The sequence below is a fragment of the Miniopterus natalensis genome, chromosome 3, assembly GCF_054644295.1.
Source record: "Miniopterus natalensis isolate mMinNat1 chromosome 3, mMinNat1.hap1, whole genome shotgun sequence".
Lineage (NCBI taxonomy): Eukaryota > Metazoa > Chordata > Mammalia > Chiroptera > Miniopteridae > Miniopterus > Miniopterus natalensis.
Genome location: NC_142083.1, coordinates 27741676 through 27806181, shown reverse-complemented (window position 1 = coordinate 27806181; position 64506 = coordinate 27741676). Strand labels below are relative to the sequence as shown.

The 64506-nt window shown below is 49.7% G+C and overlaps 1 protein-coding gene across 2 annotated transcripts; it reads right to left on the bottom strand.

Moving 5' to 3' along the window:
* Window positions 1–7311: 7311 nt before the first annotated feature.
* LPCAT1 (lysophosphatidylcholine acyltransferase 1) lies at window positions 7312–49962 on the bottom strand. Of its 2 annotated transcripts, XM_087815358.1 has the most exons (14): window positions 49828–49962; window positions 32265–32407; window positions 24596–24810; window positions 22794–22906; window positions 21418–21478; window positions 21038–21096; window positions 20554–20588; window positions 19352–19406; window positions 17667–17749; window positions 15335–15460; window positions 14564–14717; window positions 12773–12871; window positions 11064–11205; window positions 7312–9666 (listed from the first exon to the last, which is right to left on the bottom strand). In XM_087815358.1, the coding sequence occupies exons 1-14, from the start codon at window positions 49960–49962 to the stop codon at window positions 9482–9484; spliced, it is 1605 nt and encodes a 534-aa protein (XP_087671484.1). In that variant the 3' UTR covers window positions 7312–9481. The 2 variants fall into 2 exon arrangements, with proteins under 2 accessions (XP_087671484.1, XP_016067636.2); XM_016212150.2 differs by lacking the exons at window positions 32265–32407; window positions 49828–49962 and adding an exon at window positions 30214–30287.
* Between the last annotated feature and the right edge of the window lie 14544 nt (window positions 49963–64506).

The window sequence follows — 64506 nt, the reverse complement described above, 5'->3', positions numbered from 1 at the left end:
CATGAGGGATCTGGCTTCATGAACCAGTCACCTCCCTAAGGCCCACCTCCTAGCACCACTGAATTGGGTGTTAGGATTCAACATATGGATTTGGGGAAACACAGTGCAGTCCATAGCACTCAGGGAGGTGACAGGGATTTCAGGAGATGGTGATATGCCACCTTGACTGTACACACCAGTGACCACCAAACAGGCTGTCTGTCCTCACACATGCTCAACAGCACAGGTTTCCAGAAACAGGAGTAATCGGTGATGGGCCTTAATCAACAGTGTCAAGGAAATAAATGGCCATCAAGGGAACAACTGTCCTTTAAATAGGGGAACACAGGGCAGAACTCATGAGTTCATGTATGTATTAAACGCTCCCACACTGAGCAAAAATCAGGCAGGCATGCAGGGGCACAACTGTGTGTCTCCAAGTATCCCTAGTCCTATTGGATCAGGGCCCACTCTGATTTTAACTTGATCACCTCATGTAAGGAAGGATCTCCAAATGAGGCCACATTCTGAGGTCCTGGGCTTAGGAATTCAACATATGAATTTGGGGGACACAATTCAACCCATTCCAAAGAGGAAACTTACCAGGCCTAGTCTGGAGGGAGCAGCTCAGAACATGGCAGTGCTCAAAAACATGCTCTGCTGCTTGGCCACCCCTCATCATAAGGGAGGAAGTGAGGTGGTACAGAGCGAGGTCCTGAGCAGGTGGACCTCTGTGAAGAGAAGCCACTAGCAGACCAGGCACACCCACTGGTGCTCCTCTGTGAGCAGGAGGTCAGCTGCTATCTTCAAGCCACAGGAGCTTGGGGTCCAGTGCAACCCTGATTCCCATGTCGCATGCATGTTGTGGCCGTCTGGACAGATGTCTGGGCTTTACAACACTACACTCCCCACAGCATGGTGGTTGGAGGCCAGAAACTGCATTTCCCAAATGCCCTGGCCCACAGGGCTCAGGTCAGGGCCTGCCACTAGTGGGCGCCCCTGCTGCATCCAAAGGGAGAGGAGGCCGAGGAAGCAGGGGCAGGTTCCCTGCAGCTAGCTCCTCAACCCTGGGCACGTCACCCTTCCCACTTTTACCCCTCCAAATCACCTAGCAATTTTTAAAAATATGTCTTAATGATTTCAGAGAGAGAAAGGGAGAGGGAGAGAGAGAGAGACAGAAACATCAATGATGAGAGAGTCATTGATTGGCTGCCCCCTTCATGCCCTCCACCCGGGATGGATCCCAAAACCCAGGCATGTGCCCTCACCATGATCTCCTGGATCATAGGTCCATGCTCAACTGCTGAGCCACACCGCCTGGGCACCTAGCAATTTTTAACCCAGTTCTCTGCATGAAATCCCTCTCTGTTTATAATTTGTAAAGTGGTTGGTGTTCCTTAGTCAGTTTGGGCTGCTATAACAATGCCCCTGGATGGGCAGCTCAAACAACAGACATTTATATCTTTCAGTCTGGAGGCTGGAAGGCCAAGATCAGAGTGCTGGCATGGTCAGGTTCTGGTGAGGACCTTCAGGCTGTGTCCTCATGTTGGGGGAGGAGAGAAAATGGGGGGAGGGCAGGGGAGGAGAGGGAGCCAACACCCTCAGGCCTCTCCTTAAAAGAACATGGATCCTATCATGGGGCCCACTCTCATGACTTCATCTAAACCAAGTCACCTCTCCAAGTTCCACCTCCTGATACACCCTTCCCAGGAGCTGGGGCTTCATCATGGGAATTTGGAAGGAGCACAAACACTCAGTGTGTAGCAGTCCCAGATCATAATGTTTCTATTCCTCAAACTGAGCTATAGTGTTCTAGGATTTCATTCCCTTGCTCTGAAATTTTTTGTTTTCCTTTGAGTTAGTAATTGCCTATTTTTCCATTGGTTAATTTTCCATGTTCCAATCATTAATTCGTCTCCAAACTCTCAACTGAAGTATGTATCTCCTCTAGACGTACTACAACCCAGGGGCACTCTGTTCACTTCTATTGCTGTTGTTATTTGAGTCGCTGCTTCCTCACTCCAATCTGAACAGCTTGCCCTCCAGTCTTGCTGCCCAGATGGTGTCCTTGTGTCTCCCGTCACCGCAACTCTGGGACTTACTCAAACACTTTCCTTCCTTGTACTGGTTTCTGGAATCCGTTTGGGCTGCGTTATATTTTGCTGTCTTGGCAGCACCACTGCCCACTTCTCAGATCTCTGCACCAGGAGGGAGAGGCCAGAGGCTCTGTCTCCCAGAGCCTCTTCCCTGTGTGGTTCTCTGTTAGGGTTTGCCTAGGAGAGATGGTCACATGTGATTAGGAAGATGAAAGCGGAGTGGAAACCTTTACCCTCCTGAGGTTCCAAGTCAGGTGTGTTGGTGATTGGAGTTCCTAGTGGCCCCCTGGTGAGCTCTTCAGAACCACTTTCTTTGCCTGAGGCACTTGCTGGGCAGCCGGCAGCTCCAGTTTCAGCTGCTGGTTTCCCAACTGAATACATCAGCACAAACCCTGGTCCATGCTGCTGATGCAGTCAACTCCCCCACCCCCACCTACTACCCCACTTGTTTGGAAAGAGCAGAAGAGACACTTTCTTTTCACATGACGGGGACAGCAACACACCTACACGGGCTTATCTCAGCACTATGTCAACTACCCTGCTGCCATTTCTCGTCACAGAGGCCTTTGTTGTCCTGCCACTCCATAGCAGATCACATTGGTCCACTATGTCAACATCACGCTGAACCAAGCTGGTGAACAAGAAATAAAAACTATCAAGCTCATTGGTAATACACATGCTTGCTAAAACTGAAAACAGGAAAGAAAATAATTCCCAGGCATGCCATCGTGGTGACGTTTCGATGGGCCCGTTGGTCTGTGACTGCTTGAGATACACGTCCCGTCCACATGGAAGACAAGTTGTTGCACCTGATGAACCCACTCCCAAGAAAGGACCGTTTCCACATGCATTTGGAAAGAATGTGTGTTCTGCTATTATTGGGTGAATAACTGTATAAACGCCAAATAGGTGAGCTTCCTTCACACTGTTTTCAGTCTTTTGTGTCCTTACAAAATTAAAAAAAAGTTTTTATTGATTTTAGGAAGAGAAGATGGAGAGAAGAGAGGGATGTATAGAGAGATACATCGATCAGCTGCTTCCTGCACACCCCCTACTGGGGATCAAACCTGAAACCCAGGCATGTGTCCGACCAGGGCTCGAAACTGACCTCTCGGTTCCTGTGTCGACGCTCGACCACGGAACCACACTGGCCGGGCAAAGTTTTCAAACTTGTTCTCAGTTATTGGGAGAAAGGTGTTGGTATCTCCCAGTATAAGTATGTGGACTGGTTCTTCTTGTGGTTCTATCCTCTCTGCTTCATCCTGTTGAAGCTCTGTTTCTAGGAGCACACACACTTAGGACTGTATGTCCTCCTGGGGACCTGAGTCCTTATCACGAGGTGACTGTGTTTAGACCTGCTCATAACCTCTGCTCTGAAGTCAACTTTGCTATTAAAACAACCACAGTGCGTCTTTTCTGATTAGAGTCAGCACCCATCCTGTTTCCGCCAGCCAGTTTGTGTCTTCACATGTAAACTGTGTTTCTTATATGCATCATATAGTTGGGTCTTGCTTTTATATCCAAGCTGATAGTTTCTACTGTTTGTTGAGGGGGGGAATTTAGACCATTTACATTTAATGTGATTATTGATGTGGCTGTGCTTGAATCTACCATTGACAATATGTTTTCTATTTTTCCAATGTGTTTTCTGTTCCTTTCTCCTTTTCTGCTGTCTTTTGAACTGAGTTTTAAAAATTCTATTTCCCCCCCTCTTTTGTGGGATTATTAGCTAAATCTCTTTGTTGTGTTACTTTAGTGGTTGCTTCCTGCTGTAGTTTGCACTTTCCCTCTGTCACAGTCCACATTCAGGTGATGTCACACCATTGCCCACATCCTGTAGGGACTTTACCAGGACTCCTCACAACCCCTCCTGGCCTTTGCACTGTTGCTGTCAAACATTTTACTCCTACATGCTATGAACCCAAGAATGCATTATCAATTTTGCCTCAGATACTCAATCTTCTTTTAAAGAGATTTAAATGATAAGAAAAAGTGCTTATATTTGCCCATGTGATTACCATTTCTGGTCTTCCTCATGCTTGTGTAGATTCAGATTTCAAAGTGTTACCATTTTCTCTCTGTTTTAAGGACTTATCTCAAAATTCCGTGTATTGAGGGGCCGCCAGTGATGAGTTCTTTCAGCTTTTACATGTCCAGGATGACTTCATTTCTGTTTGGAAAGATATTTTTGCTGAGTAAAGAATTCAAGGTTGGCAACTGTCTTTTTCTTTTCTTGTTTTGTAGATGTTCCTCCACTGTCTTCCAGGTGGTCTTATTTCTAAGAAAAAACCTACTTTTCTACGTATTTTTGTTCTTTACATGAAATGTGTCTTTTCTCCTCTGGCTGATTTTCTCTTCATTCTTTGTTTAAGCATTAATTACGATGTGCCTGGTGTAGTTCCCATCATGATTCCTATGCTTGGAGTTCGAGCTCCTTGGATCTGTGGGTTCATCGTTTATATCAAGTTCAGAAAAGTACTTCTCTAAATATTTTTTCTGTTTGCCCCTTTCCTCGGGGAAAGTTCCATAGCTCACTGACAATCAGTTCAATTTTTTGTCTTTTTATTTTGTTTGGAATAGTTCGTACTGCTGTACCTTCAAGTCTACTTGCGGTCTCTTCTGTGATGTCAAATCCACCCCTACTCTTAACCTGTGTAATTTGCATTTCAAACATTGTAGTTTTCATGCTATAATTCATATTTAGCTTATGAAAAACCTCTCATGTCTCTACTGAACATGTTCAATCTTATCTCTTGCTGGCTTTCCTAACAAGGTAACAGTTACATTGTATAACAGACAAACCTCAACTACTGATTCCATCACTGGAGTCATTTCTGGGTCTGTTTCTATTGATTACAGATCGTCTTTTCCTGCTTTGTTGCTTCCAGGTGACTTCTGATTGGATGCCAGGCATTGTGACTTCTACTTTGTGGGGCACTGGATAATTCTGCATAACTGTGAACATCCTGAACCTTTGTTTGGGGCTGCAGGTAATTTACTTATAAACAGTCTGGCCATCCTTTCAGGTCTTGCTTTTAAGCAAGAGCAGTGTTTTGTCTGTTTGTTCACTACTGAGAAAAAACCCATCAGCATTTTCTACTAGGTGGAAGGGTGGATCCAGTCTCTGTTCCTCCATTTTGACAGGAAGCAAAATTTTGTACTCTTTCACTTTTATTATATCTAAAAGAGCTGATCAGAATCTAAACAGCTCTTGACAATATTATATGGTAGAGACAGACCCCATTGTCAGTACTGATGTGTCTGCCATCCTCAGCAGACGTCTAGTGGGTGGGATGTAGAGCTCAGTTCTGTCCCTGGACTATGGGTAGAATCCATGATTTAGCTTCATTTTCATGAGGAAACATATTCGGCATGATTTAAATATTTTGAAATATATTGAGATTTACTCTTCAATCAAACATATAGTCTATTTTGTCAACTGTTTCGTATGTACTTAAAATGGCAATTAAATCCACTTGGTAAATGGCACTGTCCAAATGTTCTACATAATTATGTTTCCCTGGTGGTTCTATCGATTACTGAGAGAACTGTGTTAAAATCTCCAACTAGGTTTGATTCATTTACGTCTCTTTTGAATCTTAAACTATGTCATTAGGTACATACACTTTTAGGGTTGCTGTGTCCACCAGCTGAACTGAACCCTTTATCATGGCCCCACGTTTGTCTTTGACCCAGGTAATTCTCCTTGTCTTAAAGGTCACTTAGTGTGATGTTATTCTTGCCCAATCAGCTTTCTTATATTTGTATGTTACATATATTTCCCAATTTTTTTACTTTCAATATGTGTTTAAACAGCATATAGTTGGGCGTTTTCCATTTTATTTGGTCTAGCGATGGTCACGTGGCAGTTTTTAGTCTGTATTTAATGTCATTACTACTGTGGTTGATTTTAAATTTACCTTTTGCTATTTGTTTTCGATTTGTTATCTGTACTTTGTTCTTTTTTTCTTACTTTCCTGCTCAGTTTGGATAAAATAATTACTTGACAATATCCCGTTTTATTTGCACTATTGGCTTATGAGTTACACCCCTGTGGTTTCAGTTTTCTTTGGGGAGCTCACAATATACATCTTTAATTTATCCTAGTCCACCTTCAAATAATACTGATCCTCTGTGCAGACCCGTTTCCGCATGCATGCCCTTCTCACCGCTCTGGGATAATGTCGTGTAGCTGCGGGATGGACTGTGCTGGTCATTTATCAGCCTGCTGGCGCTCGGCACCCACTTCCACAAGCTGGAACTGGGGTCTGACTGGCGTCTGATGCTATCCGATCAGCGGCCCCTGGCTGGGCGAGCAGATGTAGGGAAGGGACAGGGACAGAAGTAGCCAAGACTGGCCGGGGAGGGGCAGAGACTTTCTTCGGTTTTGGATTCTAATGGAGTCTCGGGAGCAGCCCACGTGCACAGGTCCCATTACAGCCTGTTCCAGTCAGAACGCAGGAGAGCTGAACGCAGAGGCCGAGGCAGGTTCGTGGCAGGTGAGCAGTCTCACCATGTGCAGCCCCACCACCCACTTTCTGCACCACCCACTGCCCATGGCTGTGACTTCTTTCATTTAGACTGGGAAGCTGTGTCCATCTGTAGACATGAAGTGTCCAGATCCTGTCTTTGCTTTATCCCTTTACTTAAAAAAAAATTAAATAAATTTAACCAACTTCAAAGGCAATACAAGGGCCTACAAGCACAAAGAAGTAAATAAAAACGGCTGCTGCGTGAATGCTGTCACTGTGGTGTGTGCCCTCCTCCTGTCACTCCTGGCAGTGGCTCCTCTGACTTCTGTGAACAAACCACATCCCTCAGTCAACCTGAGCCCTGAAGGCAGTGGCTACCTACCCTCAATATTTCATGTATGGTGTTTGGGGTTGGAATCAACAGTTCTTTCTGTTTTACCTCTATTTCTAAATCCTTTCCTGATTTAATAGGACTGCAACGTGTGTTTAAGGTGTATGTGCTTAATGAGAAATTACAGAAACCAACCCCCCAGGGAAACAGCCGCATGAGTTTGAGTTCTGCGAAATGTCAGCCACTGTTCGTATGGTATCGACACTCCAGACCTTCCCTTTGCTATCGAGAAAGCTTCTTCTGCAGAATTTCAATTACTGTGCTTCTCAAACATGCTAGAAATCTCATCCTGACTGGTTCTCTCTCCTGTCATGCTAAGAAATGTTCCTGCTGTTTTTCTAACTAAAAAAAACTACACATGACAAAGAATATCTTCAAGTACATAGGACTTTATGTTTTATTCATTCCACTGAAAACCCAAGTTCTTCACATGGCACCTTTCCCAGCAGGGCCCCCACGTCCCAGCAGGGCCCTGCAGGCGGCGGGGCCAGGGCTGCGCCTGCCCATTTTGTCCCTGTCTATGCTAAAGGGATTTCGTTCCGACACTATGTACACTCACAGTTCTGAATGCCACTGAGTCACTACGAGAGAGAAAGTGGATCAGGAGGAGCAAACATCCATTCAAAGTCTGCTTATCAGAGGTTTTTTTCCTGAAAATGCACAATGGCATTTCATTCAAAACCCTTCATCCGCAGACATGGGAGACGGAGGCCACAGGTTCAGGCCCCTGTCCACAGAATATCTTAGTTTATTCACCTCCTTCATTGGTCATTGGTAGGTTTTTCTTTTAAAAATGAATCTTTATGCATTTTACAATTATAAAATCAATTACTGTTAGCTACCGAGGCTGCATCTGAGTTTCTGTTGTGTCCAGCAAGCTGAGCGCCCGGAACAGACCTCGGCACCCTGTCCCTGTTTGCGTCCTGGCTGGCAGTGAGCAGCTGGAACAAGGTGGAGGTGACAACTGGCCTGGAGTTAAGGGTCTTCCTGGCGTCTACTGGTAGAAATGCACGTCATGGATGCCTCAGGAAATTAGTAAACATTTTCCCTGTGTTTCTGGCCCCTGGTGGTCACTTTCAATGGAGATACCCCAAATATAAAATTCACTTTAGAAATTAAAAAAAAATTCCCCCCCGAAGGAACCCAGAGGCTTTGCTTCAGGGCACAAACTGAAGTCTGCGGTTATGATTGTGCTTCAAGGACAGGTTCCCATTATGTCCTAAACGAATGGTCAAGGGGATGCAGGAGGAACAAGGCAAGACCACTGTCTCCTTTCTCGTGCCAGGAGGGACGCTCCTCACCTTACTCAGGGAGGGGACCCGAATTCTTCCATCAGAACTGATGCCGCCCCCATCACCGTGATAGGAGGGACAGGGGCACGAGGCTGTGGCCCACTCCTGCTACTCTACACACTGTTCCCGTCCATGCAGCTCCTCTGTCCGCAGAGGCAGCTGCTTTCCCCTGCTTACCACAGAGCCGCAGCAAAGGGGAGACGGCTGCCCTCCAAGCAGGACTTACAAGTCTATCCCAGGGCAGCAGTCGGCTTGAAGTGCACAACCGCACACACAAGAAATGAGCCGGGACCAGTCCTTACCTCCTGCCTAACTCCTGCCACCCATGATCAATGCCTCCACTGGAGCTGACACTACACTGAAGTAGATGACGTCATATTAAAACAAATACCAAGCTGGTAACATTTATAAAAAAAAAAGAGGGGGGTTAATAAGGAGTACAGATGGCAAAGAGCAGTTCTGGGCTGGGACTCCTGGTGGCCCAAACAGGAGAGCAGCTGACCTGGGAGAGGCCAGAGAGAAAGTGGTCAAAGACACACACAGCCTCAGATTCTATCAAAAAAGGCCTATAAATAAATATCCTCTGGCCCTAAAGGAAAACGAAGTAGAAAAACAATTTTCTTCTTTAAAAAAAAAGCTGAAAGTTTCTTGAAGTATCTAAATGAAGTTTATAAAATACTTATGAACTCCCACAAATATAGAAATGTTTAAAAACCAGATGGCGGGTTGGCCATGCTGTGACTCCAGAGGTTGGCAGAGGGTTTGTGCTGACCAAACACATGCTGCATGTCCCTCTTTTCGAGTGCGTGTGGCGGTGCCCCCCTGTGCATGCCACCTCAAACTGACCAAAAGGGACCGTGTGGGAAGAGTGAGATGAAAATCTAAAACCAGGACACAGTGGGTGAAAACAAGCCACACCTGGTGTCCACCCAGCCCCTTGAGGACCTGACCGGCAGGGAGACTCCCAGAGCCCCACCAAGATGGGCAGGACATGCCCACGCGGTCTCCCCGTGAAAAGTCCAGGAACCGTGAGCATGGCTGGTGCTCCACAGGCACCCCTCAGGCCAGTGCCTCACAGAGAAGCAAAGTGGAAACACCCCCAGGCTCTGGAACTCGGGCCTGGGGACAGTGACCGTGTAGCCTATGTGGAGAGTGGAACTCGGAGGTGGTCACAGCAGACGGGCTGGCGGCCATGTGGAGGTGGGGTGGCCACCGCCAGGGAGCAACCTCGTCTCTCCAGCACCTTCAGTCCTAGTCCAGTTTCTTACTCATAGGCTTCCTCCCAGCATCCGAGTTCTCAGGACTGAAGTCAGCACAGAAGCCGTTGGGGGTGGGAGCTTGGGGCATCTGTGCACAGCTCTGGAAAGGTGGCTGGTCGGGGTACAGATACTCCTCTGCAAAGTCGGGGTACATTTCTGCAAACCTGCTGAAGTCAGCTGGAAAGACAAGGGCACCATGGTTACTGGGGCATCCAGTTTGGAGCTCTTCCCTGGGCCTCCGTGCATTCCCCCGCTCACTCTGGCAGGGGTGGGGTCTATGGTGATGGTCTTGGAGGTGAGGACAGAATCTGCACTCAGTTATTCTCTGCTGTGCACAAAACCACAGTGAAAGCAAAGGGGCAGCCACTGCATCGTCTCAGCTACTCGTGCTTCAGGGAAATCTAAAGAAATTGAACGATTCTGAGTTCAGTGGGGACTGTGTACATGTGAGGGAGACGCTGCTCATCAGAGGAATGGTTCAGGGACAGGACGGAGCGTCCGCGTGGTGACTGATACTCCATGAGGCAGGTGCTATTGATGGACACGTCTGAGCACTGCGGAGGACCAGCTGTGCACGGAGGGTCACCCTGTGAGCTGGTCACAGGGCCCGAATGCTTCCTGCCTGTACACCTCCCAGTGACCCAGGGTCGGTGTTGGGGTGGAGAGCACCCTCAGGCTTGCATTCAGGCATCCTGAGAGCAGGTGATGCTCAGAGGCCTGGGTGTGGAAGCTTGTAGGCTCCAGGGACGTGCATCTCTCCTTGCTAGAAACTTGGAACGGCTTTTACTAAAGAAGTTTGCTGTTGGTCAGGCTCACTACAAACCTCATCAACAACCCCCATTTCCACTGGGAAGCAGGGCCTACTTTAATGTAGATGCATGCGGGAGCGGCATGTGTACACACACACAGCTAAGAACCACCTCCCACCCCACACCCGTGCCTGACATTTGGATGCAATTTTAAAACATGTCCAAACAAGACGTGCACGATGACCTTTCCTGAGCAAATGTCTGCTTGTTTTTTAGCAAGAACACTTACTCATTTCCAAATGTGCACGCTGGCCAGTGTGCTGAGCAGGCGACCTTCTGAGATCCTATTGCCCACCCCTCTCCTCAGCCCACAGGCAGGTTTCAGGTCCTGGTCCCCGAGGATCTGGGCAGTCTCACTTTGTGTAGCCACAGGTAATGAAGCCAAAACCTTCCCAGAGAGGAGCTGCCCAGCAGTCAGTCCCCATGGGCGGGTGGACTCGCTCTTGCACTGGGATCCTGATCTGGAACCCTGATTGCGGATGTCCTGCTCTGGCCTGACACACACATCTGCAGCCTCCAGGATGGCGTCTATCCTGGGTCCAATCTCTACAGCCAAGCTTGGAATTTGGTTCTATTAACTGCCTGCAGAAATCAGATTCAAAAGCTCCCACCCTTCGTGGCCAGGTTTCAGGAAAAACCCTCCTCCTGAGAATTTCTGTGCTGCGGAAGACATAGGGTGGCCTGGCGAGCACAGGTGGGTAGCACCATGTGTGCCCCCACTTCCTGCATAAGTGGGCTGTCCTCCCTGCCCCCGGGGACCCTCACCGAACGTGATCCTCTCCTTCTCCTCCTGGTCGATTGCCCGAAAGAGGTCGGTCACGGTGAGTTCCGCCACCCCTAAGGCCGTCTTGAGGATGCTGGACAGGGTGTCCTCGTCTATGCTACCATCCTCCTGGGACCCGTACATCTGCAAGGCAAGGCTGGCATCACCCCAGGTCCCTCTCCTCTGTCCTCGGGCTCCACCAACTCCAACTGCCTGTCCAGAGTGGCCTGTTTTCCCTTGCCTTGGTACTCTAGCTCTCCAGCAGGCCTTGAACCCACCAGACAGAATAGCCAGAACCAGTTTGATACCCTGGGGAGTGCTGAGCCTTCTGAGAGGTCACCTGCCCTCCCACCTACAGGTGGGCTCCGTGGGATGGCGTTTGTCCACCTGGTCAGGGATGGTGCCTGTGCTCTGGGCCTTGCCTGGCACACATGGGCTTTTGCTCAATGAAACAAATCAGCCAGCACCTTGCCTGACCTTTAGAAGGTAGCCAACCCACTGACCACATCCTCTTTCTGATGGCTTCTGTTTAGTTTCTGGCAAATGATGGAGCAGTCACCACGGGGCAGCATGAGCTGTTACCATCCATGCCAGTTCCCTGTGAGGGAAGGCTTCCCAGAAGTGCTGGTGACACATGCTCCATCGTGTCGGGAAGAGGGGTGCCATCCTCTACCTGGTGCCACCTCCTCCCACTGCCCATTATGCCTGCCCCTCAGGTGGGAGCCTTGGCACATGGCCCCCAAATGGTCATGCTCTGTGTTCTGAGAAACAAGCTAAGCACCTCCCCAACAACTGTTACAGATTCTACTGGGTGACTAAGAGAAGTTGTAGGGCAGGGGCCCATCAGAACAGGAGGTGCTGAAGGCAAGGTCACCAGAGGAATCATGAGCCCACACCACAGGGTGGCCTGGATGCAGGCCCGGGGTCCCTGGATGTGGCCTGCCCAGGCCTGGAGGAGGCAGGTCAGGCTTCCCAAGACAGGAGCTACCAAATATTGACATTGCCCAGTGAACCCCCTGGCGTGATCCACATTAGCGACCTATATTGAGGGGAACTTTCCAGTGTTGCTATGAAGAGGGTCTGCTGCGTCAGAACCAAGAGAGGCTTCTCCAGCCATTGAGACAAGCAGCTTCCTGACTTATACATCAGGTTTTCATGGGTCTGGCTAATGTGAATTGAACCTGAGAGAAGCACCCACTCTGAGACCCTGATAAAACTGTGTCTTCAGGTGGGCAAAGCTGGCCCAACTCCATCCTAGGTGACAGTGTCCTGGTGAGGCCAGCCCTATCTGCAGGTGGGCTGGGACCCCATCAAGGGACTTCTGCAGCTCCCAGACTCCCAGCACCAGTGGCAAATGGCCTGTCTGGGCTGCTTAGTACCCTGGGCCCTGCTTTCTTCCCAGTCAACGGGCTGATTCAGAGGCCATGCTGGGAGAGCCAGTAAGACATGTGGCACCCAGTTGCCCTGCCCAAGTGCCCCAGGGCTCAGAAGGACCCTGTCCTATGCCTTTCTCATGAGTGAGGATGACTATTCTAGGAGGAATATGATTTGAGGAGGTTTGGGTGCATTTTTACAAACAATGGCTGGTATAAGCTTATGTGAACATAGGTTGTTACCACATTATAATGGACTCTAAAGGTACATCGCAGGTCTGATGTAACCCACATCTCACTGTCCCCATAAATTAAACTCAAGTGAACCCCGCACTTGCCTTGAACGCCAGCTGTATGGTGTCCAGGGTCTGGGCTGGCCGGCAGACGACAGACAAGGCAACCACGTACTCCCGTGGGTCCATCTCGCCGCTCCCACTCTGCAAAAGAGAGACGCCCTCAGGGGCAGCTTGGCTACCTCCCGTGGGAGAGCTGGGGTGCAACACTGGCCGCTGGGTGTTAACTAAAGGTTAGTTCCACGCAAACTTGAGATCATTTGTCTACATGAGAGCATTTGAAGAACGTTCCCAACCACTGCTTTTTCCCCTTTTTTAGGCCGTTATAATTTTCAGTCTATGCAACCGTCAGTGAAGCTGCTCGAGAAAGTACGTGCAACATGGTGACTGTTGCCTGTGAAGGCTTTCCTTTTAGAAAAAAAACAAAACCTGCCAACAAGGCTCACTTCCAGGCTCTGAAAACCTAGCCTGCTGATGGCCACACAGTGAGCAAGCAAAACAAAGGTGACTCCCGAGCTGGACACGGACACGCAGCACTAGGCCAGCTGCAGGTACCACGCAGACTGAGTGCACACCAGGCCCAAGTCTATGTGCCCCTGGCTCTGGGAAGGTGTTTAGCCTCAGATCTGAGGCTCTCTGTGAAATGGGGAATATTCCTACCTTGTAAGGCCACTGTGCCCCTGAAACAGTAAAAAACAAACATGAACAACCCACCCACTATGGTAAGATGTCTGGGGCTCAATGAAGGTCACCAACAACTCATCACCAGGAGATGTCACCAGGAGACGTCACTGGCCAAAACCATGCTCACTCTCGTATTTTAAACCTGACACTATTGTCAAAGTTCCCGAGTGAAATGTAGCCACAGTTGTGGCTCTAACAGCAACAGAAATCCACACCCTCAACAGTGTAAAGCTGCCTTTATGTCAGGGGGTCTCTCAGATGGGTCCACACCCTCCACACACACTGTGGTGCTGCAGAACCTGCAAACTCATGAGAGTCTCATGTCCAGATCACTCACCTGATCCTCCTGGTTCTCCCACGCCAGATAACGCTGTGCCTTGTGGCCACACAGAACATGCAATGTGTCACACGGGACACACTATGTTTTTCACATGGGACATTCATGGTTGAAGGAGCCCTTTCACACACACCAAGCTACAAGACTGGCTCCCACAGGATGCACAGCATAGGTGTCCGCACTAAGACAGGAATTACCAGGCGTGGCCAGTTTCTGGTTACATGGCAGCCTGGTTCTCTGTCTCCCACTCACCCAAACCCCAAAAGGCCACCCATATTTCCAGAGCTGCAGTGATGTTTGACTTTGTTTAGCCATATAACCTGATTATGATGTGCCTGGTGGAGAGGGGAGGGAGTGCTGTCCTGGGGAGAGACTCCCATGCTCTCAACAGAAGGCTGATGGGGAACCTCTAAGCTGATTGTCCGGAAAGAGGCCACTGTTTAGAAATTCCGAAGGCCTGGCTGAGCAGGGTTAGTGGAGGCCTCTGGGGAAGAAATATGGCAGGGGCCACAGGCCAGGCTGGCTTCACTGTGTGATGTCACTCATCCTTTTAGTGACCTGATTTAAGAAAACCCAAACTACAAACATGTTTATCAGCAAATGTTAATTTAAATGTCAAATCCCTTGTGCATTTAAACACATGGGAGAAAAAACCCCAGAGGACAGGTGGGCTGGTAGGATGGGGCCACCGAGGGTGGTTTTCCTTTCTCTGCTTCCAAAATTGTCTAAAGAATGTTTATATTGCAAGGAAAACCTTTTAGACTTTGAAAAGACAAAGGTTTTTCCCCCCACCCCCCGCTGGGTGCCTGTGCTACCTCGTCAAACAGTGAGAACATGTCGGCCAGCGTGTCTGAGGCAGGGACTTCCAGGTACGCAGCAAACTCTGAGACATTGATCTTCCCACCCCTCTTCATCCTCGCACTTTCCGCATACCTATCCAGATCTTTTTCAAGGTTTTCTGGTTTCAGGCTAAACAAAAAAAGAGAAAATGTTTTTTCCAATAAAATCAGAGAATGCCAAAAATAGGACGTTTACTGTCTTGTTTTAAAACCCAAGAAAATATCAAAATTATTTATAGACCGAGCAGCTGATTTTCAAAAAGAGGCTTCTAGTAACTTAAAGGCACGTGACGCATTTTGTGTGTCTGCTAGGCACTTACACCCTCAGTGGGGCGCTCTGTGAGCCAGGACGTCCTCCTGGGGTAGCTCCAGAGAGCTGGCACCAACCATTAGGGCTTTTAAGACATCTGTGTGGACTGAAGTTGGTATTTGAAAAAAGAAACATAACCAAACTACAGAACAAGCCCTCTGGCTCTCTCCTTGACTCCCTGTCTCGTCTCAGGTGACGGCAGGCAGCCCTGGGTGTGCTGCGACCTCCAGCTCAGTCACCAAAACCTGCAGGGTGGAGACCCGTTAGGTTTGGCCAGAAGTTCCTGGTCCAGCACAAAGCTTTCCTCTCACTGTTGTTGAACACATCGCAACTGCCGTGTCACACGCTGCAACCCTGATGCTCGTCACAGCATTTGAGGGAGCATCCTTTCTGACAAACTGCTCAAGAGTAAAAAAAAAAAAAACCAAGGCACTCACCCCAGGCCCCTCACCAGCCTGGCAAATTCTAGAAGGCAGGTGTCTGCAGGGAGACGAAGCTGACCTTCCGCCAGGGCCAGCTGGCAGTCCTCGAAGGTGTAGTCGGTCACAGAGACTCCCAGGGCCCTACGGCAGAGAGGAGGGCCCCTACTATGAGCACCCTGCACAGCGGCCACCCTGCTTCACAGGAGCTTCCCTGGGGCTCTCCTAAGTCAGCTCTGATGCAGAAACGCTGGCAGAGGCAATGACAGCATGCGTGTCCTACATCCTGCCCTGAGCCCCCGCGGCACCCTCACCACACACGATTAGTATATGAGGGGAGGGCTCTGAACACCAAGATGCACAGAGGGGCCATGTGGAAAGTTTAACACTAAACATAAACACCTAAGAGCTGCCTCCAGCTTCGCTGTTAGCTCAGTATTATCTCAGTCTGCGCCCCACTAGGAAACAAGCATGCATTTGGTCTTTAAGATGATGACACTAGCCCACGGGGGTGTTTTATGGAGAAGCTCAACTCTTTACAGGTGACCAGGGATCGCTTTTATAAAAGCTGACACTTCCCTGAAGTTGTGGAGTCAGAACTCAGCCATTCTCAGAGCTGTGTCAAGAGTCCATGAAAAATAACCTTTCTGACTATTAAAGAAAACATTCAAGGTAGGAAATTTATGAAGTATAGAAAACTAAACAGCTCCCAACCTTATAACTGAGTGGGCTCGCAATTATTTGGATCAAAGCTCCTGCTGCCACGATAACAGTTGCAATCACGTGGGGAAGAAACAGGAACTCTGACATTCTCAACAAACTCAGGTATAACCCTTTGGGGACAGAGGCCAGAACCCTGTCAGCAGTGCCTCAGACTATTCCACAGGAAGGCGGGACACGGTCAGCTCAGAGACTGTCCACTGAGCCCTTGGGGATCCTGGCCCCTTCCAGGTGTATCTGAAGGTGAGAGTAAAGATGAGGGAGGTAACAGCTACTGAAATTGTCCTGCAGTTGCTGAGGCAAGGGAGCGCCCCATGAGTTATCTGTCCCCTTCCATGGACTATATGATGATTCCTCTCTATTCACAGGAATAGTATCTTTAGGATACATTTCTTTAAAAATGTTAATAGTTAATTTATTTCAATGTGTACTAAGCATATTTATACCTAACATGTTGAGCCTGCAACTCCATGGATGGATATTTTATTTTTATCAAGAGGCTGAACAAGGGTGTCACTGAGCGCCCTGACTTCCCAAAAGTTGAGAATCAAGTTTATCCCTGTGGCTAGTATGTGATACGGAGAGGGAGAAGGAGAAAGAGAGGGAGGAGTTTCAGAGGGTGGGTGCCCACGGTGAGAGGGGGTGTTTTGCTGCACTCTGTCTCTAGCGTCAACTTTCTGAGGAGCCCGTGGACAAAGACCAAACACCTTGATGAGTTTTAATTCATGTATGTAGAGGTGAGAATGCATGATTTTGCCCAATATAGTCTCACAGAATGCATTAGAGTAGGGGTATACTGAAATGTTTTATTCTAGAAGTCTGTCACACAGGCCAGCAATAGCAACTGTTAGGAACCCCTAGACAGCCGCGTGGACCCCCACACAAGTGACACTCACTGTCAGAGCCGCTGAGCTGCTGAGCCCCCTTCCAGGCACCAAGGTGGCCAAAGTCAGAGGCAGCCCCTGCTGCCCTGGAATAGGAGAGAGGAGGAGAGGGGGAGAGGACGGGACAGGAGGGATGAAGGCGGTTAGAGGGGGAGGTGTGTGAGCTGACACTACCACTACCTGGGACAAGCCAGGAACGGCAGGAAACAGGTGAGCGTGGTCCTGACTGCGGCACGGGCACCATACCAGTGGGACGCATATTTGTACAAGGTTAGATGTACAATTACCACACTGAATGTGGTAAGATGGAGCAGGAACATTAATAAACACTGTATGGGGAGACGGACAGTGAAGCTTTGAGGACGTCCAGCCCAGACCCTGAGGTCTGCACAAGCCAGTGCTCTCGCTGATCGCTCTGCTGCCCATCAGCACTGGGGTGCCCATACATGCAGCACCTGAGTGACTGATGGCTATGGATATTCGTGAAATTAAGTGATGTTTAAGCATCTTCCAAATGCTGAACAAACAGAAATGTCATCTGACAAAAACAGGAGACATAAGGTATGCCCAACAGGTGCAGTCCATGCTGTTCACTAGCTTTGGCAAGAACCCATTTCCAAATGCTGTTGGCTTTCTTGTTTTTAGCAACGCTAAGGAGGAAAACAGCAGGGAAGCAAGAGTACTGGGTAATACTCAGGGAGGTCAAGGAATCCGGGAGGCTGGGAGGAGGGAGAGGGCGCACTCACTCGGCCATGACGCGCCGCACGTTGCTTGCGTACAGGGCAGGGTCCCTCTTCTCCGCCTCTGAAGGGCTGTACACGGGAAGGAACTGAGCACAGAGGAGGCTGCATTACTCCCACAGTATCACAAGACACCCGCCTTACCCAACGCCAGCATGAGTGACAATCATGAGCCTGACAAAATTGAGATCTGTCAAAGCTCTTCCCGTTAGAATCACCTTTGAAGAGGTCACACGTGCACATGCACACATGCAGCCACCATGTGCACGTACATGCACGTGTGTGTGACAACTCCCAACCTGCCGTTCCTCACTGGGAGTGCCCACTCCCCCGACACTGAAGTTGTAGCCAGGGCACTGTATTTGTAATTTCATGCAGGGGCTTAGTCTTTAGATGTAAAAGAATTACATGTGTGTTTTCATTTCTAAAGGTCTCAGTTTTGTGTTGCATAAAGGCAAACCACCACCACTAAGCCCTTTTCTTTAGTATGAATATTTAAGAACCAAGGAATATCCTAAAATCCTATCAACTCTCATCACAGAACTCTAACCTTTGGCTTACAGCTCCTCACATTAGCATTGGCATCTTGAGGAGTAACACCAGGAAATACATTTAGAGGGCACACAGCTTCTTTTCAATGCTTATAATAAGAAGCCAGGTCTGAAATAGAGCTGTTTCAACTGGGAGGCCCAGAGCAGCCCCAGCTTGTCTTACTCAGAGCCTGGCTCCACTGTGCTCCTGGCCACCAGCAGGCAAGCCACATAAAATGTCCTAAGCAGTAGGCTGCTATCCTTGGATTCAGGCCAAGGCCCTTTCAGCTCCTGAGTATTAAGTGGCTTCCAGTCTACTGAAGTGAAAAACCTGGCAGAAAGCCATCTCATTTGTAGTCAGTTTTACTCTGCAAAATTTATCAGAAGGTAGTAAATTGTTTCATTAAATACTTAAGTTGCATACGACTCATCTTTAATTTTCAAGTGCAGGAGTAGCCTATTAATTCCCTTTTTAAGAAAATAAACTCTGTTTCTCATTCACTCAGATAAAATTTACAAGCTGAACAAATATAACTGCATTTAATTTAGCTGAGAGGATGGGTGTTGTAACTTCATCTGAGGCATCCAATGGGATGCAAACTGAAAGGAAGGCTACATGATCTGACCAAGCATCAAAGAGAAAATGACAGTATGACAAATTTAGCAGTATGAATTCAGCAGTATTAGTATCAGGTAAAAATAAAAGCTAAAAAAATTATTCACTGCATATGTGCAATTTTATATGCCCTTAAGCTGTGTTAACCATAATAAAAGAATAGACAGGTTTAGTTTCCTTGTTGATCTAAAAAATCCTATCTGAGTAGACTCAAAATCATCCAAGACACACAAAGTGATTAATGCAAAACTACTGGAAAGCACCTCTAAGGAGCCATATGAAATGGCAAGAGTTCAAAGAGATAGATGACATAACATTGTATCTATGCAGTAACAATGTAACATTGTATCAATATAAACATCAACATAACACTAACACTGTATCTATTTAGACACCTATATAATATTGTATCTGTATAGACAGTGTAACATTGCATAACATTATATTTGAGTAGATACTAATATAACATTGTATCTATAAAATACCTTGATACAATGTATTTATAATCCCAACACAGCATTGTATAACACTGTATTTATACAAACCTCAATTTCAACTTGATTGTGAAATTGACACAGGGTGAGCCACAGGATTTCCAACCTTAAAAATGAATAAATTTATAGCATTGGTTAAAAGATTCCATTTAGTTGAATTACTTTCAATTCTGGAACAAAATTGTTAGACCCCTTGCCCTGCAGAGGGCAGTACTGGGCAGTTAATTCTCCTAAATCTGAACCTTAAAATACAACAGTGAGAGAAAAGGCTACTTTCATTAAACAGCGGTCTTCACTGTTCTTATTAAATATGTCCATATCTGCAGCTTTAGTTTGCCCTGCAAGCCACTATTCCCCAAGTTTGCTTTCCAACTCAGGAAACCTTGTTCAACTGTCCTTGCCCTGGTCATCCCATGGCAGCACAGACTAGACAGGCGCTAAGTCATGCCACTCCCAAGTCTGACTCTCAGATTCATGACTTCAGAACCAGCATTACCACCCTTTTATTTGCAGGAATTGGAAATGGGGAGCCATCTGGAATCCTGTCCCTGTGTCTTTGTTCACTACCTCCTTGATATACAGTCCCCATCTTAACTCTCACACCACTTCTGCCTCATCACTGACAGCCTCAAGCCCAGGCCACCAGGACCCCAAAGGAACCCCTTCCAGCCCTTCTCCCAACTTCTACTTTGCTTCTCACCACCCACCCTCCACACTCCAGCCTCAGAAATGTGAAGACCACATATCGTACATGCTGCTCCTCGTGGCACCTCCCCAGTGTTCTATTTCAAACATGTTGGCAAGGCCCCCAGGCCCCCTGGGAGGGCCCTTGCTGGCCTCAGCACCCACCCTTCCATTTCCAAACACCAGCTCAAAAGGCAGCACCCTGGAGGTCAATGTGCCTGGAATCTCTGTCTACCCCCCCCCCCCCCCCAATAGCTGAGCAAGAGGACAGCCCCCTGGAGGTCTGCTGTCTTCAGGGTTAGGATGGCAATTACTGAGCTGACAGATGCAGGGTGTGAAAAGAAGAGTTCTCACAATTATCTTCCAAATGGGGCTGAACACAATTAACTTAAGTCCAGGAACCCAGGGTGGAAGGATGGGCCAGATTTTTACATTTAGTTTTTACAACAGGCTGAACCTAACTGCTGTCAAACAGCAGTAGGTCATGTGTTCAGGTTTCACATTTGCTGAAGTAACTGGAGCACCTTCCCAGGACGACAGGACAAACGAGATAGCAGTGTCTGACTTACGCTCCAGGGCCTTGCCACGTCCACGTGATGGTGTCCTGGGGACAAGAAATGAATGGAGGAAACATGACTTGGAGTCAGGCACCAGAAATTCCTGTGAATGCCACATGGGCTCTTTGACCAGGAATCAAACCCAAGACCCTTTGGTGCAGAGGCTGATGCTCTAAACACTGAGCCAAACCAGCCAGGGTGGAACTTAAATATCTTAATTTGAAATTTTCCTAGAGCAGAAACTAGGCAATGAGAGCTGCTGAGGCCACTGTGTGTGTGTGTGCGTTGGGCGGGGGTGGGGTTCAAATGAAAATGTCAGGATTGATCACGTGAGAGGAGGACCACCACTTCCTGACCTATGAAGGCAGGATTCAGTGTGTGAATACTGGGGAATACTCTGGAATACCAGGGCTGATTAGAAAACTGGTACAAACACCTCACAGTCTCACTCCCAGGCCATTTGCCTCAATACAAATCTGCAGGAGAACACACTCACCAGTTTATTTGGGTACCGCAAAACCACAGGCTGGACAGGAACTCCAGGGATGAAGGCACCTGCAGGAAAAAAGGACAGAGGAATGCTGACCTACTGCCAGGTAGCAGGTCCTGCGCTTGCATGTCTCACGTTGGCATCAGAATTAAGTGAGATTTCCTGCCGGACCTTCCTGGTCAGCAGCGATCTAGTGCCTGGAAGGTTCCCTCCATATCTGTGTGGGAAATACTCAGAATTCTGGGGCCGCAGCCCCGCTGGCAGGACGCAGACAGGAGCGTCTCCAGGCTGAGCTGCACTTGGTGGGACAACTGGGAGCACCAGTGGGAGCGAGGGTTGCCCCCACTTTCTCAAGGAGAAAAAAAATAATTAAGAAAACTACTTACCAGGTTTGAAGGTAATTAGACAGGTCCTGTTGGTACATGTTCCCTCTGGAAAAATCATTATCTTGAAATAAAAATAAAAAAAAGAAAAAAGTTCAGCAATAAAGGGACATAATTCAGAGTGCACAGGTACCAATTTTCACAATCTATTTCTCTATTGCTGACATAATTTAGATACTTAAATCATTTTCAGTTGAACAAGTTGAAATGCATTATGGAAGCTTATGCTGATTTCTTCTCTAACTGTGGGATTTATTAAAATCTGGAAGCAACACAAACTGACAAAACACACGCCTTCTTAGACCAGGGACTTGTAGATGGCGAAACGTGGTCCCTGCCTCCCAGCTTCCATGAGGACCAGACACAACTGCACTAAGAGGACTGTTCATGGGGAGCAGGTGTCCCACAGGCAGAGCAGGGCAAGGGCACACAGATGATAGCCCTCGGCTAAAGGACTCAGGATGGCCCCAAGGGAAGGAGGCGGGTGCTGGCCAGCAAGTGGAAACACCAACAGAAGCCACAGTTAAGCAACACTCATCCCCACTGGACTTCCAATCACTGATTTGTGCTGACTTACAGCAATGTAATGTGAACTTTCCCCACTGCTGAAAACTACAGACCATGTGGATACTTTCAATTCTGGGTCCCTGAAGAGAAGGCCATCTCTAGGTGGCACTGAGCCAGCATGGGTACAATCCTGGCATGGCCAACGGTCAGGCAGGTAAGCTGAAGGAGGAGTGGGAACGACCTGTACTTGTAGGGGTGAAAGCCAGGGAACCTCTCCAAGTGGTTACCCAGGGGCACAGGTGCCGAGCGCCAGGCCCTCTAGTGTTTCCTGAGCAGCCAGAACCCAGAGTCCAGTGGGACATCCAGCTTCCCAATGTTGGCTCAGTTGAAAAGAAGAAAAACACAGTGTGGGTCAAATACATCTACAGCTAACTCCAGCTGAGGCCAATACCTCATGGTCTGGGTCAGGAACCAGACATGTGACAGGAAGCTCAGCCCAGGATGCCCAGAAGCAGTGGGCACCTTACAAACGAACACACTACTCAGATACAACACTGTGCTGACCCCAGCAGGGAGGTTAGCAGCCCTTTCCGACTCAGAACTTATAAAAAGATTTGTCGTCAATAAAGATGACTAGGGGAACTTCAGGTGCGGGTCTGAATGGCTTCTCCTTATTTCTTTTAATTTTAAAATTCCAAAACCAAAAGTACCTGATATTTAGCAGATTCTTGGATTTGCATGCTCATCAAAATAAAAAGAAACTAAACACATCCAGCCCCAGGGAAGGCAAGTCCTGGCTCTTTTGTCTCCCCCCCCAACCCCCCCCCCCCCTTGCCCATCTTTTGGAACAAATGTAAGCAGGGCTGTGTTACCTGCGGCCACCTGCCGTTTGACTGTGCCCGTCTCTTGATCTCCTCCACCGTCCTCCTGCGGGAATCCTGGTCTGACCGGGACACAAAGACAGGCCGTATGTACTTGATCAGAGCTGAAAGAGAAGGCAAGTTGCCCTATGGCGATGCACTGCTTCCACCTGAGCAGGACTGGGTGAGAGGGGAGACCCCCCAGCTGTCCCGAGGGCTGTGCCACGGGGCGGGCGGGAGTCCTTGCCTGACCACATGGAAATCAGAAACACCAAAGCTTCTGCTGAACTCAGACCACAGCACAAAGCCTTACAGCACATGAGGCCCAAAGTAACTAACACTGAGTATCCACAGGTCAATCAGGGACAGAGCGGAACAAGGCTGGCCCACCAGGGAGCAGAGCGCCTCTGTCACCATGTAAATAATGACGGCATGGGGCCCAGAGGCTCCGTCAGAGAGCCCAGGCACGTGGCTTTTGTTGTGGCTTGGACTGTGTCCCTCAAAAACACAGGCTCATGTCTAGACACCTTGATGGTGAACTTATTTGGAAAGGTGTTTGCAGATGTATTCCAGGACAGGGAGGCAGTGTGGACTGAAGTGGGACCTTTCAGCGACCAGGGTTTTTTATAAAGGAGAACAGACAGACAGGGAGACAGGGAGACAACACTGTGTGATAAGGGAAGCAAAGGTGGGAGTGACGTGACTGTAGCCAAGGGGCCTAAGGACTGCCGGGTGCCCCTGGAAGCCACAGAGGCCTGGGATGGGCTCTGCCTCAGCGCCAGCCCAGTCAACACCTCGATGTTGGACTTCCAGCCTCAGGACTGGGGCAGAATAAACTCCTGTTGTTTAAGCCGCCTGTCTGTGGTGCTGTTGTGGCAGAACCTGGGACACTCATCCTGACTGTGGGTCAGGGCTCCCTAGACCAAAGCTGACATCCGTCCTCTTGCAAGAGGATTCAAGGCGGGAAGATACTTCTTAGAAGAGAACACTTTGAACTGACTTTATTTATTTTTTAAATATCTTTATTGATTTCAGAGGGGGAAGGGAGAAGGAGAGAGAGACATAGAAACATCAATGATGAGAGAGTCACTGATCGGCTGCCTCCTACATGCCCCACACTGGGGATCGAGCCCGCAACCTGGGCATGTGCCCTGACCAGGAATCGAACCATGATCTCCTGGATCCTAGGTCAATGCTCAACCACTGAGCCACGCACAGCTGGGCTGAACCAACTTTGAAGTACAACTGTCCTCAGTGACAGCTTCGTTCTGGAGGAACGAGGTTGAGCTAGAGACCAAGGCAGCTGGTGACCCCCCAGGGCGAGTGAGGCTGTGTCACCCCTGCTCCGCCTGGGTCCTTGCTGAGCCCAAGGTGAGCTTCCAGCTCCTCTCCTGAGTGTTTTCATTACTTGTAAGGAATACTATTACCTGACTTCTTAGTGGTCTTCCAAAGAACGAGAACATTTATTTACAAAAATATAATAAAATTCTATCTGGCTGGGTTGCAGGGCCCACAACATCCCAGACACGTGAACCTTAGTGCTGCTCTTTTCCCTGTGTCTTGAACATCCTGCCTTTTCACCATTCTATGAACTGTTTCCTCCTTTCTTGCCAGGTATTCCCAACTCTGCTAAAACGACAGTGAGAAAGAAAGGGAGGGTGATGACATTGCTTTCTGCGACCCACAACAGGGTCCTCTCCCAACCAGACTGTGCCGGCACCCTGAACTCCTAACCCCCAGGACCCGTGAGGGTGGCCTGCTCCGACCAGTAGGTGTGCTCCCACACTCTGGGGCTGGGGAGGGATCTCACTCACTTCCCCATATCGGAATGTCTCTGCTCTCTGCCTTCATCACGATGGAGGACATGGTCATGGTGACGGGAATGGCATCAAAGTAGGAGGAGTGCGGGGCCAGGGTGAGAATGGCCGCTTCAGTGGGCAGGGCCTGCCGGCCCTTCACAGTGACCCGGTGGAAGCCACCGACGAACCACATGGTACGCATGATGGCCTTGAGCAGGAAGTCCACGACCCTGCAAAAGAAGGTGCAGGTCAGATGTGCCAGCAGTGGGCCCCAGCCCCCCCCACCCCATTATGCACACACCAGTCACACAGAGACCATCGCTGGGGTCTCAGCGCTAACCTCACTCAGTCATCCAGGGACAGCTCATCCTTGCAACAGCTATTACTGAAACATCCCACAAGGGGAAAAAGGGTGCTGCTCTCTTTATTTAAATGTGCAGTGGGATGTTTTCTTCATGCATTTATCCAAGAAAATAAAGAGCCTGCTCTGTTACATTACTCAGCAGCTTTAAGACAACACGTGACCCTGGAATATAACAGGAAAGCACACGGGGCCAAAGTTAAAGACACCGATACCTTAAATGTTACGAAGAGATTTACTGGCATTCCAAGTATATACATTTTAAATGATAAAACACCTAAAACACATATTAAAATATGGAGTGAAACCCAGAGCTAAGATTAGGAGCAGAGACCTGCCGTGTAAACTCCCCACCCACATGTGGGTGAATGGCATAGCGAGTCAGTCTCAGCAGCAGGACATGCGCCAGTCCACGGGAAGGAGTCACCTTTATAAGGAGCCAGGCCTCACCTGGCCACTGGTTTACCTGCTTATCGAATTGGGTAAAATGGCTACAGAAACACAACAGCCTCAAACTGCACTGGACTGACCTCCCAAGGGGCTTGAAAACCCTGAAGAAAATTCCAGAAGATGAGGCCTGACTGGTCTGAGCAGTCACCAGTGGCCAGAAGAGCACAGGGCCCTGAGGAGCTGTTTGGAATATTTCTGTTTTTCAGGATGATGAACAGTGACTGTGAGGCTGCACACCGAGATGTTGGGATCGAGCACGAAGCACTACTGCTCAAGCCGGTGGGATCGTGCAGGTATGCGCTTTTATTATTCGTCCAACTGCATGTTTTAAATGCATATTACTGTTCACAATAAAAACATGTACAGAAATGAAAGTCAGTAATGCCCACTGATGTATAAAGAGGAAGAAACAGGGCTGTGGGGGAAGCTGCAGTGGGGACAGGAACTGTCCTGAAGGCAGGTTTGGAGGCAGGAGGGAGAGGAGAGCTGTTAAACAGTGGGGATCAAATCCCAATCTTTCTATTAGAGACACACCCACCACCTCAGATCAAAGCTCAATAGAAATATGGGAGGGGCGGAGTGGTGTTACTGATAGTTCTCCAAAGGTGTTGGTGGAATTCTATCCCCACTCAAACTGCAGGAAGGCTGCGTGGATGCCGGCCTCAGAGCACAGCCCTGCCCACTACTCAACGCTGGGGCCCAGTGCCACTCACCCCAAAGTTCAGGCAATGATGACAGACCCAAGGTGCCCTGAGCTTTTCCAAAGGAACATGAATTGGGACACAGATCTACCTACACAAGGCTGGGGACCTCCACCTTCTGCTCTACCTTCATCACACAGGTGGGCACCTTAGAATCTGAGACATGTGGGCAGGACCAGCCCCATGACAGGGAACAGACTATGAACTGAGGAGGCCCACAGTGCAGGCACGGTGTGTGTGTGTGTTAAACCTACACTGTCATCAGTATTGTTACAGAAAGTCAAGAGCGAGGCCATTGGAGAAGCGCAGGGAACAATAAAACACTCTTGGAAATCAACAATCTCAGTGCAGAAATAATCAATTCATGAGAAAGTCTGGAAAATGTGGAGCAGAACGTGCAGAAAAAATGAGAGGGACAGACTATAAGGCATGAGGAAGAGTTTCTCAGAGCCCAGCGAAGCCATAAATCTTCACGTCCTGTCAAGGTGCTGAGCAGAATGAATTTTTAAAAAAGTCTCATACTTAGAAATATCCTTCAAGAATTTTTCAAATGACCAAGGACAAAGAAGAGTCTAAGGCCTCCCAGTAAGGAACAAGCAGGTTATTCCAGCATTGGCACTGTGGGTGGTGCAGGCAGCAGACCCACATTTTCAAAGCTCTGAGGACGTAAGATTTAGAACCTTTAATTCTATTTCCAAACTATCCATCAACTGTGCAGGGAAAACAAAGACATTTTCAGACACAAAACATGTCCAAGTTCCTTATGCACGTCCTCTTTCTAAGAAAAGAGCCTGATATTCTAGATAATCTTGGACAAAAAGCAAGAAAAAGAAAAACCCCCACAGAAACAGGCCCAGGAAATAGTAGATGGTGCCCAAGAGGGCAGCAGCCAGGAGCCAAGCGATGCCACACTAGGAAGAGATTACAGTCTCGGCAGCAGCAGGGACCATGAGACGGAGCATCCTGAGGCTACACTCAAGGCTCACTATGCTTTTTGTACAAGGCGAAACAAAAGATTGAAATTCTGTAAAAGAGGAGAAAAATACAAGGGAAGTGAAGTTCAAACAGGTCATGTGCATGTAACTGAGAATCACAGGTGTCAGGAAAGAACAAACATCCACAATGACTGTGATGGGTGTGCATTCTAATCCCCCACGAGGGGGCGCTGCAGTGTGTGAACTTGTGCAAATGGACTGAGCTGTCTCCTGCCATGTAGTTGGGGGTCTGCCCTCAACAGACCAAATAACAGCTCTTTCCTTAGGGTCACGGGGCCTACAGGAGACAAAATACAAGCATACGCAGACAGCGGACACCGAGGAGTGGGACCCAGAAGGGTGGGCCACAGACTAGCTTTCTATCTCCTGCTCTCCTTTGCTACTCTACTCCCTCCATTCATGCAATGTCCACTGAGCACCCACTCTCTGCCAGGCATGAGGACACATCAGGGAACCCAGACAGAAATCCCACCCACCTGCAGTTCATTCTGTAGGGTGGGAAATGAGTTTTGTTAAAAATTAGTGAATTGTGGAGTAAATTAGAAAGAGGTATCGCCCATGAAACAATAAAAATAAAAGGAAAGCAAAGTCAGGAGAGTCAGCAACAGCACAGACATGAAGGGAATGAGCTAACCTGTGCATATCTGAGTGAAACACATCAAAGGGAGAGAATCACCTGTGCAAAGGTCCTGGGGCAGCAGTAAATAACATGCTGAAGAGGCAGGAGGCCCACGTGGCTGGAGAGAGGGGGAGAGGGAGGGAGGGAGGGAGGGAGGGAGGGAGGGAGGGAGGGAGGGAGGGAGGGAAGGAGGGAAGGAGGGAGGGAGGAGAAAGAAGACTGTGGGACGAATGGCAGATCACGAGGGCACTGCAGGCGCTGACAGGAAGACAGTATTACTCTGTAGTACCCAGTCACAAAGCTCCTGCAGAGCTGAGGCAGAGGAGAGCCAAGCTCTGACTTCCATTTGTAGAGGACCCTTGACTGCTATGAGAGCAGGTGACAGGCTACTCTGGGGTTTGGGCCAGAGGCAGTGGGACCAGGTGGAGGGTCAAGTGTGTTCTAAAGGTGGAGCCACTACATTTCCTGCTGGTGAAAGGGAGGTGTGAAAGAGGGAGGGTCCCAGTAATTCCTGGGCCTGGCCTGGCCACAAACAGTATGAAGTCCTATCAACGGAGGTGGAACAGGTGGGAGATGGGAGCCCGGAAGCTCTGTTTGGGTGCACTGAATTGGAGATCACCTACAAACAGGTCAGCTCTGGGGTTGGGCTGGAAGAGAGGTCTGGGATAGAGAAAGGAGTCTAAGAGCCATTGGCCTATGGATAGTCATGGACATCCCTGAAATAGATGAGCTCACAAGGAGGGTACAGGGACTCACTGCAGCCAAGGTCAGGGAGAGGTAGATGCAGCCAGCAAGACAAGAAGGGGCTCACAGAGGTGAGGGAACAACTGGACACTGAGGAGACAATGTGTCCAGATGGAGGGAGCATCCTGACATAGAACCCTGGGGTTGACTGCTGGGGTATTGGTCCCTGAATATGCAGGCATGTGAAGAGTGGGGCAAGAGCCCAATCCACCTGGGTCTTTAAGATCCATATGGTCCTGGAGACCACTGATCTGCACCTTTCAAACAGTTTTGCTACAGAAAGCAGCACCCAGACAATGGGAGAGGTGACAGCTGGCCTGGGTGTTGATGAGACCTGGGGGAGTGAAGCATTGACAACTGACAATGAACAGGAGGGGCCTGGGGCCATGTCCTGGAGCTGCAAGGAGCTTCGAGCTCAATGCTGGGCCAGGGTGGCCAGGAGCAGGGACGGTCCCTGGACAGCAGGCCTGGAGGCAGTGCTGAGTTGCAGACATGCAGGAGTAGGTAGGGGCTGCTGGGCTTCTCTAGGAATCCCGAATTGAGACCCTGGGGTAGAGAGGCTTCCAGGAGTGCAGAAAAGCTAAAGTAAGTTCAAGTCCAGTCTCCAGCCTCCAGTGGACACATGGCATCAGGAGTTGTCATGAAGGTGGTTTTCTCAGATCCGAGAGTGGAGTGAGTCCCTACACGGAGCACTCAGGACTGAATCATGTCCCCGAAACTCCTATGTTGATGCCCAACCCCCCACATGACTGTATTTTGAAATAAGGTTAAATGAGGTCATAGAGGGGGGCTCTGATCTGATAGGACCAGTGTCCTTATAAGAAGAGAAAGAGAGATCAGAGCTCTCTGGCCTGTGAGGACCCAGCGAGAAGGTGGCATCTGTAACCAGGAAGAGACCCTCACCAGGAGCCCAACCTCTGGCACCCTGACCTCTGACTTTCAGACTCCAGGCATGAATGTCTGTTGTTTAGTCCCCGGCTGGTGGTGCTTGGTTAAGGCAACCTGAGGGGATTAAGACACCCTTTTTCTACCATGAGTTGGGAGGGTGAGCACCATGACCAGTCATCACTGTGGGCCCACCTGACCTGTCTCAGGTGTCAGCCTGCTGGTCAGGTTTTGCAAGAAGATGCTACAGTTTTTACAACACTCTGTGTTTTGAAAGTAACTTAGAGTAAGTGCCTTTTGCGAAAGCATGTCCTTCCTTTCATTAAAAAAATCTAAGATTTTATTTTAAGAACTGTTGAATGACTCTAACTTACATTCAGCAAAAATGCTCCCTAATCTAACATCAGTCTACTCAGAACCGAACAGCTGTACCCAGCGTGAAAGGACCCACCTCCCTGCCGACTGCATGACAGTGCTCCCCGTTGCGCGCAAGAGAAGTGAATATGCTCTGGACACTGTCATTTCAAAACTGGCTTCCTCTTGCCTCACTGGGTCCCACCCTCGGGCTCACTGTCTGTGTTTGCCTCTGAGGAGTCCACTGTGCTGTGTCTGTTCTCTCCTGTTCTGTTGTCCCTTGAGCACCATCCCCAGCCCGGCATCAGTAAGTTCCCCTTAACAATGCTGCGTGAAGACCCTGAGGGCTGTGCCGCAAAAATTCAATGTAGGTGACGTGTGCAGCTCGAGCACATGTACACACATGTGCAAGCTCACACACTCATGCAAATGCACATGCACAAACACATCTATACACATGTGCAGACACACACACACACACGCTCATACACCCATGCAAATACACATGCCCACACTCAACTCACCTGCATATACACACACACAGAGGATGATACACAGTCTCTGTGGACCTGGATACCCTGCGTCTTCACAGTCTCTGTGAAGACACCCTGCGTCTCTCTGCATGGGGCTCTTGACATGCATGGGATGTTCACATGAGGCATCTGTGAGGCAGGGCTGTGGGAACTGTCTGCTGTGGCCCATTTATTACTCGATGAGGCAAAGTGAATTATTCATAGACAAGAAAGGCTGCCTGGAGTTAGCTTGAGGAATGGAAACCAGCCCATAGTCATCTATTTTGAAAAGATGGAATCTGCAGCTGGGAGAGGAAGATGGAGGCAGGGGGAGCTATGCTTAAGAACAGAGCAGGAGAAACAAGAATTCACACAAAAAGTGCTGAGAAGTGTCAGTTTCCTACTATTACTAAAATTCCAAACTTTTAATCGAATCACTTGTAATTTGTCAAAAACTACAAAATCTCTGCTTTCTAGCTATGGGTTCTCAACCTCCCGAAATGGAAATTCTGATTCCTTTTTGGTCTAGATTTATTTTGCTCGACTATGCATTTGATACTAAATACATATTTTACAGTCATAACATTAAAAAAACACCACCTGCGTAAAACGTGATCTTCAAAGAGAAATGAAAAATCCGAAAAGGCGGACTGAAGAACCATAGCCAGCACGGCCCACTGTGTCCAGGGAACAGTGACACTGGGCCTAACAGCACTGGTTCATCCATTCATTCTTTCCTTCTCTTGCTTATTCATTCAGTTACTTGCTCGCTCCTCTCACTGACTCATTCGCTTGGGAACTACTGTCCAGCACCCCCAGGCCAAGCGCCATGCTTGGTGCAGAGTGGGGAGATGGCCACAGCCTGCCTTCGGGTCTCCTAGGGAAGAAGAGAGACCGTGGTCCATTTGAAACTGAGAACGATCTAAGAACATGAAACACCTCGAGAAGGGGTGCATGAAGGCCCCGTGCAAAGGGTCCCCTGGATACCTGGAATGTCCCCAAGCCTGGCAATAGCTCAGCAGACCTTTGAACCTTTGCCCTGCAACTGCTGTGGCTGACCAGGGTGTGTGGGCATCAGGGGAGCCCACGCTCAGGACAGACGCCAGTTCCCACATCCTCCCATGAGCATCATCATACCTGTGGCTCAGACACTTTCCAGAGAAAGGGGGACTGAGCTAATCTATTCTACTTGCATTGGCTGGGTAGCAAATATGTTAGGCTTTGTGGGCCATGTGGCCCCTGCCACAGCTACTCGCTCTCATGACCGCAGCCTGGACAGTGTATAAATGAGTAGGCGTGGCTGTATCCCAATAAAACTTTATTTACAAAAAACGGGTGGCAGTCAGATTTGGCCTGTAGGCCCTTTGGCCAACCTCCCATACTAAACTAATAATATTTCTATTTCTGAATAAACTATTCAAGGACCCTTATGATTGACTGAGGATGTTAAGACATAGAAGGGTTGTCAGCACTTGGGTTTTCAATAGGAATGACATATCACACTGAAAATACCAAAATCCTTACACCATACTGACATTTTCATTACTAATGGCATTTACTGTGAGTTACAGAAGGGCTTGAGACATTTAAATAAACAAGAAAACACAGTGATTGATTTATCTTTTTGAGGTCCATGTTGGGTCTTTAGCTGGATGTGTTTACACGTCCATCTACAGAGCACTGTGGCTTATAATGTTCAGTGTGTAAAAGCAAGGAAAGAGTCAGGTCTATCAAGCAAAGGGACATGACCCTGCAGAAACTAGACGAGGGGCAGCAAGCGAGACATATGTCAGCTGGCACTTGGAGGGCTGGGGGACATGGAAAATGGAGGATCTCTGTGCTTAGGACATGGGAATAGCAGCCATGTGGCTGGAAGGACCCTGTTAGAAGCTGAAGACGGTGTGACAGGGGGCTGCAGTGTCCCAGCCGGGGCAATGCAGCCCTGGTGCACACTGGCCCGGGAAGGTGAGGATAGACTAGCCCACAGTGGGTGGACAGAAGCTGTGAGGACAAAGATATGGCCCTGTGACTCCCCACATCAGAGCATCACAGACAGGACTTACTTCCGCCACAAGGCCAGGGGCTGCTCCAGGTCCCTCTCAGCGGGTCCCAGGGAAGCAATGAGCGCAAAGGGCCAGGCAAGCAGCATCATGAAGGCGGCGAGCAGCAGCCGGACGGGAAAGAGTGTCAGCGTCATGACCGCAATCTGGGGGAGACAGACCGAGGTCATTTGGAAGCACTGTCGCCAGGGAACCTCTCCTGTGGAATCTTCATGTGGAAGCTGCCCAGGAGCCAGTGCTAGACCTGCCCTGGTCAGGGTGCTGTCATCTCAGGAATGGCTGGGCAGGGTGAGCAGCAGCAACGTCCCACCCAGGGTCACAGGCGACCTGCTGCCCCACCTTCCCGCTCTGTTCTAAAGTCACCCCTGAAGAATGGTGGAGGAATGGGGTGCGGGGCTCTCTACTGGAGTCAACAGTGCTCCAGGAAGACCAGGGAATTCGGTGGCTTTCCAGACGAAGGAAGCCACAGGGTGGAAGCCCAGCAGAGAATGTGCCACCACGGGTCTAGCTGGGAGGACGCCGGGAAGGTGGGTTGGGGCTCTGTGGGCAGGGGCAGCAGGTTAGAGGACAGTGCAAACATGGGGTAGGAGCAGGAATGATGGATCCATGGGTTCAGCGGAGTGGTCGAGTCAGAGAGAGTCCGGTGGATGAATGGCTGTTGCTAAAACACAAGCATTTCCAAAACGCACACAGCGACGTACACAGCGACATTCTGGCTCTGCACCGACCGATATGCAGGTGGCAGGTCAGAAATGGACCAGAAGGATAACAGAATTGAAAACATATAAAGGCTTTATGATCCATAGATGCAGTGCTTGATTATCTGCAATTATACACGCTTCAAATATGTAGGCTTGGTGTAGAGAAGACAGAAAAGACAAGGGGTCTCAAGCTCTTGGCTGCCCTGAACGGCCCCACTCTGCCTCACCTTGCTGGGTCTGTCACCCACAACTGAGCACATGCTGACTGTTCTTTTGGTCTCTGCAGATTTTTGGGTTCCTTGTCAAGACCAGCACGGCCCAACCTAATACAATGCAAGCTACATGTGAAATTTTCAATTTTCTAGTGGCCACTTTTAAAAAAATACAAAGGTGATGAAGTGAATATAGTTTATTTAACCCAATATACCTGAAATACCACTTCACATGTAATCAATACAAACATTATGAGACAATTCACATTTTCCATGTCTTGGAAATCCAGTGTTTTATGCTTATAGAGCATCCCAATTTATACTCGTCTTGTTTTAAGTGCACAATAGCCACCTGTGGCCATGGCTGCCTGTTGGACAGTGCGGATCTGATAACCATGTTTTGCAAATGATGGCAATGTTTAATGGCCCTTCTTGCCTCCTCTTTCAGGAGCGGAGTACCAACAACCCAGTTGGAAGTTCCTGTTTCAGTCTGAGTCTGAACAGGAGCAGCAGTACCAGGTCTGCTGTCTACTAAGTGTGGGGGGCGGGGCTCTAGGCTGTTAGCGAATGTCTTTTACTGGCGAGAACATGCCTTCCCATTCCTGGCTTTCTGAGAACTTTGTTTTGCTTTAAATTGTGACTGGGTGCTGGACTTTGTCACAGGTCTGCCCCGAGTCCAGTGTGGAATCCTGTGCCTGTCCTCACTCACCCTTAGTGATGTGTTCACAGCCTGTCTCACATGAAAACCTTGGCTACCGTGCTGGGAAGTGAAATGGTTTTCTTTTTTTAAGGAATCGATGGGTCTGTCTGTGAACATGCCTCTGAGACTGAGTCATCACGTCTGAAACTGAGCCATCACAGGATCCTGACCCCCAGGTGTCCTCCCATGTTACTTCCTCTGGGTGGATCCTATGGGAATGTTATTCCAGTCAGCTGACTCTTTAGAGAAATGTCGCCAAAGACTTCTGACTGCTGTTTCAATGTTTCTAAGGCTATTGTTTATTAAGATTTCTCTTTTCCTGATTTCATTTCAGTCAATGAGGAAATCTCTGGAAGTCCTCAGACCTTCCTCCCTCACCAAACTTCCAGGCATGAATGATTTCACAATAATTGAGTGAAGCTGCCATAACACTCGTTGTGTCTTTAGATCATTCCCGATCCACAATCTCACTGTTAATGTTATCTGTGCTTTCTAAAACTCTTCACTCGATATTGACAGATATTCTCCTACTTTATTAATCTGCTTATGGAACCAGCTTGATGTAGTCTTGGCCTGTATTGTGTCCTGTTCAGTCATACTGATTCTGGCTCTTACCAGAGTCTCTTCTACTCCACATCTGCGCTAACCATCTATTTCACATCTTGCAGTCAAAGCCAGCATTCTTTTTCAGAAATATCTTATTTCCCAATATTCACATTGACAACACACCACTTTCTCTTAAGTACCTCTTTAATTTAATCTCACAACTTTGTAGCCTTTCCTTTATTTTTAACACTTAGTTTAAAATATTATGTCCTTTTATAATTTTATAATTCCGTTGCAGAGGGAAAAGAGATGGCAGTCTGTAGGTGACACTTCCCTCCTGTTCCTCAGATGTGACTCCCACATGCACCCTTCTTGCCACCCCGTGGGCCACCCTCACTGGGGAGCACCAGCTAGGAGCTCAGCATACTGGCTCTGCTGTTAAAATCGAGAGCTTCTCAATTTGCAGAGAAACCAAGTTACTGGAGAGTTTACTATTTGTTCCCATAAACCGTCATTTGTCTGGTATCTGAGCTGCAGACAAAGTGAGCAGGCACAGTAATTGAAAATCTCAAGAAGTCTACATGCTCAGGTGATGCGGCTTTTATACCACACCCTGCTCTGCAAGCATTTTCTGTTTCCAGAATGGTTTCTACTATAAATCATGGTCCAAAACACCATATTGCTTGGGGTTCCGGAAAGAGCAGAGTTTCCACCCCACCCCATGCATCTGAGACTTGTGGACTGGGATGGAGGCAGGGCCCCGTTCCGTCTGGACCAACAGGGAGAAGCTGGTGAGACGTGGTCAAGGGACCCGAGCCTGCCCAGCACCTGACTCAGGGCCAGACTGCTGCTGGCCAAGTTATTTGGTTAATTAGCAACACATGTTCCTGTAGCCTGGCCAGCAGCCATGAGGTTCACCTGGCCATTCCACATGGGACACAAGATGTGAACCTCAGGTAATGCATTAGTGCTCCTGCTCCCATGTGCATCAGGAAGGACACAGTCCTGGTTTCTGAGTTTTGCAGCAAGCAAGGAAAGGACAGGCTCTGACCCTCAGCACACAGACAAGTCTCCAATGAGATGAGGTGTGGGAGGGTAGGGACATAACGCAGGCCCCCAATGAAGCACCTGGCTCTGCGTGGACAATGGAGAGGAAGCAGTTCTACTGGTGTGTATATATACATGTGTAGATGTGTGTGTGTGTACATATATACACACACACTAAATATATTCATAGTGTTGTGTAAACTGCACCCCCACAGGGTGTAGGGGTTCCTGGCATCCCAGCCCAAGAGCACCTGTACTCTCCGGTGCTCCACCGGGTCCCCAGGTCTCTGCCTTCACCTCGCACAAGCACATGGCTTGTGTGTTCTCTGTCAGGCTCAGCCTTGCCTCCAAGGACACAGAAACCATCCCCAGGAAGGGCAGGGTTTGAAAGGTCTGCTGCAGCTTCCAGAATCTTCTGTGGGCTCTGGCCACTTGTCCTGAGTAGGCTGCCCCCTGGTTGGACCCTCCTGTCCTCCTGCACCTTCTGGCCCACCTCACAGGCTCTATCACCTGTGTCCATCCCAGGACCAGCCACCGGCGTTTCTGCATCCTCACTATCCCCCAGACCCTGGTACAAACTGGCCAAGGACTTCAGCCTGTCCAGGCTGACTTGGTACTTCAGAGCCACAGAGAAGACGGCCAGAGTACCTACGACAGCCATGTGGATGTACACAACTCTGGTTGTGACAGGTGTTATGGCAAAGACGTCCCTAGAAACACACAGAACAAGAAACATCTGATGAAAATGGAACCCCTGTGATGTTCCAGGCAGTTTTGGCTCAATACTCGGAGGGCACTGTCATTAGTGACCAGGCTGGACATGCCGATTTCTCCCGAGGCAGCTGTGCTGCCTTCCTTGGCCAGCCCAGAGGGTGAGCCCATGGCTTGGCAGAGTCCTAGTACTTTGTTCCCCATCAGTAAGATGCAGGGAGGTGAAATGATCCCCCCAGGAGAGAGGGCAGGTGTTCACACCCCAAATAAGACCCAGCTCTGTGCTGGACACCGATATAGACACCTCAGCCTGGGGAAGGTCCTCCAGGACCAATTCCCACTGAAGCCCTTCTCACAGGAGCCATTCTCCACAAGAAGGTGCGGTGGCACCTGGCACATGACACCTGTGCAGGCAGTAGTTGGGTATGACTGGGACAGGGCCCTGGAGAGGGAGGGCCTTGCTCCCAGGTGACGACTGGCTGTTGCTCCAGGAATAGGGGGGGCAGTCCCAAAAGAGGCAGGAGCAGCGGTATGTTGGGGAGAATGCTGTGGATGGGGAAGGAAAAGGCAAAGGCTGGTGGTGCTAGGATCTGCAGCCCTCCATCATTAACAGGAGTCCCAGTCAGCCTCACACGTGCAGGTGACTTCACCCTTCTCGTGAGCTAAATGAGGGTTTGCAACACAATCCTATGAGGCACTACACTTAGAGCCCTGACTGAGTTACTTAACTACTGGAAACTGGGGTATAATGCGAATAACACTCACGTACATGCACATCTGCACGTCAAGGAAAGAGGCTTCAGTAGAGACCAGGCCTGCCCATACCTGGACCTCAGACACCCAACCTCCAGGACTGGGAGAAATGAATTCTGTCCTTTAAGCTGCCATCTGCGGTACTTTGTTAGGACAGTCCAAGCTAATACATTTGGAATATGACTGAAATTTCCCATGACAAGAAGTATGAAGTGACAATTCTCATTTTAGATGTAAAACACTCACCTATTCTCAGTGAGCTCACCTGACCCAGTAGTCTGGATCTCTAACTGAGTACCTGTGGCTACAATGCCTGGCTCAGATTCACCTAGCAATGCCTCCAAGGCCACCGAGGCCACTGGCATCACCTTGGTGCACGTTGGTCCAAGGGCCTCATTTTTCACAAGTGACATGGAACCACTGATATGCCCATTAAGAGATGGGGATCTCTAGAGCTCATGGGTCCCTTTTGTCTCCAACCACACTGTCCCAGTGCCAGGCTGGGTCGCTGCAGTGAAACACGCCCTTGCCGAGAGCGGACAGGCCAGCCAGGGCTCTGCAATGCTGTGCGCCCTCCAAGCAGGCATACTGGAGTGAAACCATGCTGAGGGACCCCAGCCAGCAGTGCAAGATTCTAACAAACCTGCAGCCAGGAAAGCACGAGGGGAGGAGGTGTGACTGCTCTAAGGGGAGAGGGTGCTGGCAGCTCCAAAAACACAGTGGGCTGCGTCACAACAGACAGAGGACATTTCAGATGTGCGTGCCAATGGCGCCCATCACCCCAGCATGGTGGTGGCGGATTACAGGAAAACGCTCCCGAAGGTACATGCCCACACCAGTGTGTTTCACTGTGGAAAAAGTAATTATCACCATCCAAAGGACTGTGACAATGCACTCACAACACACTAAAAGCTTCACCCCCAACATGATTAAAGAAAATAAGCACCTCCACACAAACAGTGCCTGCTGGCCACAGAAAATGTGAGTGGCAGCCACATCCAACAGCTTATCTCTTTCCTCAAAGTTTCTGAAAATCATGTTAATAGAAATAGAGAGAGACTTTGGGCTCACACATGGTGAGGGCTCAATCTACCCTCAGTCACCGCAAGCTATTCTTGGAGGTCAGTGGGTAAGAAGGGTAAACGTGCAAACAAATGTGGGCCATCAGAGGCGTCAGCCCCCAGATTTTCTGTGGCCACAGCTCCATACCACTGCCTCCTGCCATTTATGGGAACAACCACAGCTCAGGGTGGGTCTCCCACAAGCTGTAAGGGTGACACTGCAGCCTGGGTGCTACAGGTGAGAACTTAGGTAGGGTCTGTGTATGTGCACCTGCCAGCTGGCAGCCCAAACCTGGCTCCCCAGGAACTGCTCACAAGGGTGTGGGGGCTCGGAGAGGCTGTCGATCCCAGCATTGCTGGCAGTGGAGCTGGCTGCCACCAGGGGACAGGTGAGCTGAAGATCACCAGTGTGACAGTCAGACACAGGGGCCAGCTAGAGGGAGGAGCCATGAATTGCAAGGCACTGAGGTCAGGTCCTGAGGTGGCAATTAGCTTCTTCTGTCTTAGTAAGAAACCAAACAAACAGGACTTATATCTATGCAACTTAGATATATGCTGCATTTGAACAAAGCACTTTTCAAAGATGGTAGGCCTAGGTGAGCACCCAGGAAGTGGATAAATCACTAATGGGTGTGGGACCTGGGGGTGGGGGAGCCTGGATTAATGGGGTTGCTACAACAAACACAAGGATGGGACCCCAGGGCACCGAGGTGCTGGGGCTGACCTGCTGTGCCACCCAGGGAAAGTGCCAGAGGCCAGGGCCCTACCCTGCTCCCAGCCCACAGGGTCCCCACATGCAGGCAGGAACTAAAGGGAATTGCTCACCAGTCAAGGGACACCTCTCAGAACAAAGGTCCTGTGAGGCCACATAGAAGCAGTTCAGGAACAATACAAGAAACAAAGCAACAACCCCAATCAGTTAACCACCCCACCCCCAAAAAACGGTGGCCTGTGCACCAAGGGCAGGGCATAGCTGAGTGAGATGCAGATAGGCAGGGTGGCTGCTGCAAGGGGAGGCAGGGACAATCCTGCCAGGGAATGCAGGGTGTGGTCCATGTTCTGGAGAGAAGATACCCACAGTGGATGGGCTTGGACAGGGGGACAGGCAGCTTCCCAAGGTTGGTCAGCTGGTCAGAGCAAAAGCCAAGGTTCAAGGAATAGCTGAGATAAAAAGGAGGTGCCCTGAGGGGAAAGCCCCAGGCCCAGGACCCAGGCCCTCTTCCATGCACCTCACACCCTTGGACACTGTCCTGACACGGGGACAATGCCTCTGATGTTGACAACCCAGCCGGGTTTGCCGCCCAAGGCTCCAGACATGTATTGCCAACAGCATAACTGAACCCACAGCCATGCACAACCACCACCCAAACTGAGTCCCACTGGCCTGCTCCTCTCCGGCCTTCCCCGCGGAGAGGGGGACTCGTTCCTCAGGTCTAGTTTGGTCAGCAGACACACACTTCACAGTCGTATTCGCCACCTCTCTTTCTTACCAATTCCTACTGGCTCCGCCTCCAAAACAAATCCAGAATCTGAGACCCCCTCTCCTCCAAGGTGCAACATGGCAGCTCCCACCCTGACTGTCCACACACGGCCAGACCCCGTCCCTTAGTGCTCAGAGCTCTGTATGGCTGCCGAGTCACCCTCTCACCTCAGGTCCTCCTGCATGACCTCTGCTAGACACAATGGCCTCCCTCCATTCTCCCATCACACCAGGCACCCCAGCACCCTCTGCAGTGTGGGCCCTTCCCCAAATCGCTGCAGGGCTGGCCCTGGAACCCTCATTCATATACCCAGCCCCTGAGTCTACAGGACAGTCCATTCTGGACCCCCAGAGAGGCAAGAAGGGATTGAGCCAGCCAGGTGCACCAATCCTTCCCCCAAACTGGGAGGGGCATTCCTGGGACAGGAGCTATGAATGAGGGCAGATCAGCTGGAGTCTGGGGGTGGGGGGACAAGGGCTCACCCACTGAAGAAAGCGCACACTAGGGTTCAGAAGCTGTTGGAGCAACGGTTCCTAGGGCTGGGTCCTGTGCACTCCTCCAGCACCCTGGGAAGCTGGTCTTGGCCACCTCCAAGCTCGTGCCATGAGGAACTTGGAGATGCAATGCATATATTCTACAGAAAGATCTCCGGGGCAATGTGAGATACACAGGAAAACCTTACCCAGGGAATTAATCTTGTTTTTTACTGTTACTTATTTAAAAAAATAAAGCAAGCTGTTTTTGAGAATCCTGGTTTAGAAAAGACAGAATATTCTAAAACTGGGAAGCTGACACCTGATGCCTGGGCAGTTTATGGTCCCCACACCTCAGCCTGTCCAGGCAGGAAGCAGACTGCAGAGCCACAAAGAAACAGTCAAATCTACTGGGGCCACTTTCTCCTGATGCAGTGTGAGAAAAGAGAGATGTCTCATTTTACTTTTCTTTTTAAAGAAAAAACAACTTAGGAAAAGCATAGTAACCCTCACAGGAGTCCCACTAGCTGGCACAATCAAGCACTTTCCTTAGAAAACTCCACTGGCCACTGAAGCCTGGAGCTGAGCCTGGAAAGAGCTTCAGAGGTTCAGCCCTGGACCCGACGTGGCACAGATGCTAACTAGGCAAACTGCCCACGCAAAGTTCTCCCGTCACCACAACACCCTTGTCAGATATAAAGCACTGCTGGTCCTAACCCTACTCTTACCCAGTAGGGAATAAACAGTAGTTTTCACATGATCCTAATAGTTAGGATACTTGAAAGCAAAAGCAAAACAAGACGCCAATGTTCTGAACAGTCGGGGTTGGTTTTATCTTGTCACACACACGACTGCTCTTATGAAAAAGCTTCCTCTTTACGAAAGACAAGCATGAAGGTGGCTAGGGAGTCAAGGTGTCAACAAGGGGGGGATAACTATTGGGGGGCCAGAGAGTGCAGGTCATGTCAGAGAGGACAACACATTGTGTGTATTGGGTACCTGGGCTTGTGTGGCTTGCCCAAATTCACATGGATGCATTTGCCTTTTTCTCACAAGTGTTAATGTTGACTGTCTTCCTGACCCTAGGTATCAGCTGTATCCCACTGAGGCTCCCTGCCCACCTGTGTGAACGCTGGGATAACCTGCGCCTGCACTCGGGGAACTCCTTCCAGCGCCCAGGCTCACTGCTACGTATATGCTATTTCTTCTTAGCTGTCCCACTCAAATCTAAAATTAAATGTAGCTTTTCTAAAACAGCTATTTTTTGTCCTTCAAACTCTCAGCCAACCCCAACATCCCCATCACCACTATTCAAGGGCTCTCGACTCAAACCTTAGCACTCACTGCCCAACGTGGAGGTTTCTGCAAAATAAGTGCCTTTCAGTAATTCCCTGAGTTGACAACACTGTCCCGCAGTCTGGCGCAAAGCAATCTTCCTGGATGACCACAATGACCACTCAACTCACCGCAGCTGATGGTGGGCCTTCTGAGGCAACAATAGACATCCACGCAGTCCTTCATGAGTCAGCATCTCTGGGTCTAAGGGAGCGCTCAACATGACACCCTACAAACCGGAACCCCCCCCAAGGAAGCCCACCACCACCAGACAGTCCTTGCCTGCCTGCCCTTTAGCCAGCGCCTGAGGGGTCCAGCCAGAAGGCCTGAGCCTTTGTGCCGGCTGACCCTACCCAGCTCAGGTCCAGGGTGTGCAGGCCCCTGCCCCCAGGGCCTAGGGGACAGCCTGAGGCAATGGGGTCCACAGTCCAGTTGGTGAAGGAAGCATGAAATAAACCCCACAGTCAACACAGTGGGCATCACGGGGCCTCCAGGTGAAGGGAGAAGGTATCACAGCACTAGGGAACCCCGAGGCAGCCAGGCAGAGCTTTCAGGCCTCATTCAAGAGCTTTTAGGCCCAAGGACACACATCAGCAAAAACGCCTTCACATGAGGGTAGGGAAGTGGACCTTGGGGACATCAGCAGCCACCTGCCACAGACTCAGGTCTCCAGGGAAAGCTACCACCCATGGGTCAGAGACTAGGGAGAGAGGAGGAACAACACACACGAGCAGAAGATGGGTGTTCGGGTGAGATGGGCACAACGGGCATGGGCATGGGGGGTGCGTATCTTTTCTCCAGGAGAGCTGAGAAAGATCTCTATAATGACCTGTGGGATTCAAGCAAAGACTGAGGAAGTGCAGGGGGAGCATGGGAGGGCTCCCACAGGGGAAGGTTAGTGCAAAGGCTCTGGGGCTGCAGGGCTGGGCCTGTGGGAGGGATAGTGGGGCCAGGGGGCCAGCCAGGCAGGTAGGGCAGCCACATGGGGCACGATGCTCCACCTGCCTCAGAATGATAGCATCCTCAGGGGTCCCTCCTGCATGCCCTCCCTTGTCTTCACTCCTCCTTCTCCTCCTCAGTTTCTACGAAATCTCATCACTCTGGGTTTTCAGGGCCCCTTGGCTGGAGCTGAGTCTGTCTCTGTGGCCCTGGGATTTTGGATGTGAAATTCCACGGTAAACCAAAAGGCAGGTGGGGGGCCTGCAGAGGGGGGGCGCAGGAACTGCTGGAAAGTGTAAGCTTCCTGGACTGGATCTTCCATTCTGGGACAGGGCTCAGCTCCAGAGGCAGGAGCTGGCTCCACATCCCTACTTAGCGGCTATAGGAACTCAGCAACACCTGACCTACTCCCAAGGCACCTCACCTGTGGGCAGGACGCCCGGTAATTACATGCCCACAGAACGTGGAGCTCCACTTGCAGAAATGGACTCAGGAGGCTGTGAGTCCCACAGAGGAGTGTAGAGGCCCAGGACGAGAGAGGCTGGATGGGAAGCCCAGGGTGATGGGGCAGGGCGCCCCACACAGCAGCCAAGTGAGGGGCAAGGGTGCAAGGGCCAATCTAGGAGATGCTGGCTTATCCTTGAGAATGTCCCTATGAGAGGGTGAAAAGCTCGGAAGTGGAGGGTAGTGGGGAGGAGAGGGCACAGGCCAGGCACAGAGAAGAGCCCATCCTGGTCCACTGGAAAGTGATATCCAGAAATGAGACAGGGTCTGAATACCAGTGGCCCCAATGTGGCATCTCGAGGGGCCAGCAGAACTAGAGTGCTGCTGTAAGCACCAGGGGCAGACAGGCCTGCTTATCCGGCAGGTGGGTCACTATAGGCCCCTGGCTGTATCCCGAGACAGAGCAGGTCCCTGCCCCCAGAGGGGCGTCAGGTGAGAAAAATGAGGCAAAGACCCCAGTCCCTGTCCCTAGGTGCTCAGGCCCCACATTCTAACTATCTTAAGTCTGGTGGTTCCTCCCACAGACGGCAGGGTCAGGGTTCCAGGGCAGCTTTCATGCATCACGTGCCAGGGATGCACCTGGCTCACGGGGACAGGGAGCAGGGGCAGGAAAGGTGGAGGGGGTGCAGGCCACAACACACCAGAGGAAGGGACACGGATGCTGTGAGAGCCCAGCAGTAAAGGTCCACCTACACAGCAGGCCTGAGGGACCACACTGTACCCCAGCTCAGCTCAGCTCAGCTCTGAGTTGAAGCCCAAGACGATCCCTTATCTTCAGGGGCCTTATTTCATGGTCTGAATAAAAGAATCTTGAAATTCAAGAATCTTGAAATCCAGCATTTCCAGCTGCTTCCGTTTGTTTAGCAAATACCTGCCCAGACAGCAGGGCCTGGGTCACAGCCTGTCCTAAATCTCCCATTATGGAGGCCCCTCCCCAGAAGTCCTGGGCTGCCCTGGGCTCCCAGCAGTGGGGAGAATGCTTCCAACTGCAGGCAGCCCCAACCTGGGCACCTACTACTATACCCCACCCTCAAATACAGAGAGTACCCCAGAATATCAGGGCTCTGCTCCCCAGCTTGAAGGAGCCTCTGGCCCACAAGTAACATTGGTTGGGTGAGGTTGGGCCTGGCACTGGGTCCTTGGTGCCAGTCAGCAGAGCAGGAGTAGAGAGGAGCTCGGGAGCTATGTCCCCTGGCCAGAGCACAGTGGGGAAGGATAGAGGTGACTGGTCTGACTGTTCCTTAGATGAAAGACACAGGTTCAGCTAGGATGGGATGGACGTGTGGGGGTAGGGTGGCCAGCTGGTAGTGGTGGGGAATTCTGCTATTTGCTCTGTGGGGCAGCCATCTATCCCCCCTCCAGAGGGAGCCTGGTAGAGTAAATGGGCTAAGATATAAGACCTCCATCCCAGGCTGGGTAGCCAGTGCCTGATCCTCAGTGGACCCTTAGCCCGTTGGCATTCCTGGCCGTCTTGGGCACCAAGGTCATTTGTGAGCAGCTCAGGCTCCTGGCAGGCCATGAGCACCAGGCCCCACTGGGTGTCAAATGCTGGTCTCCGCTCTCCAGATCTTAGGGGGCCTGTGTAAGACACAGCATGGAGAGGCCCAGCTCTGTGTCGCCATCCTAGGGAACTGAAATATTAAAATTGTGAAATTTTTTTAAAAAAGGTTTTATGTGGCAAATAATTTTTTAGGAAAAATCACTCCTCTGGCTCTAAGATGGAAATATGACTTTTAAGAGAAAAAGGGCCACCTGCAGCATGCACTAACACAGGGCGAGGCTAACAGCTCCGTCCAAGATGGTCTGTGGTAGCTTGTGGACTGTCACCAAATGCAACAGAGCCCAGGAAAGTGTGCTGGAAGGAAGGCAGGCAGCCAACTGCCGCGTGGCCATGTAAAAACAGCTTTTAAGCATTTCAGTACTTAAAATACTAAGCTCACAGGGGTGCAACATGGTTAAAATGCCAAGGAATAAGTTTGTTGTTTTTTTATTTTATTGACTTCAGTGGGTGTAATATTGGTTAATAAAATTATATAGGGTCCAAGGGTACAATTCTATAACACATCATCTATATATTGTATTGTGTGTTCACCACCCAAAACCAAGTCTCCTTCCGTCACCATTTATCTCCCTTACCCTCCTCCACCTCCCCACCCCCTTTCCCTCTGGTAATCACCCTACTGTTGTCTGTGTCTATGAGAATTTTTGCTTAATCCCTTTACCTTTTTCACCCAGTCCCCCAACCCCCTCCCCTCTGACAGCTGTCAGTCTGTTCTCTGTATCTATAAGTGGATAGAAAAGCTGTGGTACATTTATATAATGGAATACTATTCGGCTATAAAAAAAAAAAAAAAAAAAGGAAATCTTACCCTTTGAGACAGCATGGATGGAACTGGAGAGTATTATGCTAAGTGAAATAGGACGGTGAGAGAAAGACAAGTACCATATGATCTCACTTATATATGGAATGTAATGAACAAAATAAACTAACAAACAAAATAGAAACAAGGCACTAGTTTTAATCCTGCAAAACGTGGCCCCAGGGGCTGCACAGTGACTTGGACTCTAGAAGGACAAACACTACAATCACATTCCAACATGTTATTTCTAAACACATGCTTTCCTCTGGGCTCATTTGCAAAATACTACACTTCACAGCTAGACTATGAGTGTACGGAACACTAGGAATGTTAGAAACATAACTCAGGCAAGGCCAGGTTGCCCTAACTGCCCCCCCGCCCTCCCCCCCCCGCAGACCCATGGGAGCTTCAGGGGGCTTCAGCCTGCTCTGGGGATGGTGGCATGCTGTCCTGCTATGTTGGCTGAAGGCCCTGGGGACAGGAAGACAGGGAGCAGGGCTGCCAGCAAGGCTCTGGGTCTTTGGGGCAGGCGGACAGGGGCAGGACTCTGTGAAACATGGTTTTGTAGATGCTTTGCTCAGGCTTGCCTGAGAAGGAAAGTCCAGGGCACCCCCTCAGATGGTCTCCATCAGCGGGGCAGGGGGGGGTTTCCTCCCAGAGCCCTGATGCCCAAGGACCTGGCAGGACGGGCAAGGTGCCCAGCTCCTGCACCATGGCTTTTATGTATATGTGCGTGTGAGTATGTATGTATATACTTCTGTATATATGTGTGTGAATGTGTATATACTCCTGCATATGTGTGTATATAGTGTGTGTGAGTATGTATATATATACACACACATATAAAACATACACACGTTAAAAATCCACATTTCAGGACAGAAGAGTATACAAACTGAAAGACAAACCTATTTCAACTCTGAATCTCCCTTCCCACCCTTAGCATTAGCCACAGTTTAGTTTTACGTGTGCACCCTTCCATCAATTAGAATTGGTGAGTTAGAAGAGAAAGCCCTATGGACTGGGGTCCCTGTGAGGTGAAGTCCGACATCTGCATTAAGCAGCCAGCACTGTCCAGGACCCAGGGATAGCATTGTACTTGGGCCCGTCTCCTCACCTGGGACATAGTGACATGGCACCTGATCCTCCACTGACCTCCCTCCCCCCAGGCTGCACTGAGTGACCAGCCCAAGGACACTGGGAATTTCCCTGGACCCCACTGGGCTACAACTGTGCTGACAGAAGCATCACCATCAGACTCCCAGGTGGTCAGAGGTGGCTGGAGACAAGGGGCATGGCATCTGCTTGGAGTCTCAGCCTCCTGGGCATCCAAGGAGGGCGAGGCCTTCTCTGTCCTCACATGGGACACACACTCTCCTGGAAATCCTCCGTCCCATGTTTCCCTGGGGTCTCTATTACCCGAAGCCTCTCAAGAATGTCACCTTTGGGCTGGGTCACCTCCCATTTATCCATTCCCCCACACCCCTGGCAGAAAGCTGGGGTCACAGGAGGGGCTGGATAAATAGCTGCTCATTACGAATCTCAGGCATGGAGTACCCAGATACAGGGGTGGCAGGGTGGGTGTGGAGGGCAGAGCTGTGCAGGACCCAGCAGTCTGGCAGGTCAGTGGAGCAGAAGGGAAATGCCAGGCCTGGTCTGTCTGCGTGGGGGTGGGGTGAGGAGCACTGAGGCCAGGGGGCAGGGTACCAAGACCACAAGTGGTCCCAAAGGAACAAAGTGTGGGATTCCCTGCTCCAAAACGGCCACATCTAACCTGGGATCCAGACTGAGACCAACCAAGGTGCCTGCTGCTGCTTTTTTATCAAAACTCAGGCATTTGGCTAATGACTCCTAAAAAAAGACCACCCACTTTTGGGTACATTCCATGAAGGGCTGCAACCAGCAGGTCTGGTGTGTGGGAGTCTCCCTGGACTGAACCCTCCTGGTAATCCTCTCTGGGGATTAGGCCAGGGAGGGGTTCGCTCCTCAGCCTCCTCCCTCCCGGGACTCAGTTCCAAAGTGTACAGGAAGCTAGTCTGCCAGGAAGTAAGTGCTCACTGACACTGGTACAGGGACTTCAGAAATGGGGAAACTTCAGAGCTGGAGGTGGGATGCACTCACACCCGCGGGCTTCAGCGGGAAGTACCCAAAATCTAGGTGGTATAAAACCGCTTCATGATTTCAGAAGCAACAACTCACCATGTGACTATCCAATATTATCTTTTTCATGGTTTTCAAATCTTACTGTGTTGTTTTCTGTCCAAAGAGATGTTTAAGCTCCTTGCTAAATCTGCAGTTAAATGACAGATGGACCGGTATTAATCCAGACACGCAATGGTTCTTTCCTGGCAGCAAATTCTAGCAGGTAAATGCAGGTGCCCTTACTGGTTTATCTTAACCAGAATCAGGTGCGTTTCTGAGCACTCGCTGTCTCAGTCATTGCCGGATCCATTTATTTATTGATTTGGGAGACAGGCTTTCTTTGCTTGGATAGTCCAATTCACTCTGTGCAAACTTTACCCTAAAATACAGTAGATAAAGGTAAAAGGCTTGGCAGACAGAGCACTGCTTAATGAAGAGCAAAATATGTCTGCTGAGCGGGACTTTTGGAACTTGGAGACCACTGAGGAGCTACACACCCTCAGCCACACACTGCAGACATCTGAGTAGCAGCGATGACTTTGTTACAAGCACACATGATTATTCTGACTATGGTCTCTGCATTGTGACAAGGTGTACACTAAGTATCCCACCCACCTGCTCCTTTTCTGAGTATCACCCAAATGCTGCCTGCCAATATCTAAAACCAGGATCTGTAAGCTGTCTCAGGGAATAACAGCCCATAGGCACTGCTCCAAACCTCCAACTTACAATCTATGACCCCTGCAGGAGGGGAGCTGGGGATTTCTGACTCTGCTCTGACATCTTCCCCTTTCACTTGTTTATTCATTCAACAACTAGCCCAGTCTCTGCAATGGACCTCACCCACCTGGGCAGTGAGCATAGTTTGGGACAGAACAGGCTGGGGAGAGAGGGCTGCAAATGTGACAGGGATGTGGAGGTGGCCTTCTGGGAACCTCCAGGGAAGAGGGAGCTTCTTCCTGGAGGTGATATTTCCCCAAGAGGGAGGAGCAGAGAGGCAGGGAGAGAGTGGGCAAGATGAGAGAGGGAGCCCTCAGGCAGCTGGTGCCAAAGCCTGGGGGTGGAGCAGGGCCCAGAAGGGACCTTGGAAACCACCTGAACGCTCTCTTGGTCCCCAGGGTACCTCAGAGGGTTCTAAGCAGCAGAGCAGTGGGAGGAGGAATACCCCTTGAACCACAGGAGTTGGGGGGGCACCAGGCCTGGTGGGTGGGAGCCCATTTAGGAGCACAGAGGAAGTGACTGTGTCTTAACCCCCTAGCATGCTGGGCACAGCACCTAGTAGGTAATGAGTATGGGGCTCCAAGTGAAAGAGGCACTGGCAGAGCACATGGTAGGTAGATACTGGTGTCTGGCTCTGGACACACAGAGGGACAGGGACCAGGAGCCAACTGGGGACAACCTTGCCCTTCTCTATCTCCAGAAGGGAAACCACCCTCTCCATTCTCTTCTCAATCTCTGCCCAGTTTCCTCTGCCACCCATGCCAACCAAACCCACCAAGAAGGCACTTCAAGAAAAGGCAAGAGTCCTGGAAAATGACAGCTTTAGGCTGACTTCAAGAATTTTCACTTTGGCATTATTTCAGATGAATTACTTTACACTTTAAAAAATTCTCAATGTCCCGCCCAGAAGTTTTGTCATAATTGGAAATATACTCCTCACCAACTGGACAACCACTGAAGTCCCAAATCTGCTCCTGCTTCTGCGTAGGGTTCTGGAGTGAGAAGAAAGGCTGCCCTGCGAAAGATCTTACAGAAACCCAAACACCCGCATAACCAGAGGCAGCGCCTGGGGACCCACGCAGCCAGAATCCATTCCACCAGGTCAGAGACCGTGCGAAAGGAGCAAGTGTGGAGGCCCCACTGCCTCCTGCAGCCACCACCCCTCAGCCAGGACCAGGGGACCCCACAGACGAAACCAGGTAGAAGCCAGCCGCACCCGCTCCCCCCAGGCTGGAAGGGAATACAATCGATCCTGGTTATGGACTAACCCCCAGGGAGCGTCTCTTGCACTCCCCAGGACACAGCTTGCAAGCACAGAGGCGCGAATTCTCCTGCTGCTCTTCTTCAGGGGGACCCCATACAGCCTGCGCCCCACTATCTCTGGCACTGACTCAAATGATCACCTAGGTCCCCACACAGGAAGCTCATCAAGGGACAGTCACATCCAGGAGGGTGCACTCCGGCCCCGCGCAGGGCCTGCGAGCCGCGGCCCTGGACAACCGGCCCAGGGACCGAGCTGCACGGACCGAGCGGGGGTGATGGGGCGGGAAGCAGGGCAGGGGTGCGGAGATCAGGAAAAGGGGTGCGGAGATCAGAGAAAGAGGGTGCAGGGCCAGGTTCGGGGTGCGGGGGGCCGGGGAAAGGGGAGGAGCCGAGTTTGGGGCACGGGCGGCGGGAAAGTAGGGAGACCAGGGATGGGGTGAGGGCGGCGGGGACTCGGCCGGCGGGGTGCGGGCCGCAGGGCAGTGCGGGGGCCGCAGGGGCCCTGAGGGGCCGCAGCCCGGCTGGGCCGCGCCGGAGGACCCCTCCCCACACCCCTCCCCGCCGCGCGCCCCTGCCCCCGGCGCGGCCAGGCCCGGGCGCGGGGCGGCGGGCACCCACCTGGGCCTTCTGCAGGGCGCTGAGGCGCAGCTCGTGCACGAAGGGGTTCCGCCCCGGGGGCGCCAGCCGCCGCGCGTCGCCGGCCCCCGCGCTGGAGGCGGGGGCATCCCGGGGACCGCGTCCCCGCAGCCTCATGGCCGCGCCGCCCTCCGCGAGGGGAGCCGGGGAGCCGGGCGGGCCGGGCGCGGAGCGGGACGCGGAGCGGAGCCGAGCGCGGAGCGCGGCGCGGGACGAGGATGCGCGGCGCCTGGAGCGGGCCGGGTGAGCGGCCGCGCAGGCGCGGGAGGGGCAGCGGCGTGACGTGGGCGGGGGGCGCCGGCGGGGGCGGGGCCGGGGCGGGGCTTCCTCTCAAGCCCCGCCCACCTTGGCGAGGCGAGGCGCGGCGGCCGCAGCCCCGCCCGGCTCCCGCGGACTCGGGGTAGCTTTTGTGCGGCGCGGGGTCCGCGGGGGTCGTGAGGGGCTAGCGCGGGGCGCGAGGAGAGCCTCGGTAGTGGCCGGAGCAGCGCCCGTCTGGCCGGACCACAGGGCCCCGCCGGCCGTCCCGGTCCCGGGAGAAGAGGGGGTCCGGTCCCCAGCGGGGAGAGGCCGCCGCGTCGCCCCTTCGGGGGCTCGGAGCTCGGCCGCGGTGCGCCCGTGGTTGCAGCCCCGACCCACCGGGGACCCGGTCAGCGCGCGCGCTCCCCTGGGCTCTGGCTGTGGAGGCCCCCCCACACCCGGGCGGGGTGCGAGGCCGCCCCGCCGATCAGATCTTGAGGCCCAGGAGGAGCAGGGCCCGCGCCCTCGGCTCTCTCTGCTCTTCCCTCTGCCTCGTCCTCGCAGAGGCTCAGGAGGGGTTCCTGGAAGGCGGATTTGGGGGAGAAGGGTCTCCCTGCGCTCTCCGTGGTCCGTGCCAATCCTGGCCGTGAGGGGAGCCCCACCCCAGACGCCGTGCCCACTCAGAGCACGAGACCCCCCCAGACGGGGGACCAGGCAGGAGGCGTTTGCTGCCTGGGACCCAGATGCTCGCTCCCTAATTACTCTGGTTCATGGGATTCCTCTGGGTGACCGGGAGACATTTGGGGGATCCCTAATTTATGGCACAGTATTAACTAGGGCAAAAGTGACATGTTCAAAATTTATAAATTTCAAACGTTCACCTCAAACCTTTTGTAGTGAGAACAGCTAGCTCTCTGTGCCGGCCACTCCTTGTGGCCCCACGGTCAGGAGACTGAGGAGCATCGGGTGGTGGGCGGTGGGTGGGGGGTGAGGGGTGAGGGAGGACGGCTGGGACTCGGTCCAGCAGCCCCTCTGTGCGCACCTGGGCATCTGACGTCATGGAGAGGAGCCCCAGCTCCTCCTGCCTTGCTCTAGGCTTCAGTCCTCGCTGGGGCTTCTGTGACCTGCACAGCTCCGAGCCCCATCCCTTCCTGGGCACTGCCAGGGAGTGACTGACCCTCTGATAACCCAGCTGAAACCCTCGCCTCTAACACGTGAATACCACCATGCTGGGCCCCTTCTGTGTTCTGATGGAAGGAGAGAACTGGGACCAAAAGAGAGGCCAGTGGTTCCCCTGGCATCCTCACAGCAACGCCAAGGCAAGATCAAGGCTGGGTCCAACAGGCTTCAGAGCACTATGCCTGACCTGGGCAAGTGAGCTCTTCTGGCACCTTGGTGGGCACATCTGTGAAAGGCAGCTAGTGCACCGTGTGCTATGACGACATGAAGGCCCTGGGGACTGGGTGGCATTATTTGCTGGTGGACCCTGGCAGGCACTGTTTCCCTCGGCATTCTGCTGATCTTCAGGGATTCCGTTGGTAATTGCTCTGACCTCAGGCACGAGAGCCCAGCTGGGAAGGCCGGTGGGGCAGTTTGAAAGGCAAGGCACAGGGAGGGGAGAGAGGGAGAGGACCGAGAGAGGGGGAGGGTGCTCCACCCATTCACAGCAAACAGAGCGGTGGTGGGTCCTGGGAGGCCATCGAGGGCCAAAGGTTGCCAGGGGAGCAAGGTGGAGTAAGGGGCTCAGAAGGGTGATACCAGGAGATGCATCCTCAGGAGGAATGGCCAGAATACAACTTAAAGGCTGTCCAGTTGGAGTAGATGGCAGTGGAGCCCACCCTGCAATGAGCCACGTGGTGGGCAGAGTGGGGACTCCAGGAGCCTCTTTCTGGAAAGCTACCTGGTGAAGGAGGAAGGGGGGCAGGAGGGAGGGGTACAGATGGAGATGCAGGAGGGGGCAGGGAGGGGGCAGACCTAGGACCTTTGCTTTAGGGAGGGTACTTTCAGGACCTGCTCCTAGGTGAAGGCATAGAGCCAGCCTTGCAGGAGTAGTTGAAAACCCAGTGATGCCCCATCTGAGCCCAGAGGATACATCATCAGGGAAAACGATGGGTTGGGACCACGGGTTGGGACCCTTCCTGCTGTAGCTGGAAAGGAGACAGCTAACAGGGTGGGCTACCAGCTGTGGGCAAAGGCCCTTCGTGTGTGAGGAAGTCAGTTAACTCTTGGAGGCTGAGCTAGAGGTGGGGCCTGGGAGGTGGGGTCGTGGGGAGAATGGCACAGGCAGGGAGGTTGGGTGGTTGGTGCTGGTTGTTTCACTCTGAGGCTTCAGTTTTAACACTGTGATGGAATGTTCCAGAAGTCCCAGAGGGCTCTGGCAGCTTGATGAGGAGAAGTTGGTCTTGGATGTGGGGTTATAAGCCGTTTCTGTCAGGAGAGGGGAATAGACTTCAATTTATCTCTGCGACTTAGTTTCTCAGTTTTGGAAAAACCACCAGACAGGCCCTTTAACTACTAAGGTGAGTCTCCCATGGCTCTCCAGGAACCTTCTGGAATGCAGACACTGGGAGCTCAGGAGCTGCTGGCCATGCTCAGTCCCTGTGGCGCCCTGCTTTTTTTCTCTTTTAAGCCGGGAAATTGAGAGAAAACTGTTTCCCATCCTCCAGATGAACTGAGGACACAGGTGCCTGCTGGTTGCTATGGGGTTGGGGATTTGTGGTGTGTTTGTCAGATTTTAGAGTTATTTACAGGAAAGGAAGATATTCTCCTTCATTTTCTTCTAATATTTATTTTTAGTTCTGTCTTTCATGGTTATTTTTAATCTGTCTAAAGATTTTTCCCCCCTCTACGTGTCGACCCAATATTCTCACAACCATTTATCAGTCTCTCTCCCACTTGTGGCTCCACTGAGGACATGAATAGAAGTATTTATAAAGCTATTTCTAGGTGCTCTATTTCATTCCATTGGTTTATTTGTTCCTGTGCTGGCACCACACTGTTTTCACTTCTATACCTTAGAAATAATGGGCCTTAGTAACCTGTAGGGTTCATTCTTGTGATTCATAGAATTTGTTATCCATCCAAATTATAGAATCAGTTTGTCCAGTTGCTTAAAGTTCTTACTGGGCCTGACCGGGGGTGGCTCAGTGGTTGAGCGTTGACCTAGGATCCAGGCTATCGGGGTTCAATTCGCCAGTCAGGCCACATGCCCAGGTTGTGGGCTCGATCCCCAGTCGGGGGTGTGCAGGAGGCAGCCGATCAATGAATCTCTCATCATTGATGTTTATATCTCTCCCTCTCCTTTCCTCTCTCTGAAATCAATAAAGATATATATATTTTTTAAAGTTTTTACTGGAAGTTTTGTTGTGAGTTGCATTAAATGTGTAGAGTGCTTTAGTAAGAATGTGTTGCAGGGTACCTGGAGTTTGGTGTAATCAGGTGTGGTAAGACACACAGATGGGGGTTGACTATCATCAAGGAAGTTTTACTCACAGCTTCCTAGAAACAAGAGGCATATGGCGACTTGGGGCTACAGGGGGAAATACCAAGGTAGGTCGGGGGGCAGAGAGTGAAGGGGAAACATGGGCAAAACCCTTTATTGTGCTTTCCACAGAGGGAGCAGGCCAGGAAGAGTAAACAGGCGTAGGATTGGCTGCTTTGAATAATTTCAGTGAGCTCAGGGTGTAGGAGCTGCCCCAGATTGTCTGGTATCTGCACTGAGGTGATTAGGGCAGGGGCCTGTGGCCTCCAGTGTGAGCTCCTGATAGAGGAGAGAGTGGGGGTTGGGTCTGAATTGGTTGGTTTGCATTTGAAAAGTGTGCTCCCAGGCAGGCAGCCCCAGGAGAGGCAATCAGGGGTCAGCAAGGCCCCTAGACGTCAAAGCATTAGAAATACAGAAAAGAAAAAACATGTTTCCTACAGGATATATAATACTTTGCAATTTTAAGAAGTATTTTTTACCAACATGGTTATTTTTTCATATATTTAGGTTCTTCTTTTAAGTTCTTTGAGAGCATTTAAAAATTTTCTACAGAGTCCACATCTTTATTAGATTAAGTCCTGGATACATTGTAATTTTGCAGTGGTAAAGTAAAGGACTCTTACTGTTTTTATTACTTTTTCTAAGTGTTCGTGGCTCAGATGGAAGAGTACTACTGGTGACGTTGCACAAAGACAGACTATGGGGGAAGTGTGAGGTCATGCTGTTTGCTGTAGGTTTTTCACAGATACCTCAATAAGGGTCAGGGAGTTCCCTTCCATTCCTCATTTGCTGTGAGTTCTTGTCATTTTATCAAAAATCTATCCTATAGTTTGTCTCTGTGGTCCTGTTATATGTTGAATGAAATTGTTGCTACCCTAATCTTAAACCAACTTCGTTTTTCTGGATCAGTGCCCACATGCATGATATTTATTTTAGTTCTGCCTTCCATGGTTGTTTTTTAATATAACCATTTTTAAATGAATTGTGTTTTCAGTGTTCTATCTAAAAAGGCCTTGTTTAAATCAAGGTCACAAATATTTTCTCCTGGTTTCTTCAAGAAACTTTATAATTTCATATTTTGCATTCAGGTCTATAATCTTTGTGAGCTAATTTTTATATGAAGTGAGGTATAGCTACAAGGCTGTTTCGTTTTTTGCATGTGGATATACAACTGTTCCACCATGTGTTGTAAAGACTGTTCTTTCCCTACAGAATTGCCTCTGCACCTTTGTCAAAACTCAAACTGGCCACATATATGTGTTTCTACCTCTGGAACATCTGTCCTGCCTTGTTGGTCTGTTTACCCATTTTGATGTCAATTCTACACCATCTTGATTGCTCTAGGGTTGTAGTGTGTCTTGAAATCAGGTAGCGTTGCTTTAGTTTGTCAAACTAAACTCAGTTTTTCTTTTTGAAAATTGTTCCAGCTATTACAGGTCCTTTCCATTTCCACTGGAATTTTAGAATCAGTTTCTGATTTTCCACAGAAAAAATTCCTCTGCGATTTTGATTGGGATTATGTTGGCTCCATGCATCAATTTTGAGAGAAATAACATCTTAACAATATTGAGTCTTTGGATGAACATTGCATATCTCTCAGTTTACTTAGGTTTTCTTTAACTCTCTCAGCAATGTTTTATAGCTTTCAGTGCAAATCTTATGTCAAATTTATCACTAGTTAATTTTTCGGTGCTACTGTACATGTACTTTTTTAAAAGTTCATGTTTCATTGTTCATGGCTAGTATTAGAAATATGATTTATTAATATATAGATTTTGCGTCCTGAAACTTTACTAGATTCTTTTGCAGGTTCTAGTAGTTTTCTCATAGATTCTATATTTTCTAGGTAGAAAATCATGCTGTCTGCAAATAAAGACAGTTTTAGTTCTTCCTTTCTAATCGGATGCCTTTTATTTCTTGCCTGGTTTTACTGGTGAGAATCTTGAGGAAGCTTTTGAACGGAAGTGCTGAGCAGGCATCCCCAGCTTTCCTGCCTGGGCCTGATGTATTATCCCGTAACAGTGCTGTATTCTACTTGCAAACATTTCAAAGAATATTTGCATCTGTATTTATGAGGGTTATTGCTTGACAGTTTTTTTTTCCTTCTTATGTCTACATCTGGTGGATATCAGAGCAATGTTAGCCTTATGGAATGGGGTTATCCTCTTGTCCTGAAATTTCTGGAAGAGCTTTTTTGTTTGATTGGCATTATTTCTTCTTTAAATGTTTGGTAGAATTTCCCATGAAGTCATCTGGGGGTGCAGCAGCAGTCTTCTTTCTGGGAGAGTTTTTAACTTAAATTCAATCTCAGTAATAGGTTTAGGGTGGTGACTGTGGGTCTCCAGTCTCCCTCTCCCTTCTCTTATAAGGACATCAGTCATTGGATGTCATCTAGAGGTCTCACCTAATCACATCTGCAAATGAAGTCACTATTACAGGAACCAGGGGGAAGGACTTGGACCCCAATTCAGCAATGCCCTTGTGGGAAGCTCAGCTGCTCAAGTCACTGGCTGTCCATCATCTTCAGAGGCTCTGAGGAGGGGGTGTCCAGGCTGCAGTGTTCCCAGTGAGCATGGGGACAGGGGCTGCCATGTCTGTGACTTCCCCAAGGTTCCACTGCGCTTCAGTGAATGATTGCAACATGGGCAACAGGACTGTGTGGGTGATGTGTTTCTAAGGAAAAACAAAATTGAGGGGCCATAAATATACCCCACTCCGCGTTCTTATTCAACTCAACACTGATGCAATTTGGAGAAAAGAAAAAAAAAATTACCTATTTTAGGACTTAAACATGTCAAAATACCATGTTGATAGTGTGTTAGCCTGTTGAAAGTTATACAGAAGAGTGACAATCGGCAGGTTTTATGCGGCACACAGTAAAGAAAGTGATTTTCTGTGCACTCAGCTTAGTTTTAAGGTGAAACTCAAACAAAGAAACACAAAGAAAATACTGTTTATATACACTGAGGGATTTACATTACACAGTTCCTTAAAGTAAATGTGGGTATCTTGGTATTTCGTGAGTGGTCCTGGCTGGAGCTCATGTCACCTGTCCGTGGGCACAGGCTGCCAGGAGCCCAGATGCAGGCCAGCCTCTCCCTCCAGGGTCCCCCAGGGTCCAGGGCTGTCCTAGAGAGATAAGGTTGCTTTTAGGGCCTCTTCTCCTTCCTACACCTGGTAGAGGTGAGGACTCTGCCTGTTAAATGTCCCCATTACAGGCATCCAGTTCCATGTAGCTTCCTGACACTTCACAGCGACACCCGCTGTAGACAAGCTGCACAGCGTCACACTGCGCCTGGTTCGGTGAGCGCCACCAGGACGGCTTCTCTGGCTCCCTGAGGCAGACCCAGAAGCGTCTACAGGTTGCAGTGCTGTGGTCACAGGCACAGAAAAGACACCTCATAGCACGTGGCGCAGCGGCCACCTGCATGGGGAACTTCTCCCTGTGGCCCTGAACCTGCCACGCCAGGCTTTCCTCCCTCATGAGGTCACTCTCCTCACTCTGCTCCGATCCAGGGGTCCAAAGCCTTTCTCCCCAGCCTCCCAGATGCCACAGTAACCTTGCTTCCCTCCTGCTCACCCTCCCCTGTCTTGGCCAGTGGTTCCTCCACACTTTGTCCACTCCTGAACATGCCTTCTCCAGGGCTTCTTCCTTGGCCCTCCTCGGCTCCCCTCCCCAGCATCCCTTTCCCTTCCCTCCTTCCTTACTGTAGGGCCATTTTACAGACAGGAAAATTGAGGCCCAAGAAACTGGCCAGGATTGCAGCCAGCACCAGTGAAGGACCAGAGTCTTTCTTTTTGCTCAGTGTCAGGATTTCCCAATGGACCTTGCCTGTGGTCATTATTTCTGCAGGTGGCCTTCCAGAGAGAGGTCCTAGTTTTATAGCACTTGACTCCAGATAAAACCATTTTCTTCAAATACACAATATTTAACATCAAATAAGAATCTAAATCCTTGACATTATTTTATATTTTATTTATAAATTTCAACTCTTATTTAATACGCAGGTCAGCATTTAAAACACGTAAGGTAGTAATGCTAAGAGCACAGCTGGCAATCTGTAGCCACCATGGAAACACAGGGTTAAAGGGCCCTGAGTGATTTAAAAATGCGTCATCCAAGCAGGGTCTCCCTTAGCTGTGTCATCTGTTTTATTTTCCTTGATATATTTTTTCTGTGAACCTTTATGCAAACTAAAAATATTTTTGAAATTCAGAGGCATGGAAGCAATTTCTTGGTATTTGAGTACAACTTTCTTCACACTTTGGGCTTGCACAACAAATGTTTGCATGTAATTTTGCTTCCTAAAATGTCAAAAAGCACAGATATGAAAACAATTATTCTCAAAAGCGTGATCGTTTATGAAAAAAATGCTTATAGTAATCCTTTCCAGTTGGTTTTGAGAAATAATGTGTCGAATTATATTTGCAAAGTTGCAAAGACAGAGACCTCATTTTGTGGCAGGAGGGAAAATTCCTGAAAGCAAGATTCCCTGTGAGGAGGGGTCAGTTGCCTGGCCAACAGTGGGCCTATGGTCATATGGTTACATTCTGGCAGCAAATGGTCATGTGATTACATTCTGGCAGCTAGCTATGGTCATGTGATTACATCTTGGCCCCAAATTTAACACAAGCACAAGATTTGTGGAATTAATGGGAAGTGCCCTTAAGGGGAGGGTCCCTGCCTGTTAGCTAGAAGGTGAATGTAATGGCTGGAGCTACAGCATCCATTTTGGGCTATGAGACGACCTTGGAAATGGAAGCCACGCCAGCAGAACAACCAGAGAGTAGGAATGGAGAATGCTCCCAGCCCTGGCCCGGCTGCCTCTGGCCTTCACGAATATGAGGAAGAAGTAAATGTCTGCCTCATTTACGTTGTTATTATTTTGGATTTTTCTGTCACTACTTACAAGTGAACTTAATCCAAATGAATGTACATACTGCTGGGATGCTTGGCCTGAAAAAGCAAAGCCTGAGGAGATGTGGTATTGATTTTTGCATATTGCAATTGATTTAGACAGCCCTTTTAAATCCCTTCAGGAGGGTCTCCCACCCCCTTGGTGGTCCAACACCCCCAGAGCCTTCCTATTCGTCTCCTCCGTGGTTCTGGAGCCCAGCAAAACTCTGGGACATTGTAGGAGATCAGGATCAAGGTGCCACCTTTGGCTATAAAGTCCTGAGACGTTTTGGTTGTATAATAGTCATGGTCTGAAAAAAAGAAAGAGAATCAACTCATTTGGAGAACCAAAAGGTTTATTCTAGAAGGACATAGTGACATAAATCCTCATATTCATTATCTAACTCTTAGTATGTCCTAAACTCTGGCTGGGAGGGGGGACTTGGGGTGACAGGTGGGCTCCACTCCCAGCCACAGATTAATGCCGACATTGGCACAGATGGGCCCCCAGGGGTGTGTGGGAAAGGAGGTGCTGGAAAAAGTGGAGAGGCTTTTAGGAAGAGAGAAGTAACTCCTACTGGAAAGGTCAGGAAGGTCCTGGGAGGAGGCGGTATTTGAGAAGTTCTGGGAGGAGGCCCAGGAGGAAACTAGTGAGTGAGGAGGTGGAAACATACATCATCAAAGTCATTTACAAGAGGCTTGCCTTGTAAAGTCCCAGAGCTAGAATCCTACCACGTGAAGGTGGGGGCAGGGTAAGGTATGTGAGCCTGCTCCCTCCCCCTCTCTCTCCGGGACAGGGCTGCTGTCCACTGGCTCCTTGGCAAGGCTCTCACACAACTGGGTGGTGTCATTTCCGCCACTCATTCCCAGAGGTGAATGGGTGCAGCAGGTGTGGGCGGGGTTGGCTGTGGAGCCATGGGCATCCCTGAGTGTGCTGCTCACAGCCTGCACGTGTATGCCCCCCTGTCCCTGAATGCCCACCTGCAACTGTGCACACACCTGCACACACACAGCTGCACCTGCATGCCCACCTATTCCTGTGCACACACTTGCCCTCTTCACATCACATCGCGTGTGCACTGACGCCCCACCTGTGCAGCCGAGGTGGGGTTGCTTTGTGCCAGGTCTGGCTGAGCAAACAGGAAGTCATCCTGAGTGGAAGCACTTGGTCTCTGCTAACAGACACTGAGAACCCCCTGATCTGGCCCCTCTCCTTCAGGATGTTTGTCATAAGACGTCCTTCTACATATTTTCAGTACTTGAATTGATGAGGCCAGGAACTCTTATGGGCCTTTTATAAGCCACTTGAGTTTAAAGACTCAATAAAGAGGGTATGACTCTTAAAACAAGGACCAGGAAAGTAGCATTTGTATTTTTGGAAGGACTTTTTGGATATAACTGGGGGTGAGTTCCTGGACTCTTGGAAGTTGTGTTTTTAGGATGATCCCCGTTTAGGACATGCACTGATAACCACAATGAACCCGATGCCTTTGGCAGTGGCATTCTTCAAGCAGAAGCAACATGCATACTTACATACCATGTAGTAGTGCCAACCCCTTCCCATATGACGAATAACTCTAGCTTCAATCTGGCTAAGTAAAACCTTATGTAGGCCATGATGTTTTCTGCCATTCTCCTTTCCTTTGTGCTCAGAATTAAAGGATTATCCTAGAAACCCACTTGTCACCAACAGTGACCCCATCACTGGGACGAGTTGACACCAGTCACAGTCACAGGCCTTTTTTATTTTTAAAATTTAATTTTATTTTTAAAATTTATCTTTATTGTTGAAAGTATTACGGATGTTCCCCCTTTTCCCCCATTGATCCCCTCCACCCCGTATCCACCCTACTCCTTCCCCATAACAATGTCTGTGTCCATGGGTTATGTTTATAGACATATAAGTCCTTTGGTTAATCTCTCCCCACCCACTGCCCCACCCCCATCTTCCTTCTGAGATCCCTCAGTCTGTTCCATGGTTCTATGTCTCTGGATCTGTTTTGTTCATCAGTTTATTTTGTTTATTACATTCCACATATGAGTGAGATCATGTAGTACTTGTCTTTCTCTGACTGGCTTATTTCGCTAAGCATATTACTCTCCAGTTCCCTCCATGCTGTCCCAAAGGATAAGAGATCCTTGTTTTTACGGCTGCAGAGTATTCCATGGTGTAAATGTACCACAGCTTTTTAATTCACTCACCTACTGATGGGCACTTGAGAAGAATGTATATTCTGCAGCTTTGGGGTAGAATGTTCTGTAAAATGTCAATTAAATCCATTTGATCTAGGGTGTCATTTAGGGTCACTGTTTTCTTGTTGATTTTTTGTCTGGAAGACCTATCCAGTGAAATCAGTGGGTTGTGAAAGTCCCCTAGTATGACTGTCTTGCTGTAAATCTCTCCCTTAAAGTCCTCTAGAAGTTTTTGTAATAAATTTAGGTGCTCCTATATTGGGTGCATATATGTTTATCAGGGTTATATCCTCTTGTTAGATCATTCCCCTTAGTATTATGTAGTGACCTTTCTTGTCTCTCGTATGGTCTTCATTTTGAAGTCTATTTTGTCCTATATGAGTATTGCTACCCCAACTTTTTTTTCATTTCCTTTTGCATGGAAAACTTTTTTCCACCCCTTTATTCTCATCCTGTGTGAGTCTTTTGTTTTGAGGTGGGTCTCTTGTACACAGCATATATTTGGGTCATGTTTCTTATCCATTCAGCCATCCTATATCTGTTTATTGGAGCACTTAATGCATTTACATTTCAAGTTATTATTGATAGATACTTATCTATTGCTATTCTAATTCTTTATGCCTATGCTTCTCTTTCTCTCTATTTCTACTTCTAATTACAGCAGTCCCTTTAACATTTCCTGCAATGCTGGTTTGGTGGTAATAAATTCCTTTAGCCTTTTTTGTCTGGGAACCTCTTTATTTCACCATCTATCTTGAATGACAGTATTACTGGATAGAGTTGTCTGGGTTTCAGATCCTTGTTTTGCATTACCTTCAATACTTCATGCCATTCCCTTCTGGCTGTGGAGTTTCTGATGAGAAGTCAGCTGACAACCTTATGAGATCTCCTTTGTAGGTAACAGATTCCATTTCTCTTTATGCCTTTAATATTCTCTCTTTGTCTTGAATTCTTAGCGTTTTAATTATGATGTGTCTGTGCGTGGGCCTCTTTGCATTCTTCTTGCTTGGGACTCTCTGTGCCTCCTGAACTTGTGTGACTTTTTCCTTCCCCAGGTTAGGGAAGTTTTCTGCCATTATTTCTTCAAACAGGTTCTCTAACCCTTGCTTATTTTCAACCTCCTCTGGCACTCCTATAATAGGAATATTGTTATGTTTCATGCTGTCTCACAGCTCCCTTAGACTATCCTCCTGTTTTTTGACTGTTTTTTGTTTTTGAGTCTCTGATTGAGTGATTTTTTTCTACCCTGTCTTCTAATTCACTGATCTGATCCTCAGCTTCCTCTAATCTGCTGTTTATTCCTTCCAATGTATTCTTTATTTCTGCTGTGTCATTCTTCATTTCTGACTAGTCATTTTTCATAGTTCCCATATCTTTTTTCATGCTTTTGAGCATCCTTACAATCACTATTCTGAACTCTATATCTGAGAGATTGCTTATCTCCATTTCCTTTAGCTCTTTTTCTGGAGACTTCTCTTGTTCTTTCATTTGGGGCTTTTTTTTGTCTCCCCATTTTGGCTGCCTATTTGGGTTTGTTTCTATGTATTAGGTAGGTCTGCTAGGACTCTCAGTCTTTTTGGAGGGTCTCTGGTGTAGGCCAATGTCAGACGCAGTTTGTGGCTGGCCCTGAGTACTCTGTTTGGAGCTATCAACAACCCTCAGCTTGAGGTCTCCTCTGCTGGGCCTGGGTGCGGTTGGATAGGACCAAGATGCACACCAAAGTCTGCTTTCCCAAGGCCTGGGTCCAGAAGCAGATCAGGCAAAGGCTCAAAGCACTCTGAGCTCTGCCTCTGCCTGCAGGCTGATTGATCTGATCCTCTTAATGAGCCTCAGGCTGTAGAAGCTCCTCTGGGCAGGGCGAGAGGTTTTCCAGCAGGGTGGGGCAACTGCTTCTCCCCTCCCCCAGGCAAAAGCAGCAAACTGTCTGCCTGAGAAAGATGTCCTCTGCAGTCTGGGGGAAATGACTCGGCACAGGAATCCAGAGGGGTGCCCTCTGATCTCACTCTTCAGAACCCACAACCCTAGGTTCTCCTCACACAGCTCCAGTCCACCCTGCCCTCCTTCTGCCGGAGCCCAAGGTGAGTGGCTGCACACAAAACTTTGTGCGTTGGCTCCTTAAGAGGGTGCCTGCTTTTCCAGCCCTCTCTCCCTGGCAGACAGAAACCCGGCTGCTTTTCATAGTCAGATGTTTGTGAGCACCTTTCTCAGTTCTGGTGCTCTGGGCTGGGACGCCCAGCCTGGGGTTCAGGCCCCAGAGTCCTCAGTGGGAGCCCCACAGCTGAGATCTCCCTCGGGACCTTCAGCTGCTGCCTGTGGGAGCCCGGCCAGCCCTCTCGCTCTGCACTTCCTACTGGTCTCTATGTGGTCTCCACTTTTCCTCCTTGGTTATGGGGGGTGCTCTCCAGCTCGTCTTCAGTTGCAGTTGATAATTCAGGATGGTTTTTCTATATTTTAGTTGTAATTTCAGTTTGGTCCCGGGAGAGTGTCATTGTAGCTTCCACTCAGCCTGCTGCCATCTATAATCTCCTCTCCTCTTTTTCTTTCCACAGGCCTTTTTTAATCACTGGAGTTACGCCTCATGGCAGATAGGCGATGGCGAAGGGTTAGAGCAGGTCCTGCATGACCTTTGGGTGACTCAGCTTGCCTCTGCCTCCAGCTCCTTTCTCACCTGTGACATAGAGACAAGGTAGAACCTGCCCGAGTTTCTGTGACGTTCAGAGTGATGCAGGGAAGCCGCGGAGCAGAGCACAGCCCTCAGCAAGTGCCGACTGAGCCTGTTATCTTATCGGGTTCTTGGCCGTCATAGTCTGGGGACAGTCTTTTCCTGAACAAGGGGGATTGGAGTGGATAGGAACACGTCCCAAATTCTCGGTTCTGTTGAGTTGGCCTGGCTGGGCAAACATGAAGTCTGATTCTTTTATGAAGATTGGGGATTAGTCACTCTTCTCTGAGAGTTGGATCCTGGATTGCAGATGGGGTTTCCTGGGAAGCTGGGTGTGACTTCAGCCACTGACTAGATTACTGGGGAAAAAGCACTGTCAATTCAGAGAATCCCAGTAAACTCTGAGTTTGAGCATTTCCAGGTCCTGAATACTTCCAGATCCCGGAAAGCTGGAATATTCTGTGTTGGGCATTTCACCACCTCTTTGAACAAATGGTTTCTTATGCATTCGAGATTGTTACGTGGGCTCAGCTGTGCCAGGGGGTTTTCCACTCTTTATTATAACAGTGTGAGCTTGTCCTACTTTACACACACGTATTTCTCTGGTTCTGCGTCCCTGGCCCACGTGCACAGGGACGTAATTTAACAGACGTACGCACACAGAAAAGGACAGGAGAACCAAGGCTGCCCCTAAGGCCCGTCCCCTGGGGCTGCCTGAGGTTGGAGGTGGGGCATTTGCCCTGAGGGGAACTTTGAACAAGTTATTTCCATCTCTGAGCCTTGATTATCTCATCTATAAAAGGGGGTTTATGAGACAACCCATTTCTAAGGTTTGCAAGTAGCATCTTGCTGTCAAACCTTCTTAGCATAATACCCATAGAAAGCACTTACTAAGCCGTTGCTGTCAGTGTTAGCATGAAAAGTGTGAGCCACTTCCTCTCGCCTAAATATGAAATTCTGATATTTCTCACTCACTGTGCCAGCTGAAGGAACCGACTTTCCTCTCATTCTTTCATTAGGTGTAAAATCATGACTTTTTATTTTTTGTTCAGGGGTCTGTTGGGTGTTCATGACCCGTGGGTCTACGTCCTCTCCTTACCTCTCAGGAACCAAGTGGACTGATGTCCTGTGGTTGTTTTTTATATTGTTATTGTTCTAAGTCAGAGTATGTTTTCACAGTTGGTTTCATGT

What these genes read in the sequence shown, in the direction of transcription:
- LPCAT1 (XM_087815358.1), bottom strand. Translation starts at nt 49,962, where the DNA reads ATGAGGCTGCGGGGACGCGGTCCCCGGGATGCCCCCGCCTCCAGCGCG. An exon ending in CAAACGGCAGGTGGCCGCAG is followed by an intron (nt 21,479 to 22,793) that starts GTAACACAGCCC and finishes TTTTATTTCAAG; the next exon opens with ATAATGATTTTTCCAGAGGG. An exon ending in CCATACAGCTGGCGTTCAAG is followed by an intron (nt 11,206 to 12,772) that starts GCAAGTGCGGGG and finishes CTTGCCTTGCAG; the next exon opens with ATGTACGGGTCCCAGGAGGA.